The sequence below is a fragment of the Elaeis guineensis genome, chromosome 1, assembly GCF_000442705.2.
Source record: "Elaeis guineensis isolate ETL-2024a chromosome 1, EG11, whole genome shotgun sequence".
In the NCBI taxonomy this organism is placed as follows: Eukaryota; Viridiplantae; Streptophyta; class Magnoliopsida; order Arecales; family Arecaceae; genus Elaeis; species Elaeis guineensis.
The window spans coordinates 164,544,952-164,617,040 of NC_025993.2; the positions used below are offsets into that span (position 1 = coordinate 164,544,952).

Genomic DNA, 72,089 nt, shown 5'->3' on the forward strand with positions numbered 1-72,089 from the left:
TCAACTTTGCAAGCGGCAACACCCGTACCAACTGCACTTCAAGTCAATATAAGCCACCACAAGTAAAATTTCTATACGAACTCATATAGTCATAGGTGCTGCATATGTTGCTTTTTCGCACCATTAGTAAGCCACTGTTGCATTTCTTGCATTATATGCTCTTGGTTGTTAGAGAAATGGCACTTAGATTGCATCATAGGGATTTGAACCAAAATTTATGTATGAGTTGAACTGCATATTTTATGTTAATTCTTAAAAAAAATAAATAAATAACTCAAAATCAACAATAGACTGTTCAAATTCAAGATAAATTTTTTTTTTGAATATGATCTACATATAGAAATTATCTAAAAACTAAAATTTATATCTTTTTATTATCTCTAATCTGACCATCAAGTAAATATCAAATGGATGATTTCAAAAGCGGGATTCTGTATTTTACTATGATCTAATTATCAAAATCTAATGAATTTAAATTTATCCATATTTTAAGATATGTAAATCATAATTCATAAAATAAATTTTTAATTTATGTATCTCATCATTGTACTTTATTATATTAATGTAATTAATATTATTTATTTTTATATTAATTTAATACATATTTTAGAGCTCATGAAAATATATAAATTTAGATTTTTAGACATTTTTTGTAGCATGGATCACGTACAATATTTTGAATCTTCTATTTAGATATAAAATCATTAACTCCATTTTTAAGAAGATAACCTAAAATATATTCTCTCTCTCTCTCTATATATATATATATATATATATATATATATATATATATGTGTGTGTGTGTGTGTGTGTGTGTTATCTATGTATGTATGTGTATTTATATATGTGTTAGGTATTTCAGTTTCAGCCTTATGCCAACGTGGCTGGGCTGCCTATAAAGGACAGAAGAAAATATTTAAAAAGAAAAAAAAAAAAAAAAAAAAAAGGATAAAGAGAAAGACGGGTTTAAAACGAGCGACTGCTTCAGTTAGCCTTGAGATGCGCTACTCAAGGTCGTCCTGGGGCCCACTTATCAGTGCCGGCCTGAAGACCCGTTCGAATCCAACGATCTAAATGGAGGCTCCCGTTCATCTGGGCGCCCACCCGGTCCGATCAGCTGCTTTGCCTCAGCCAGCAATGAATGCTGTCCGATCAGTCACTGACCTCCTCCATAAAATTTTAGCAGGCGTGCTTGGTGGGTCCCAGTGTAACTATCACCGGATGTCCACCACGTCGTCAAACAGCAACGACCTCAAGCGGCATCCCGAGTCGGCCAACTGGAATTCAAACGTAACGGCTCTCTTTTTCTTTTAATTCTCTCCCTCATGCCGCCAGGGCACGCGTCTCAGAGGTCACCACGGAGAAAACAACCAGAAGAACCGCTAGAGATACGAAAATTGCGCTCTTGTTCTGAGAAAAATATTTTCCACTAATCAGAAAACGCTGCGTTAACTTGGCCAAGGAGTTCATACATTAAGCATTGCTCAAACATAGAAAAGAATTACTGGATCTATATAAAACTAAAATTGCTCTGTAATATGAACTCTTTACCCCATAAAAACAAAAAAATGAAGTATGACTCCAAAAAAAAAAATCACTCAGCTGCTGGTGTCTTGTACTCTTTTTGCTCCCTTTTATTTGGATTTGCAGTCATGTGCCACATAATAAAGCAACGTGAATGGTGAAGACAGTTGAGTAACTTCTTTGAGTGGTTCTTCTGGGTTACCATAGCATTGCTCATATAAAAGCAGTTCGCATGTGCTGTGCAAAGAGCCTTCACGTTGTGGACATTGAGATTATTTATGGCATATAAATTATTATATAAGATTCTTTGGCAAATAGTTAGTCCTTTGTGCACCAATTATTTGAGAAATAGTAGCGGCTAGAAAAGAATAGACACAGATGATGAAGCCCGAAATTACCATCCAAGAAAAAATTGGTTGGTGGCATGCGAAAATGGAGAATTTTAACGTTGGAAAGAATAATCATTGTTTATTTTGGAATAAGTGGATGCACTGGCGTAAGTTCGCAGTGTAGCTAATGATGAAATTAATCGACAGCAGAGTTATCTTATGTCGTGCGTTTAAATTTCTGTACCGCCATACAATGACAATCGTGGATTACCTTCGTTATTTATTGTTTGCTAGACCATCTCAATTGAAATGAATGGTAGTGGGGGACTGAATAATGGTCCGCTATTAATTCCGTGACATGCACTACCATTAAATAAATGAATAACACTAACTCTAGCTTGAAACCGGTAGAGCATGACATACTAAACTAATGTAACTCTGAGTTACAGCTTCTTTTCAGGGGACCGACTTCTCCCACACAAAGCCAATCCCCAGTTGGCGTGGGTCACGTAGCCGATTCTGATTTGCATCCATGTTATTAATTGAACTAATTGTCACACTACGATAAATTACCAATCATTTTGCTACTTCAGGGATGGGTTTAAAATAAACAACACATGCCACAAAAAATAAATAAAAATTTTGTGCAATGGGTGAGGTCTAAAACGAATCACCCTCTCATTGGTACCATGGGAGGACATACGGAAAAACAGGGATAACATCGACCCCCTCGATGAGCTGTAACGCAAACTGCCCGGGCCCTATTGGTGGTCCTTCAACCAACTCCCGACACATGATAAACACAGAATAGATACAAAAAATGGGCATGAAAATATTTTTTTTTTATTAAATTGCTGCTTCATAACATTCTTTGTCACTGTGGTCACATGGTGGCTCTCGCGGAAAATCTACATAGACTTGATTTTGCATCAAATATATATTAAATAGATTTTAAATATTTATATAAAAATAAAAAATTTAAATAATATTTTTTTATTAATTTTTTTTAAATAAAATTTTTTGACTAATTTTTTTTGGATAAATTTTTAAATTGTGACAAATAATATGGAGCAAATCCGGCACATATTTTATACGGACTAGAAGGTATTATAATATGAGTCTAAATTAAATTTATGATATGCATGGTTGAATTTGATTGGATTTGAATCTTTAGCTTGGCAACAATAACAAGATATAAAGAGAGGATATATAACTACTTGTATAATATGTATTTAATGTTACATCATTGCATCGATTATTATAGAGATTTTAGATATTTAAATAGAGTCAAAAAGTTAAAGATCAAAAAATTTAAATAATATTTTTTAATTAATTTTTTTAGATCAGTTTTAAGATTATGACAGCTCAAGAAGATAATTCATCCTGGCCGTCTGATCAACATTGCCCTCCGCATGGAGGTGGTTGTTAGGTGAGAAAAAGGTTAATAAGAGGGGAACATTTTAATATAGTCGCTTATCCGCGGGGTCACCACAATGATGCTTTGCTTTTCTTCCACAGTCTCCACTTCCTTTGGCTCTCCAAAGACCGGCACGAGACCAGACAGAAAGGAACGAGTTGCCGGTTTTCTCGGCCAGCCGAGTTCGGCGAGTATTTGCCGAGGAAATAGCTATTGGTTGGCGTGACGTTAAGACAAATTCAAAGACTTCGGAGGTATCTTCTTGGACATAAAGCATTATGACTAATTAATCCCTCATTAACTAGGATTGCAATAATTAAAACACTATACAACTTCCCTATAATCATCTACCATTTGAGAGAAGCTTAGGCTCCGTTGATCTGTAGCATTAATTACCTCCACCAATCGTGGAACAGGCGACAAGAGATTTGTTATAATGTGAACCCTGGGTGTGAATTGTACGGTTGTCAAAGCAGTGGCGGAGATGTTGTGTGTTATATGAACCGTGGATGCATTGAGTGACCGACAACTTATCCAAATTATCTGCAATTAGATTGCTATTTTTGATATATCTTTTAGATAACAATTAAAATTATCTTGCCCATTTATATTACCTTTTATGAGATATTCTATATAATTTAAAAAAAATAATTATTCATATTATCATTTCTTTAATAATATTATAATAAAAATTTTAGATAAAATTATTTTTTAAAAAAAATCATACAAAACTATTGTTCAACCGTCTGCACTCTCCCCCATGGCTCCTCTGCTCCATCACTTGCTCACAACTCCATCTCTCATCCCAACCCTCCTCCACCAACCACGGCTCCTCATCCTTCGTCACCTCTCTTGTTCTTCTATATTTATACAGAATAAAATTATTAAAATTATTTTAAAATTTTAATTTTATATTATCGATAATTTGATTGTCATGTACAATATATCAATCAAAATTTTTAATAATTTTATTGTAACATTAATTATATGTATCGAATATAATAATTAATATTATTAATAATTTAATAATAATAATTTATTTTTTAAAAATAATTTATATTATCTTTCACGAGACGTATCAAATGCAATTCATGTATTCTTTTCATAAAGTTACGAGGATACGAATGTGTAACAGGAAATTAATCACTCATCGTACCTTCAGAGATTGAAAATTAATGTTCAGACATTTAAGATGCATGACTAAAACCAAACAAAAGCTCCACTTGCTGATCCCCTCAATCATGTGTGCATGCACGTTCAAGCTAGTTTTGTATGCAAGCGCTCTAATGTGGGAAAACTGATTGGTCGACTAGCATGCTTGTCCATATTAGTTTTTCGGATCACTTGATCCGATTATTAAATATTTTACCAGCTTGATAAGCCAGTACATTTCTTGTCTATTTATTTTCTGAGCAACATGAATTAGCTCTCGATATTAGTTAGATTTTGAAAACAGGGATATAATTTTGAATGCTTATTTTTTGCAAATAAAGAACACTTTATACCCATTAATGCTAGCATGACGACTTTGAATTCAACCGCTTCTGTCCCTTACATTAATTCTCACAAATTACACTATAACCACCTTATGCCATGTGGCAAGAAAATTTTTTTCAGCATGAATACTGGGCAACCCGACATCACTCTTTGAAAATCTCTTATCATCTTTATTTTTTTAATATTTTTATTTATTTTACTACAATCTAAAAATTTATTTAAAAAAATTAATCAAAATATATTATTTAAATTTTTTGAACTTATATAAATATTCAAGTTCTCTTCCATAAATAATTCATTCAGAATTAAATATATATATATATATATATATCTTTTTTTTTAAAAATCGATAGACGGCCATATTAAAAAAAAGAAAGATCTATTGCCAAATACTTTCTTGTATTTTTTCTACTCATGATCTACATATCATAGAATAATTTTAAGACAGATTCTCACATGCCCTCCTTATTTAAATCTTGATATTATCATCAAAATAAAAATTTAAATCTATTTTAATTTAATTTATAAATATTATAATCAACTCATTGTTAATCTCAATAGACCTATGGTGCATTGTCTCATAGTCCACATAAATTATGAATTAGATTGACTGTAATATTATTTATCAAATTTAGAATCTCATTCGAAAAAATTAATTAAAAAAATATTATTTAAATTTTATAATCTCATATAAATATTTAAAAATTTAAAAATAAATAATTAATATAGAAGTAAATATATATTCTTATGCATTCTTGCATTAATCTAAGTCAAATTTCTTGCTCCAAAAAAATAATTTATTAGCATATTTGGGATTTACTGATCTTTCATCTGCGTCATAACCGCAATCAATTCCTACCTAATCCAACCACTATATTCTATATATAACTTTTTAGATATTCCTGTACGTCCATCACTTCTCTGATATTCTACAGCATCTGAGGCCTGTTTGGTTTGACATAAAGCAGGGTAAAACCAATAATAAGTTATAAAAAAAAAAGGGGGCAAAAACATCAAAACATGATTTTTTTTTAAAAAAAAAACACTGTCAAATCTTTCACCCTTATGATGTCGTTTGCTCCGTTGGGATCTCCTCAAAAACCCAACGTTAAAGTAAAAGAAATACCAACCTAAAAATTTACACCATATATTTAGGAGTTCCAATTGGCCCTTTTCAGTAAAAAAGAAAAAGGAAAAGTGAACTGTCTCTGTGTGTGGAAACTGAAGCATAAAGCAAAGAACAGAGAGAGAACTTTCGTGGGAACCCCCAAAGCCAGCGTGGGACGGACATTAGAAGAGAAGAAGAAGGGAAAGAAGGGAGCAGAGGAGGAGGAGTAGGAGGAGGAGGAGGAAAGGAACGAGCTCTTTTCCTAGAGAGGGTTTTGGTTGGAAGCTTGGGAAATGGGGGGTGGAGCGTCGAGATGGAAGAGAGCAGCCAAGAGGATTGGGTTCCCCTGCGCCTCCTTCTCCATCGATCCCACCCCCACTCGCCGCCCATCAAAAACCGTAAGCTACACCCCTCTTTCCTCCCATTTTTTCCTCCCCGTTATATTCTTCTCTTCGTCGTTTTGTTCGTGTTTTTTTTTCCTGTTATAGTCGCAAAGTCCCTGCATCTTCTCTGCTGAGCTTCGATTTCCCTTTCCTTCCCTTCCCCCTTAGTTTCTAACCTCATTGTTCTCCAAAAAGATTAAATTTTTCAATGGATTTCTACTAAAGTTTCTTTCTTTCTGTCTGATCTAACGGACATTGCTGCCATTTCCTGTGCTCAGCTTTGAAATGTTCTCCTTATGCTACCTTAGAAATTAGTTCTTCAGATTGGATTCTTCACAGATTCTTTTGGCAAAAAATCACATTTTGTCTAATTTTTTCCAAGCAAGAACAGTTTTTTTTTTTTGAATGATTGGTCTTAAATTTTATTCCTTCCGCCTAATTTGAAAGCATTGCTCCCCATCCCTCCCTTCTGATAACTGGGGTTTTCCCATTCCCGTCATTTTTCAAAAAATTGGTTTTTTTATTTTTTTTCCTTTTGCCTAAATAGATTACATTCTCGATTTTCTCTGATTGCTCGGTTTCTTTTCAAAGTTTCCTCCATTGTCTGTGTTTGGTTCTTTTCTTTTTGAATTCCTTCTTGAAGGATTTACTTGCTTGCTTGCTCCCAAAAAGCAATCATTTCTAAGATTCAGGTTTATCTTAAATTCTCCCCTTTTCTGCCTTTTTAAGTGATTTCTAGTGTTTACCAAAAGAAATTAACTGTTTTTTTTTTTTAGCAATGGCTCTTTTACTATTGTTTCCTCTCCAAGAAAACGGTTTCCTTGGCGTTTCCCAGCTTGTTTTTTTCTAAATTTAATTTTGTATTCCGGCAATGGCATATAATGCAGATCTCGTGCTCCGCGGTGAGTGTAGCGGGAGACAAGACAGGAGAAAAACCGGAGGAATCAGGACCCACCACCATGTCTGATAAGGTATTCCATTCTCCCTTCCTCTCTAAACGCTTTTTCTATTATAACTCCTAACTGTCCTAAGCCTGGCCTTAGCTTTAAATTATATAAGATCTTCTTACCAAATATATATATATATAAGATCTTCTTCAAATCAAAGTTTCAAACGAATACATAGTGGAGTAGATTATAGGCATTTGGGAGGCACTGATATTATAGGGCATGCTTAATTAGGACTCTTGCAGACACGCCTTTAATTTTTTGTGCTCCTGGAATCGACTTAATAAATTCAAGGAGTCCAAACGTTATGATCCTGCACCGTAGAAAAATATAGTAGTTTAACTATCTCTAATCAACTTGCAACCCAAAAAAAAAACAGAAAAGAAAAACCCCCATTTGTGATCAACTCACCATTTTTTTTTCCGTTTCTTTTCTTTTCTTTTCTTTTGAGATTAACTCTAAGGTGTTAGTTTGCCATGTATGGTACGGTACGTTATTCGGTATAAAACGAATGCTGGCTCAGAATCCAAAATAAATATCAATTAAATCAAACAATAATAAAAATAATAATATATTTAAGGAGAAATAATTTTATTTTTAAAAAAATTAAAATAATTACTTAAGCTTTTCTCATGAGGAAGTCTCGTGCTTGTTCAGGAGGTTTCTCTCTCCACCTTATGATGGATGTCTCGCTTGCAGTCTCCCCCTCTCAATAAAACGTATGCTCTTCTCATTCACGCTACGGAACAAAAACGTCGTCATTCCTACTAAAAAACAAAATATTATTATCCCACTTCAATTAAAAAACAAACTCAGCAGCATATTACATCTTATGTTCAACCTAATTAAAACAAAGATTTGGTAATGTATTTCAACGGCCATGGTCTGCCACGGACTTAAAACGCGGTATAGAATACAAAACTTATCTTGAGCTTATAAGAATCTAAATATTAGCCGAGAACTAACTTACCGGACTTTGGCATCACACAGCTAATGATGCTGGGGCTCTGGTACGGGGGACCACCCCCAGCTCTCAATAAGTGCACGCCCGTGGCCCTCTGATCCTGCTCTTCTAACGTTGATCAGAGGGACACGTGGCTGGCATCCATAGCCATCGGTAAAGCTCTTCTGAAAATGAAAAGATCTCAACTACCGTGGATTCAAAACCAAAAACAACTAAGACCAGGCCTGGAGTGAGGGAGACGATGTGGCAGCTGGCTACAGTGAGTGGGCCCACCCTCGTAACTACCCACTCGGTCCCCAGTTGGTGGCGGGCCCCGCCCTGAGCCACTGCCACCCACGATCGGTTTGCAGCGTTGTGCGAGTCAAAATAGTCCTTTCGGGAGGACCACGGGATCGGAGCATCCTGACCTTCCATTCCAGAAAGGGTCCTTTCTTTGGACGGTTCATCCCGTAGCTATTCCGTCGATTGGACGGTTCTGATGAACAATCTCGTCACGGCAAGGGAACATGGAGCCTTCCCTGTTTTTCACGGCTATTGCGGTGGAAACTCACTGTATACGTTATACCAGACCAAGAAGGACAATGATTCCGCGTGGGCTTATAATATTTTGCCTCTTGCATACATACAGTCCGAACTTGGAAAAAAGCATTCTGCAAAAATAACTAAAGGTCACTCGCATCTTTCTTTCTTTTTTTTCTGTGTGGCGGGGCTAACATTCTTCTAGGTTTTCCAGTCGTTTCTCGTATGGATGAGACATAGAAAGCTGGTTTCTCCATTGATGTCATAGGATTGGTTCAATCTTCTAATTGCAGAGTCTATGTGCAATATGTCTGGAGCCTCTCAGCAGCAGCAGTGGTGGTGGAGGTGGTGGCAGCGATGACGGCGATGAGAGCGGTGGTCAAGCAATCTTCACAGCCCAGTGCATGCATGCTTTTCACTTCGTGTGCATCGCATCCAACGTCCGGCATGGTAGCGTCACGTGCCCCATCTGTCGAGCTCACTGGTCCCTCCTCCCGCGCGATCTTACCATCCCCGCCTCCCACAATACGGATCCCATCATCCGCATCCTTGACGACTCCATTGCCACATCCCGCATCAACCGCCGCTCCTCCATCCGCACCACCCGCTATGATGACGATGACCCCATCGACCCGGACACCATCACCGAATCCACCCACCCTCGCCTCCTTTTCACCCTCATCCCGGCCCCGGTTCCGTGCACCCACGGCCACGGCCACGGCCTCCACGGTCATTCTCCGTGCAGGCATTTGATGTCGCTGCACCATCAATACCACCATTTCACCAGCCCTTCTACTTCCGTGGTTCCACCGGCTACTTCGCCATGCAAGCAGAAGAGAGTCTATCTCTCGGTGAAGCTATCGCACCAACAAGCCACCGATCTCGTCCTGGTGGCGAGCCCCAACGGGCCTCATCTGAGGCTCCTCAAACAGTCCATGGCCCTTGTGGTCTTCTCGCTGCGTGCTGTGGATCGGTTGGCCATCGTCACCAACTCGGCTGCCGCCACCCGTGCCTTCCCGATGAGGCGGATGACGTCGCATGGAAAGCGGTCGGCTCTTCAGGTCATCGATCGCCTCTACTACCTGGGTGAAGCCGACCCAGATGAAGGGCTTCGCAAGGGGATCAGGATCCTCGAGGACCGGGCGTACCGGAATCCACTCTCATGCATCCTCCACCTTTCGGACAGTCCTACCCGAGCCAATGATCTACAGGTCGCCATCCCAATCCACCGGTTCCATGTTGGATTCGGGTTTGGGATGTCAAATGGGTTTGTGATGCACGAGTTCGAAGAGTTCTTGGTAAGATTGCTTGGAGGCGCGGTGAGAGAGACCCAAGTGAGGATAGGAGGGGAGGGAGGAGTGGTGAGGCTTGGAGAGCTGAGGGGTGGGGAAGAAAGAAGGATTCCATTGGATTTGATGGGTGATTGTGGGTTCATCACCGTTGGTTATAGCTTCATCGAAGGAGGAGCGGATGAGAGGCTGAAGACGGGGGAGGTGGTGGTAGGGATAGGGGAGAAGAGTGAAAGAAGCCATGGTGGTTGTGAGCTGGGAGGGAGAGATCTGAGCATTGGAGGGAGGAGGAGCAGCTGTGTTGAGCGATGGGATTACCTCGACCCGTTCATGGCTCGAAGATGGGCGAAGCATCTGCATGGATACAAGGCTTGAGATGCTCCAATGTTTGAAGTATATATCGGCCATAAACTCCAGAGAAGGTTCTTCCCTGAACTCCAGAATCTTATGATGCAACTCAAGCTCAGCAGGATTTAGCTTCAATCCATGGAAGTCTCCAAATCAACGTCAGTTTCTAATATCTTCTTTCACCAAACTACATGTGCCATTTTCTTTCTTGTATTCCTTTTTACCCCCCACCCCCCCAATTTTCTATTATTTTAACTGTCGTGTGAGTGTGGATTTCCTTTTACTTTTTTTTGTAACAACATGCTTCGTAAGCAATATCTTGTTTCATAGGTTCCTGTCTAAAACTTATATTTTATAATTCCTTTTTTTTTTCCCGGGTAACAGCATGGAAGGTGAAGGGACTACCATTAAATTATATGAAATCTAAGATTTGTCAAGTTAATTAAGGATTTATATGTATAGCACTTATTAAAGTAGATCCAGAAGGACATGCCAAGAATGAAATCCTAGTGATGGAAGCACAAAAATTGAACTGTTTTGTTTTCGATGCCTCAGAGGGAAAAATTATATGAATGACTTGATGAGGACAGCATCTCAAGATAACAGTAACATTTCGGCGCATGACACCGATCATGGCAGCGGTAGCAGCCTCTTTATGAATGCTAGAGGTCAGCGTACAATCCGTCAAAGCTTCATAAGTGCCTCATAACCAGCTCCGAACCTTGCGCTGACCTTGTGAATTGGTACAAAATTTCTGGTCATGTTAGCTATTGGCAAGTGGTCCAACCGTAGTGCCTCGTAAAGCCGGTTGAAAAGAAGGAAGCCCATGTTAATATGTTACTCGTTATACAAGTTATTGTGATGCGACTTGGAAGCAACGCCGGGGAGCTAAGTGATGACCGACCCCCTCAGTGGTCACAGCCTCCTCCATTTCAAGAAGGTTCCGGGTTCACAGTCTTGAAAGATAAATCCTAATATTTGGATTTGGGTACTTCTCTTTGGACGGTTTCAAAGTCTTTGGCGCGTTCAAGCTCAGCTCAGCCACAAAAGGAATTGAGCTCAAACCTTTTTTTTTTTTTTGGAGCTCGTCCCCATAGATGAGCAAAGCCTGAGCATCAACTTGGCTCAAACACAGCAGGAAAGTTTAGCTTTTAGCTCGATTAAAGTTCGGTGATGTGGATTGAAAATGCCCAACGCTATGGTTATCAGACCGTTAACCTTCTTACACCGAGTTCCATGATCAAAGGTCTTGCAGGATGGGCAATCACAGCCACACATCAACAAAACTGAAAAGAGTCATAGATGCATGGGTAACTGCGGGGAACAAGGTCAAGGGTCAACCCTGCACCCTTCACAACGACAATTCAGCCAGCGGCTTCCAGACCTCTCTCAGGCTTAATGAATGGAAGATACGACACTTGACCCACTAGCGTCCAAGTATTTAAGGTTTTGCAAATACGATAATAATAGGTCAAGTTGCAGTCCATCATACGTAGTCCCAAAGATGGCATTATCATAATCATTACATGTTGAGTTTCCAGCTCAAATCACTTCCAAGATGTGAGATTGCTTTCCAAGGCATCTTAAATCACCTCAACTGGAGCATATACAAGGAAGCTATGGCCATTTTATTGAATTCCTACCTTTTATTGAATTCCTACCGTGATGATGTGCCTTTGATGAAGTTCAACTTAACAACGAATGCCATTCCACACCCTTGCTGACTTGAGGATGTTTTTCCAAATTTTTGGCCAACTTTCTTTTGTTTCTCTCTTCGAACAACATTTGTAATTTGTCGAACAAATAAAACCTTTTTTGTTATTATCTTTTATTTTTTCTTTTCAGAAAATAGGTTCCATATCAAAATAAGATTTATGTGTCTTGGAAACTCATCAATATAAATGGTTAAATATCCCACGTTCTCTCTTTTCATAAAAATGGAAAAAATCAAGAAAACTTCTCTTTTACCTGGTGCACTCCGTTGTTCTCTTTCTATATGGTGGATTCCATGCGACCTCGGTAGATTTTGGAGACTGGTAATGCAACTAGCTGGTAAAGTTCTTAGTTGTCAAGTGTCTCGAAGGCATAGTTCTTTTTATCCCTTCCACTTTTTCTTAGCATCTAGATCCTTAAATCTTTAGTTTTTAAATTGATAGTTACATTCAAAATTCTATGTCTAGATGTACTTTTATCACATAGCTTTAGTCTTCCGCAGTTGTATCAAGTAGCTCTAAAGCTTGTGCTAGGTCCTAGCGGAGCTTGAACACTTCATCTAAAGCTAGGCTTGAGCTCGAGCAGCTCTTCAAATGTACCAAGTTGAGCCGATTAGGGTGTTGGTTTGGCCTAGAGGCTGACCCCGAACCAACCTAATCCCAATTGGTTCTTAAATTTTGGAACCAGAATTGAACCAACCAATGCTGCGACCGGACCCAACCCAACCCAATAACAGAAATGAAGCTTATTAAAAATGCTTGGTAAAAATGAAGCTATCACAGAAGATGCTTTGTAAAAATAATAGAAAAATAAAACCCAAGAATAGCAACCTAATAATTTGTACAAAAATATAAAAAATTTCCCAAGCTATGTCTAATACAAATTACAGACTAACAAATGAAGAAAAATTCCATATCCATCAACTTAACCACAAACGTTTTTTTGTACATATCAAGAAGTCAACCGAGAATCTAAAAGAGATAGCAAGGGAAAGAGAGTTATAGATGACACTAAGATTATGCAAATGTATAATGCAAGTATATGCAAACATTTAATCAGACCAATCCATGCAAAATGGAAAGAAAAGTAAAAGCTAATGATAATTGTTGCGGCCAATCGCCTCTGTCGTCCGATCGCCGGAAAACGGGCACCTGCAAAAATGAGAAGTCCACACTGACCGGAGGCGGCTCCGGCGGGGACCCTCCGACGGTCAAGTCAGAGAGGTGACTGGGCAACAGTGAAATGAAGACAGAGAGCTCAATCGAGGGAGAGAGGGAGAGAGGTGCGAGCCTGTGTTTTTGGAGTCGAGAAGTGGGGGGAGCGGATCCCTTGCACTGTTGCCTTCCCCGATATATATAGTGGAGCAGGTATAGCGCCGTCATTAATGGCGCGGACAATTGAGGAATTGTCAACTCACTGTAGACTGTCAGAGTCGCCGTGAAAGTGTCATGTCACCGTGGGGCTGTCAAATCACTAGGGTTGACAATGCCCTAGGCGAGATAATGCCCCTAGGTGGTAGTGCCGCATGTTGTTGGCAGAACTGACAAGCTCTGGCGGCTGTACGGCGATCAGAGGAGTCGACCGACCATAGGTCGGTGGCCAGCTGAGTGGCGTCGGGCCCCTCCGTTGGTCGGCGAGTTTTACGTGAGTCGGCCAACAGACCCCTGGGTTCAGTCGGTCGGGAAAGGTGCGCTCGACATATCCTCAGTCGGTCGTGAGCCGATAATTGGCCGGTGATGGCGTCCGTCGGTCGGTCGCTCCGACTGTAAGTCGGTCGGTCGGTACCTCCGGCCATCGGTTGGTCGGTCGGTCCCTCCGCCCGTAAGTCGGTCGGTCGGTCCCTCCGGCCATCGGTTGGTCGGTCGGTCCCTCCGCCCGTAAGTCGGTCGGTCGGTAGGTATTCCCCAACAGTTGCCCCCCTCCACTCCTGAGTCGGATGGTGAGCTGGCGGATGCTTTTATTTGGGCAGCAATCTCGGGCGACTAGGAGTGGATTCGTCGCATGCAAAGATCCGACCGTACCGTCGGTTGATACGGTGTCAGGCGTCTCATAAACGCCGAGTGATTTGCTGGCGTCAGACGTCCCGTCCCATCGGCGTCAGGTGTCATGCCGCCATCGGACGCCCCGCCGTGTCGGACGTCCCGCAGGCGCCGGACGTAATGCCGGCGTCAGACGTCTCGTCCCATCGGGAAGGGGAACCGCCGTTCCCGCCGCTCCCGCCGTCCCTTCGGGAATACGAAACGTCGCGGCCTTCACGCCACGTGGCGCGCAGCTATTGGGACGGGTTTGGTGGAGCGGATGGGGGTGACGTGGCACGATCTGAAGGCAGGTGCGTCGAACCGTCGGACCGTCGGACGGCCCGGATGACGCCACGCGGCAGGATCTGGGGAGTCTTCGTTGGCCGTGCCTTCATCTCGACCGCTGGGGGGCACTATATATACAGAGTCGCCCCCACTTGGTTTTTTTCACCCTCCTTATTTTACTGTTGAAACTCTGCCCGCGTGAGTCCTCGCTCCAGGTATTCTCCCGCTCCACTCTTCGTTTGCAGTTCCTTCTTCTTCTCCTAAGGGCCATTGTCATCTTCCCCACCTTCTTCTTCTTCCTTGCCATCTACTCTGAATCCATGGCTAGGGCGTCCCCACGAGGTAGTCAGTCGGAAGAGCCGACCGAAGACACTCGGTCGACCCCGGAGGTGGAGGTTTCTTCACTTTCGGGGCCGAACGTCGATCGGCTCCGGGAGCATTATCGCATCCCGGAGCAGTTTCGACTGTTCGCCCCTGGTGCCGATGGTCGGGTTAACAGCCCGCCTGAGGGCCAGGTGGCCTTCTATTTGGAGGACCTCCGGGCCGGCCTTCGATTTTCGGTTCCGGAGTTCGTCCGAAATATCTTCGACTATTACGGGCTGTGCCCGGCACAACTCGCGCCGAACTCGGTTCGGCTGATAGTCAGTTTTGCACTTTTGTGTCGGCTTTTGCCGACCGAACCTCGGATCTCCCTTTTTCGAGTCTTCTTTGTCCTCCGACCCCACCCTAAAGCCCGAGGGTGGTGGTACTTCGTCCCTCAGAAAGGGCTCTCTTTCATTACTGGTCTTCCATCGTCCATTCACGGATGGAAGAATCAGTTTTTCTTTGCGTCGTCTTCTGCTTCTTGGGGGTTTTCCGTCTATTAGGGGAACCCCGAACCGAGCCGAATGAGAACAGTCGGGTGGAGGCTGATGATCGGGAGGACTTCCACCGGCTGAAGGACATCTCGGTGCCGAAGCAGAGCGAGCTTGTCACCGAGCAGGCCCTGTACGACGCCGGCCTTAGCCCGATCCCCCGTTTAGGTCGGTTTTTCATTTTTCCGACACCTCTTTCTTCTTTTTGCCTTTCCTTTCTGGCGCTGACTATTTATCGTCCTTTTCAGATATGCCGCCGAGGACACGACTGACGGCAGCTGACGTACGTCAGTACGCCGTAAGGAAGAGGCCGGCGCAAGGCGCCGGGCCATCGCAGCCTCCCAATAGGCCCCGTGCGCCTCCGCCGAGCGAACCGACTGGGTCGGAGGCGGAGCCGGTGATTGCACTGTCAGCACCGACAGTGCTCGTCGATGTCCCGTCCGAGGGACCGTCGGTCGAGGGCGCCGCTTCACCCGACAGATGGGCTGCCGAGTCTGCAGATGGCGCGCCGACCGCTCAGTAGGCTTCGGAAGTTCGGGAGGAGGCCCGCGAACCCGAGCGACCGACGCACGCTGCCGCCGCACCGTCGGTCGAGACCCGATCGGGGTCAAGCCTGCCGTCAATCTCTGACGTCAGGGCCTGGGCGTCTAGCCGAGGCAAGGCTCCCATGGCGTCGGGTGACGAAGGTCGGTCGGCTGGCGGAGGATCGGCCGACTTTCCACTTCCCGAAGGTGCGTCGGGCCTGGCCAACCACGACTTGGCCAGGAAATTGTGCCAGGCGCTCCTCCTTCCCGCCGACATTGACGCAATGAAGAATCAGCGTGTGTCCGACATGCTGTCTTCATTCTATCCGATGATGATCCGAGTGAGTTTCACTTTCCTCCGACTTTGAATGTAGTTTCTCATAAATTTGCTTTCTCATCGGTCGGTTTCACCTTGTGCAGCTGGTCTTCAATATCTCGGAGCTGGAGGCCGGATATCGGAAGTTCGGCGAGATGCGTGCGGCGTGGAGGGACAAAGTCGGAGCCCTTGAAGCCGACAAAGTCATCCTCGTCGATCAGCTGCAGCAGTCAGTCGACCGGGAGGGCCGACTTGAGGGGGAGGTCTCCCGACTTTCGGAGGTCTCCCGACTCAAGGGGGCCTTGGCGTCGTCAGAGTCGGAACTTCAGTCGGCTAAGGACGACGTAAAGAAGAAGTCCCGGACCATCCGTCGGCTCCGACACGAGCGAGACGGCATCGCCAAGGAGCTGGAGGCCGAACGCGAGCAACTCCGAGTGAGTCTCGAAAATCTCGCCAAGGCCGAAGAAGGCTTGTCCGTCGCCCAGGCCGATGCGGACATCGCGAAGGCCGAGGCCGAGTCGGCGAAGGAGGCTCTGAGTCGGGCCGTTGAAGTCTTCCGGGACTCGGAGGAGTACCGAGAAGAACTTCTGGAGAGCGGCTACCTCTCGTACCGGGTCGGGTACGAGGATGCTCGGGAAGCCGTTCGAGGCTTGTACCCGAAACTGGATCTCAGCAGCATAGTTCTGCCGGGGTGATTTTTGGATTCGTCGGGGTGGCGAGACCCGACTATAGGTCGGGGGCCTGCTTGGTTCGGCGGGTTCCCGACCTTTCCTCCGCTTCTCTTTCGGGCCTCTGGGCTCGGCCAAGCGTCGGTCGGATGCTCCTTCGTCCGCGCGCATGTATTTGTATGCGCGCTCCAGTAGCTCGGCGTATGTCCGGGGGAGGGTCTTGTCCAGAGAGTAGGTGAATCGGGACGCCCTCAGGCCCCGCTTCATGACTGAGATAGCCATATCTTCATTGAGGTCCCGGACCTCAAGCGTGGCCGTGTTGAATCACGCCACGAAGTGTCGGAGCGTCTCATTTTCCCCCTGTTTGAGGGAGAAAAGGCTGTCCGACGTTCGCGGCGGCTTCCGGCCGGTGCTGAAATGGGCCACGAACGAGTGCTCGAGCTGTCCGAAGGAGTGGATACTTCCCGATCGAAGATCGAAATACCAGGCCCTGACAGCCTTGCGGAGTGTGGCGGGGAAGCCGATGCAAAAAAGAGCGTCGGTTGCCCCCTAGATCGTCATGAGAGCTTTATAGCTCTCGAGGTGATCGACTGGGTCGGTGGAGCCGTCGTATGGCTCCACGTGTGGCATCTTGAACCGACTGGAAATCGGCTCGTCGAGGACTAGTCGGGAGAGAGGTTGGGCGGTCTGGAAGTCGACGTCATTCGAAGACTTCTGGCCGTCCATCTGCAACTGCGCGAGCCGGCGGTCGATTTCCTCGAACCGGCGCTCGTAGTCGTCCACTCGTCGATGCTGGGAGACCTCAGGAGTGGAGTCTCCAGAAGATTCCGAGAGGGAGGCCGACGGCGTGCGCGGTCGTTTCTCCTTCCTTGCCCGTTCCAGCAGGGAAGGAGAGGGCCGCTGGGACCGTCGGTCGTCGCGCCATGGCCGTCCCTCCTCTTCTCCGTGGGAGCACTGTTGGGGGCGCTCGTGCGGAGGCGACGGGGATCGGCGCGGTCGTCGACGGCTGCTCCTGGAGGGCATCGGACGGGCCGTCGGTTGTTGCTGGAGGCTCTTGACTGCGTCCGTCAGTACGGTCATCTGCCGTACGATGGCCGCGATCTGCGCCTCCGTGATCACCGCGGGGCGCGGGGAGCTGGGCTCCGCCGCCGGTGGTGGCGGGGAGGCCTCTTCCCGACGGGAAAAGCGCCTCGCCGATTCGGTGATCCTCGATCGTTGGACTCTTGTCTTTGTCATTCTGTCTCCTACCTGACGCACCAATCTGTTGCGGCCAATCGCCTCTGTCATCCGATCGCCGGGGAACGGGCACCTGCAAAAATGAGAAGTCCACACTGACCGGAGGCGGCTCCGGCGGGGACCCTCCGACGGTCAAGTCAGAGAGGTGACTGGGCAATAGTGAAATGAAGACAGAGAGCTCAATCGAGGGAGAGAGGGAGAGAGGTGCGAGCCTGTGTTTTTGGAGTCGAGAAGTGGGGGGAGCGGATCCCTTGCACTGTTGCCTTCCCCGATATATATAGTGGAGCAAGTATGGCGCCGTCATTAATGGCGCGGACAATTGAGGAATTGTCAACTCACTGTAGACTGTCAGAGTCGCCGTGAAAGTGTCATGTCGCCGTGGGGCTGTCAAATCACTAGGGTTGACAATGCCCTAGGCGAGATAATGCCCCTAGATGGTAGTGCCGCATGTTGTTGGCAGAACTGACAAGCTCTGGCGGCTGTACGGCGATCAGAGGAGTCGACCGACCATAGGTCGGTGGCCAGCTGAGTGGCGTCGGGCCCCTCCGTTGGTCGGCGAGTTTTACGTGAGTCGGCCAGCAGACCCCTGGGTTTAGTCGGTCGGGAAAGGTGCGTCCGACATATCCTCAGTCGGTCGTGAGCCGATAATTGGCCGGTGATGGCGTCCGTCGGTCGGTCGCTCCGACTGTAAGTCGGTCGGTCGGTACCTCCGGCCATCGGTTGGTCGGTCGGTCCCTCCGTCCGTAAGTCGGTCGGTCGGTCCCTCCGGCCATCGGTTGGTCGGTCGGTCTCTCCGCCCGTAAGTCGGTCGGTCGGTGGGTATTCCCCAACAATAATGAAGTTCGTTCTCTGGTTTCACAACCTCCAATCCAACTAGTAGTTTGTATACATGGGTATATGGATCGGGTTGGTTCAAGTTACCCAACCCTCAACCCAGACCCGACCTAATCCAACTAGGTTCCAAAAAAGTCAGACCTAGAATGACCCAATCCTATCTAAAAACCGAACAAAAACAAAGCAACAAGATTGGTTCAGTTTGGTTCTCAGGTTGACCCAAATCCATGTGCAACCTGGAGACCAGCAGCATACTCAGCTTGACTGCTTGTTTGCATCCTTCCCTCCCTTTCTCCCCAAGAAAGTTCAAGCAACCATTCTCCCAGATTTGGGGAAAAATACATATCGAAACAGTGTGCAAAGGTGAAAGGAAAAGAAAAAAGGACACATCAAAGCGTACCTCTGTCAGCTTGGTCCTTGTTCTTACCATCTCCTGCATATGCCAGAAAATTATATTTAAGGTTCCACTCCACGGTGTTCGTTGCAGCCTTACAGAGGATCTGATGCACCCTACTGCCCGGTCTGAACACTGCCACTGGAGATGGAAAAAGATTATCAATCAAGCTTTTGCTCACCAAAAATTCCCAAAACAAAGGCAAGAGACAAAGGTTCCCAGCAACTATTTACAATATCGATAAAAGGATCTTCACTGGCTGAAGCAATATATTCTCCACTGTAATTAAATCTAATGGTTCTGACAGGCCATCTGAAATGTAGATATTGCCAAAGAGCAGTTATCTAGAAAAGCTTATGACATGCAGCTAAAAAGCAATTTCCCATGGAACTTTATCAAATCATGTTTCTCATTTGAAGCTCTGTATTGCTCCCACATAGATAATAATTCAAGTTTATGAAATGTTTTTAGCTCCAGATGGCTCTGATACCAATGCCTGAATTAATATTTAGTTCAAGCAGCATTACCTTGATGAAAAACTCGTAGAATGCGTAAAGAAATGAGAAGTCAGAGAAGCTCACTCAAGCTTTGTGATTGTTTGAATGCACAACATCTCTGAAATATCCCAGATGCTGACCAATGAATCAGTGCTTCCAACAGCTAAGTATCTGTATCATAGAAGCAGTCGAAAAAGATCACATTCATGCTGCATTGGATCCTTTCCAAAAGTTTTGCAGATGCTGCCCATAATCAGACACATCCAGAAACAAGCCTCCTCGTTATGTGAAAGTGACAGCACATACATGGTCTCCTAGAGAGCTGTATGTTCAAATCACTGCTGTTAAGTAACCTTAATTTGCTATGGTGTCCAACACTGAATTTGCTACATTGTCCAATGGCCAACCCTTAGTCTTCAGTAGCCTACAATGTTGTGTCACAAACAAAGATATGCACAAGTCATGACTGTAACATCCAGTGGTATTGAAAGAACAGAATTATGTAAGGGTCCGTTTGATTAGGGTATGTTATATTACAAGGTAATTTAACGATTCCTAGAAATTATTTATCTAAAAAAATGATTGCAGAGGAAAATAACTTTATCTATATTTGATTAATGGAAAAATTACTTTGGAAAATGATACTAGAAAAAATTACTACGTTTGATTAGAGATAAATCTATATACAAATATGGCCAAATATATAAATATACCCTTCAAGATCCGTTCTTTTGTCGGTAAAAGATTTACCTATGAAACTATATTTTTCTGGGTAAGTATTTCCCAGGTAACATTCAGACAGGAAAATAACTTACCTATGTTCTTTTATACATGGGAAAGTGGCTTTGAAATCTGTTACCCATGTTCTTTTGCATTATTACTTTCCCGGGTAAGTTGCTAAACTATATCCATATTTCCCATAATACCCTTTATGCTTCTTGGGTCAAATTTGATGATTTATTTATAAAGCTTAATTTTTTTTGTACCAAACTAAGTAATTTTTTTTGTACCAAACTAAGCTTTTAGTCTATACCAAATTATCCTAACATAATAAAATTATCAACTTCTAATAAAGATATATTTTATTTTGGAATTTGTTTGATTCAATGCTTTGCTCAACGGTTTGAAAAAGCTAAAACTTTTGCTTGCTAGAATGTGTTCCCTTTGATGGAATGCCTGAAGGAATCTCAGTACATGATCGCGGAAGTGAAGCAGAAAATGAAGGATGAGTCCGAGCGGTTCTTGCCTGAGTATGGGCTGACAGAGCTCTACCGTGCTTGCTTCACTCAAGAGCCTGACAAGGTTCTGATTGTTCTTGTATATGGCAAACCATTCCTTGGGACCATTCAGGGTGACTCATTTGGAATTGCTAGCTTGGAACAGCAACTGAGGAAACTGGAGCTGAGTCTTCTTGAATAGTTTTAGATACTGTGACTGTAAGTTCTTTTATGATAAGATTGATTGACAAATTTTGATGTAACACTAGTCCAATTTGTAACAGTTTATTGATATTGGAAGTCTAATTGGATATCCAATTCTTTTCTATGTTATCATTAAAATTCAAGTTATATTTCTATATATTTTGAAGAATTTCTTTTCCAGAACTTGATTTCTTTCTTTTTTGTTTCATAATTATGTATGTGGCTCGTCAAGGTTTTTTATTTCCCTTCAATTTTCTGTTTGATATCTGATGCTTGCATAGTGCTCTACCTTTTATTAATGAGATCATTTCACTGATGCTGGGGCATAGTGCTTGATTAGGAATTCATATCGTGAATGGAACAAGTGCTTGAAAGGCCAGAGCAGTGAAAATGAGTTCTTGTGATAATGACTAAGACCCCAACCCCACCCGCCCACCCAGCCAGCACCCCGCTTCTTCCCTCTCCCCCAAAACCCCCCCAACCCACCCCCCAGCATCCGCGTCTTCCCTCTCTGCCCCCCCACATCTGCGTCTTCCCCCTCCCCCAGAGACGGAATGGAACAAAATTAGGGAAAAAAAAAAACAGAGGCAGAAAAAAAATTTATAAAAAAAATTTGATAAGATAATTTTGCATATATACCTTGGAGGATTCAAGAAAGCAGAACCACCACGGATGAAGATGGTAATGATCAAAGAGATAATGAGAAGAAGAACATGAACTAAGCTTTGGAAAAAATAGTCTGAGTTATTAGGCATTAACGATAGAGGCATCGGAAACGAGAAAAAAGATATTTTAGGAATAAAATTAAGAGATCACTTTACCGGTTGATGGGAAAATTATTTAGCCATCCCCTGGATGGGTAAAATTTTCCTCCTATTTCATGGATAAATGCCATCCATGGAAAATAATTTACCCATCTTGAAATCTGTGAGAACATGGGTAAGTTGGTCAATAGGAAAGTTGACCAACTTTCCCATGATATTTACCCACAAAAGAACGAGCCCTCAACATAAAATATTTTTTTAATACTAGGATAATATTATCATCTCCAATTAGTTTTTATATAATAATTATAATCACATAGCCTTTTACATAATACCATCTCCATCTTAATTTTTTTTGCAAAAGCTCTTTATTGAATGAATTTGAAAAGACATCAAACAAATTTAATGATCACATATGCAGCTTTATTGGGGATATTTTTATCAAATATGGATTACCACCACTCAGAAATTTACCAAATATTAACCCTCCCATGGTATTTATTTTACCTTCTCTCTCCAGAAAATAAACATGCGGCCCATCAATTTTTTTTACCATCTCTCTCTTTCATTTTTCATACCAAACATGACAATCTGACATGGGATTCATGTTGCCATGCCAGATTACCCCCAACCAAATGAACCCTAAGGAAAAAGATGCTTAGCAATTTAGCTGACATTGACAATACTATAATAAGAATACTTAATGAAATGAAAATTCCAAATTTTAGAATGAACAACAACATCATGACAATAATTATATCCCAATTTTGCCAAGCAATCTACCAAGACATCTTAGAAATGTATAGCATGGAGAAGCAACAGATTTCAGTTATCTTTTTCTGAATGATCTCAACAGTATAATGTTATAGTGGGGTCTCCCATGACAGAGGAAGCCTACAATCTATAGTCACGCCACTGGTCTTGCCTGGGCTAAATTTTAGGCTAGAAAGAATTTTGGGCTGAACAAAGCATACAGCCAAAGCAAACTTAGCCTTCAAAGTGGCATTTCATATGCCAACCAAAAGAATTAAATATCCAAAAGTGGTGGGACGGCATGGCCCTAATTTAAGAGGTCAATTTTTCAGCTGGGCATTTAAATTTCTGCTTCAGTTGGCTAAATTCCTAGCCAAATAATTTTCTTGAGGGATGGAACCACGATGACCATCAGAACCCACTACTATTTTCATAATCCTAGCCTTGGTTTCCAACTGACCTTGTATATGGGTTTCACCCCAACTCCAATAGTCTGCAGTTGGAGCATATCAAATCCCATTATGAACACAACTAAAAAATAGAAAGCTAATTTAGGACCACGTGTACACAATGAGAATGAACATATTAATTTAGTGGCAACTAATATATATTCAAATTCTCAAGTGACCAAGTAGAAAAATGAAATGCAACCAAGATTTTGGAAAGAAATACATGTTTATTATTTTGCAGAGTTTCAGAAGAATAAAAAGGCTACCATTTTCTTGGCAAAGTCCCAGTAAATGCAGATCTACTGAGTTTGAGACAGCTGATGTTCGTGCTGAACAAGGCAACTTCTTCTAATGATATTTTAATCACCTTCCCAAAAAGTGAGTTACTAATTTTAGTACTAACTGATCTGGAAACTATTGTGGGCATGTTCTGCCCAAGGCGAGTGAAAAATGAAATGAGAATGACCAGAGCATCAACTCCATGCAAGAGGAAGTGCCTAGCATTTACTTTTGTAATTATTCTATTCTCTTATTCATAAAGTAAAACCACTGTCACAAACGGTAGATATGAGAATGGGATGCAGATTAAAAATAATAAGAAGAAGAATATCCTGATCACCTTCATATGAGATCAATTGTGATATAAGAGCAACCTGCCGGACAAGCCACCAAAGTGTGAAGCAGCTTAAGAGATGGATAACCCAGTACCTCAACAGTACCTGCTGAAAGAAAATAAAATTCTATTATGAGAGAGTTTATATATTCCATGTGTTTGGAACTAAATAACAAGCTTGATTATGTGCTAACAAATGGAACTTGAAACAAACTCCCAGTAGTATGAAAAAACAGTTCCCCAGTTGTACTCCGTGCATCTCATCCACCTATGAGGAGGCCATACTCCATTAATGCCACATTCACCAAATATCAAAGCACTGGCATGCTCCTTTTAATTATCAAACTATGAGACAGTAAGCCTTCACAAAAAGATAAGCCCATGGCAGCAACTCTTTTATTTTTTCTGATATGGATAAGGGTAGAAAATAGCTGCTTTGTTGCTGGTTATTCGACCTGCACTTGACATATAATAAAAGTGAAACTCTACTGTGGCTTTTGAGAAAGATGTTGTGATAGCCCAACCAAGCCCAGCCCAGCCAGCAGATCAAAGCCCAAAATAAAAAAAAATAAAAAAAATAAAAAAAAATAGAGTATGCAAAACCGGGAAGAAGACTCCCGATAGGAGTCTTCTTCTCCGGCTAAACCCAGGCAAAATCGAACTCCTAGGACCCCTCGGAGTCCTAGGATCCCCTATAAGAAGACCCCCTCCCTCTTGAGACCGATCATTGGCCTCCTCCCTCTCTCTTTCTCTCCGTTTTTCTCGATCGAAGGCCGCAGACACCCTTTGATTTCTCACCGTGATTGCCGCCGACGAGGTCTCCGGAGGCTGAGGTAAGTTTTCCTCTTCCTCCCCTCTTTCTTCTCCTTCCTCCCCGTGCATTTGTGCGCGGCTGCCGGCGACGAAAGTCGCCGATTTCCGGTCGAGAAAGACACCCTGTTTTTGAGCTCTTTTCCTTGAATTTTCCGGCGCCGGCGATCGAAATTGATCGCCGGCCACCCTCCTCCGTGACCGGGGGAGTGATCCCCGTCGGCCGCCGGCCTCCGCCGCGGCGGCCATGGCCCGAACGGCCGGTCAAGGCCGGAGAACCCCCACCGTCCCCTGTTCGGCCTGGAAGGAACCAAGGAAAAAGAAGAAGAAGAAGAAGAAGAAAAAGAAAAGAAAAAGAAAAAAGAAAAAGAAGAAAAAGAAAAAGAAGAAAAAAAGAAAAGGAAAGAAAAAAAAAAAAAAGAAAAAGAAGAAAAAGAAAAGAAGAAAAAAATAATAATAATAATAAAAATAAATAAATAAATAAATATATATATATAAGTAAGTAAATAAATAAATAAATAAATAATTTGAAATTGATGAGAGAGAGAGTTTCTCTCTCTTCTCTCTCTTCTTTCAGACTGAACCCTAATTTTCTCTCTCTGGAATTGGACTTTCTCTCTCTACTTTCTCTCTCTAGAATTTTCTCTCTCTAGCCTGTTTCTCTCTCTTGATTGATTTCTCTCTCTCTAAAGTTATCCTTCTAAGATTAGCGTAGTGGAAGGCTTCATTTGATGATTTTGATCGAGTTCAGGGAAGAGTCTGATTTTAAGTGAGGTCTTGATTTGGGATTTATTTAGATTAAATTTTGAATTAAAATTAATGTAAAAATATAATTTTGAATAATAGGCACGAAAGAATCTCCTAGAAGTTAGTCGATCTATTCATTCAGTGCTCCGTAAAAGGTAAGTAATGATTCGTCTTATCAAGATATTCCATATTTATTCTGAAAATAAATAATTATTCTCTGAAATTATGCATGATTTATGAAATTATGTTTTGAAAGAAAAGTGCTTTTGAAATGTTATGGTATATCGATTTATGCACATGTTTAGTGAAAGATTATGATATATATTGTGGTACTAAGTGTTTTGATATAGATCGGATTTATGCTCTCAGCCTAACTATGTTTCAGTGGGCCCCGCCAATGGGGATTATACGTTGGTACTTTGTGGACCCTGCCAGTGGGGGTTGTGCGCTGGTATTCTTGGACCCTGCCAGTGGGGGTTGTGCGCTGGTATTTGTGGACCCTGCCAGTGGGGGTTGTGCGCTGGTATTTCTGGACCCTGCCAGTGGGGGTTGTGCGCTGGTATTCTGTGGACCCCGCCAATGGGGGTTAAACGTTGGTCATAGTCAAGGCTGTTGAGTTACGAGTGTTTTGAATCGAATCGGATTTATGATTATATTATATGTTAATATTTAAAAATATTAGATTTGCATTAAATCAGCATGAAATATGCTCTTATGTTTATTTGCAGCATTATTCTTGAAAATTAGATAATATCTGAAATATCTGGTAGAGATACTTGTTACTTACTGGGCTGTCTAGCTCATTACCTTTCTTTCTATTTTTCAGATTCAGATAATTAATTTAAAGCGTGGGACGAAATATTGGGACAGAGCTTTTAGAAGCGAGATTAGCATTGTCAACTTCATTGAACTTAGATCTATTGTTTTATTGTTAGTGAAAAAATTTTATTGGATGTAAAACATTTGATTTAATTACTTGAATTACAGTTGAATAATAATTATTTGAATTTATTCCGCTGCGATGCATTGATATCGTGATGAGATGCCTTGCATGCTTATGGAGAGAGTTCTTCATGAGTATGCGGCGGTTGCCGCGACCCTCGATTCACAAATCTCGGGTCGGGGGCGTGACAGATGTTTTTCGAGGATAGAAAACCAAAGATCATGGAGCTTAAATATGAATATATGCATAAGGACATCACAGCAGGTAGAGGTGAAAAGTGTTTGTATCTAATCTCAATTATATATAAGAAGCAGACTCAAGTCAGCTAATATAAAAAATCAAGAAGGAATAAAACAAATGGGTTAAATAACAGCAAGAAAAAAATAATTCAGACACTCTTGAAGTAACCAGTGTCAACTAGTAACTACCTGATAAGTAATTTTGCGCCAATGTATCGGTTTAAACTTCCGAACATCCAGTATTAGAAGCTCATCCTCCTGAAACAAAACAAGGCACAATTTAGCAACCAAACACAAAAAATTGTTATATAAGTTATCAAAAAAGAAATTGGATGAACATTCAAAAGAAGTTTTACAAAATTTATGAAAACAGCTACCATATTTTATTTGTTAATCTTACCATGTCACATGTTATGTGTGATGCTGGTTCCCATGATTTTGGCATTTAACTTTGCATAGGCTCACAATATAAGCCAAGATAAATCAATCCTTAGCACCTCAGATTGCTTTTAAATGAACTAAAATTAGCTACAAGAAAATCAGATGGACAATACTCATTTTCATAGAACAGAAACTGCTAAAAGAACAACAAATGGGAACACTTAACCTATAATATGTACATTATAAGAGAGCATAAAGCAAAAATACATTGCACACATACAACCGCTAATGTTTAGACCCTAACTTGACAGGAGAGGTCAGCCGTAACCAAAGCATGATAAGGACAACAAGCAGGCAGATCCACGCCATTGTATTGTGTTAAGTGATGCTCCTTCAAATAATTGTATGATAGATTACAGACACACTCATTAATAGAAAGAGATAAATGTACCTAAAAATACAGAAGAAAAATGGGAAATCAGTAACGTTGTAGGAAACAAGAATGCACACATGCCTGCAGACAAAAGAATGGAGTTGGTAGAAAAACATATGTAGGCTTTAGCTAAAACTATAGCATTATAAACTGGACACGACACTAAAGAAGATTCTCAAAGCCAAAACTTTAATAGCAGAAGCGCATAAGAATTCATAAAGCCATTGCCAAGTAGCTAGGGCAAGGAAATGATCTAATTATCATAAAATTAATACTTGTTTTAAGCAGTCATCTTTATGACTTCTCTTATTCCACCAGAAAGAAACTGAGACAGATATCACTACAAGTTCAGACCATTCATAGAATGTTCCATAACATCCAAGCCCATAAAAATCCAGATATGGCTTGTTCAATGAGATTAAGGATTATTACATGTTAAAGTCTTTCAAGAGGCTATGATTTGAATTATGATTCCTTGGCCCCATGTAAATAAGTTCCTTTTTACATACATATTTTTTTCCCATTAAATTCTAGAATTTCTCCACTGCTCATTAAAGTTGAGAAATCTTGTGCGAGTGCATGTAATAAGTTCCTTTTCACATACCTTATTTCCAACAGCAATATGAATTCCATCAGGTTTGTATGTGATACTGATGGTTTCTCCTCTAGAATTCAACAATGTTAAGAGCATTTTCCACCTACAAAACCAGATGCCTGTATAAATCAATCTACTTTGTAGGTAGAGCAACTTAAGCAGTCAAGGCCATCCTTTTTTTCCCCATGTCTAGATAAATAGTCAGAAAAAAAGGTGGAATTCATTAAAATAGACAAACTAAGGTATGCAAGAATGAGGCTTGCCACAACAGTAAGATTGCTCCATTGTGACCTGGAGGTCACTGATTCGAAACATTGATCCTCCCAAAACCCCTCAATGTTGGGAGCCTCGTGCAGTGGACTGCCCTTTTTAGGCAATCTAAAGTTATCTAACAAGATTAAACAACACAGTTTCCCCAACAAACAAACAAATAGCTCCTATTCTCAGCATTGAAGTAGAATTAGCATTGATACTAGTCATTCAAGTTAACTCATTACATTCAGACATGGCTTAAGAGCCTATCAACACTTCAAGAGATACAACATATCATCAAGCAAATCTACTGACATCATATCTCAAGTAACTTCTTTGAACGTAAACTGGTAGAACTGTTGACCGACTATGGTAAAGTCATGAAGAGAAACAGATTTAACAGAAATATAAGAAACACAAGAAAGTTCGCATGAATGCACAGCATTAGTCTTAATACTCAAAAGTCATAAAGAAAACTTAATGATAAAGATAAAGGAAATATGTTGCATTTGCAGGAAAAAAGAAATTGATGCCGAAAGCACAAAGCAGGAATCATGAATTTAAGCATTGCTTTGGGCAGGATACTAATAAATTCCAAGTACGTCTGAGCTATCGAAATTAGGATAAATTTACTCACTGTGAGCATCCCAAAGGCATACAGTCTTGTCTACGGCTGCAGATGCAACTATATCAGGATGCTTGAGGTCCCAGCATAGTTGATCTAAGATCTATGCTGTGTCTGTATGCCCTTTTAACACAATATCTTTGATTTTGCCCTGCATTTTAGATGTACAGAGCTCATGAATACCTCAGGAGAAAACATATCCAATTTACTTTTCCTCATTATTTCTTCCTCATAGCAACAATGTAATGATGTGCTTTGAACAAAAAAGCTGTTAAAGTATCCCTCCGCAACACACACACCTTGCATAATTAGCCCATGAAACACTGTAATGTATGGTTGCTAACCACTCAAAACATAGAATGTTCAAACAGTATTTTCCAGTACAAAACAGAAAGATATATTCAAAATGACCCTATTGACAGTTTTCATATATCTTTCTTTGTATTTGCTTATTTGATGTCCTCTGATTTTTTTATTAAAAAAAAAAAAAGAAAACCCATTAGAAGTAGAAAGAAACAAATGCATAAAATGCCGAATATCAATAAGTGCTCAAACTCTTAAGGAATAAGTTTATAGTCTTTTTCCCTACTACGTCAGAGTTTATTTTATCGGACTACTAGCAGCATGGTACGTGCAAGGTATGTTTCAGGAAAAAAATGAAACTAAAATTGCAAGCTACATTATCTACAAACTATAAAAGAGAATATTAGAAAAAATGATAACATACTCTTAAAGAGATTATTAACAAATAGGAATAGATTTGAAAGAATTATTATTTTACACACACACACACACACACACACACACACACACATATATATATATATATACATACACACATATATATATATACATATATATATAAATACACATATATATATACATATATATAGGTATATATATATATATATATAGATGGATGGATGGATGGACGGATGGATGGATAGGGTTTTCAAGAGCAATTGAAAACCTTTCTATATTTTGTCAAATATTTTTTTCAAATCAGTTTTAAAAAGTAATTCTCCACAAGAAATGATTTGGAAGAATATTTTCCTTTGTGTAATGAAGTCTTTTTGTCTTTTTTTCAGGTTGTGCTTTCAAAAGTAGGAGTATCCACAGGTTATGTTTGGATTGGGTTTCATATATCTATTCCTAAATCCCAAATATATGTGTTAGATGCAGATCCAATGCTAGCCTTGATTAAAACTCCACGTCCATACCCAGTACTAGACACCAACCCCACACAAGAAAAGAAAGGAAAAGAAAGAAAGGAAGAAAGAAAGCAAATCAGGTATCAGGTCATATATTGGGTGGTCATCTGATGTTTAATAAGATATTTGTTACACCTTTGGACGTTCTTTTCATGTACCCAAAATGCTATTTCATGAACTGTGAAGCATGAGGGTAAAAATTGATATTAAAAAGGGTAAAAGATGCTCCCAAAAGAGCATATCTCCATGTTATTACTTATATTACACAGCAACCAAAAGACAAAAAGGAAAAGAATCTACAATAATCAATCTCGGTATAAATGTTAAGTTACAATAGATATACAGTAAAGACTACAGTTGTTTGCAGCAACTATTTTCCACAACCATATGTTACATGTCCATAAACATTTTTGTCATGAAATCATATGCCATGGATAGAAATTTGGTGTAACAAGATTTGCAGTTTGATTACTCTCTACTTGATTTTTTTAATGATAAGAATGTGTTCACATGTGTGTAAAATCAGGTCTGATTTCAGTTATGGATCTACCTAAATACAAACCCAATCCAATAATTCTTAGGGTCTGATTTCGGGACCAAAACCTAACCCAATAGCTTCTATGATTTTTTTTCCAGACCCAAACTCTCTATTTCATGTCCGTTTTGGATCATAGGATTTTTTTTTTTTTTGGGGGGGGGGGGGGAGGGGGAGGGGGGGAATAAGTTATACATTTTAGAAAATAGGAGCGTATTTTCAGTATTTAAAAAAAAAAAAGCAAATGGAATCTACAAGTAATATTCTCTGAATTCAAAAATATCTTCTTCTTTTTTAAATATAGTATAGATAGCGGAAATGCTTCTGTAACAATGCACTTTCTTCAGAAGACGCATCCTCTTAGGAAGAAATAAGTGGGAAAGGGAGAAGATCCTTTGCGAGGTTATGATGCAGTCATCCAATAAATTTTTCAATAATAGCAAAAGGGGGGAAAAATCTGTAGTTAGTTAAGAGTGAAAGGGGAAATATCCAACTCACAAAATCAGCTTAGTAAAAACAGATGTTTCTTCATCTAACAAATTCAAACAAATCAGAAAAATTGAATGGAACCATATAATTACATAGATTTTGGCATATACTTACATAGATTTTGTTATCAATATAAGATCATGTGGGCCAGCTCATAATGGTTATCAGACTTGATTGATGGAGTAGTAATGGACTTGGAGAATTGCAACTTGTCTGACCATACTAGCGAATAGGTATCAAAGGATCATTAATGGATAGAAAGGGACTAACCAAAGTGACTTTAGTTAGTCTTTTTTCATCAACTAGTCAGTCATTAGGTCATATGAAGGCTAATGGGATGGTTTGGGTGAAAACATTTTTTTGGTATAACTTTTGAGATTGGTAAATGCATTAATTTCTTTACTTTACTTCAATTAACATGGAGAGTACCTCACTTGGAATCCAAATAAATATTTATGGTCAGAGTTTCCTATCAAAAAGTTGGTGATGTCATTGGGTTTAGAAAGTTTCAGAGCATGATTTGTTGTATCAGTCAGTACTGGTGCGTACGGACTATACGTATCAGTAATGAACCGACATGCAGTATGGAGGGTGTACCAACACTCGATATGATGAACTAGATACAATACCAAGCATACCGACATTATAATAGGACAGTGCCAATGTAGAGTCGAGTATCGAGGCGGCAAATCTTGTTTCAAAGAAACGGTTGGAAAGTCAATTATCAAGACTCAAGAGAGTAGAGAAATGTCTTGATCTTGAACCAAAATGGGTAGGATTTACATTGAGGTTGGCATGTTTCTGTAAAAACAGTTCAGCTGGGACCCGTCTTTTGGAAGTAGTTTGCACAAGTTGCCATGTCCAATTTTCTCAATTATCCTTGTTCATAATTTTTATATAATGTTAGCTAGGTTGAGGATTCTTATGGTAATATTTTTTGTAGAAAATAAGAAATAACATGGGCAATGACCAAATTAACGTTTATAGGTATGATATCCAAATGTGGGGGAAGGGCAATTTCAGAACATGTTTGGATAACCATTATCGATTGTGGATGATAATCAAACACTTCATCGAGTAGAATGGAGCAACAATTTCAGATCAAAAAAATGGATGCTCATAATGAGGGGATGTGTTTTTGGATATTGAATTTCATGAGTATTCATGAAAACAACTCATGATGATTGAATAGTACAGAGCTAAGGATAACTTAGATAGTAAAAAGTTCCTCAATGTGTTCTACGCCCAAAAAGACATTTGCTAGGGGCTAGATATATAAAGTTGTGGTGACGTATTTATTAATCGGGACAAGGAAATAAACAGTGTTTTCCTAAAATGGAGGTTACTGCCTTGAACCTAAGATACATAGATATTTCAAATCCACATTGTGTCCATATTGTACGACCATTCTCTTCAGGTACTTCTCGACTTACTACCTTGAACCTAGGATGCATGGATATTTCAAATCCACATTGTGTCAATATCGAATAACTATTCTCTTCAGGTACTTCTCAAATACGTGTCTGATACTTATGCTAAATATCTTACATTTTAAAATTTAAAAGTACTCTGAATATTTACTACTACACCTTATGTACTTTCGTGATACCTCCAAAAATGAAAGAAAGGATCAATTTTGTAGCTTAGCAATATTAATATTAAGATTTTTTTTTTAAAAAAAGCATGGATTTTATGGTTTATTGAATAATGACTAATGATGAACCTGTAAAAGTTAATGCTACTATATAAAATATGAACTTTGTTATTTTGGAAGATTATATACTTTATTGATGCTTTTTTATATACATACATATGTATATATGCATGTACATATGCCCAAATATATATATATATATATATATATATATATATATATGTACACTTGCACGCACATGCATATATACATATTTACATGCATATGTATCCTATCCATATCATATCCTACTTTTTCAAGATTTATTTTATCAATTATATCCTTATACGATTGTCTCTGTATCACATATCCTCCATAGCCTCAAAAACTGGAATGTCATAGGAGTTAGGAGAGAGGGGAAGGTTAAGTAAGCTTTTAGTTATTATGAATCAGTGGATTTTGAAAGTAAGAGGTAATACTAAAATATAAAGATGTGAAGCTAAAGAGAGGTATCAAAGTAAAGAGAACATTGACATTCATCCAACAAGGTCGAAACTATGCACCATCACATTCTTCACTAAAATTTAAGTATGACCAGTGTTAAATGTTGTTGAGATCAGACATTTCCTTTAATTGAATAACTATAGCTATTGACATTATTAAAAATAGCAAGATTTGCTATCTCGGTACCGGACCTCGTACCTATACCGTGTTATTATAGCGTCAATACGCCTAATACTGAGACCGTTTCAACATCTCGAGTGTCGGTACACCCCCTATGCAGCATACTAGTTCGATATCGGTATGGTATGGTCGATATACACTGGTATCGACGAGTATGGTAAACCTTGGAATAGACATATATTTGTAGAATGATAAGATCAATATTCATTAAAAAAGTGATTAACAAAAAATGCACCCCAAATTGCTATGAGCAAGCTACAGTTGGATTGAGCTTTCACCTTGATGACAAAGCAAAATGTGCTTTATGCCATAGCATAAACACCTTCACCCACCAACATAAATTTAAGGAATATATTAGAGGCTTTCGGCAATCAATCTCTTGAAATACTTGTTAGAGAAACATGAACATGTAACAGTTGTCTCCCCAATAATGGTTATTGAACAACCATGGTATATAACTAACTCTGTTATTGTAATAACTAATTTCTTATTATACAATATTTTTGGTATAATATCACTTATGTTCATTAACTCGAGTTTAGTCACTTGTTATAATATTTCCTTCATTAAAGAGAAAAAAAAACAAAGATATAACCTTGAAGCTTAGGTACAATTTCATCTTTGTTCTTTCCTCTTTTATCTTTTTTGTTTGGCAGAACACAACCAATATCTTAATCTCAAAACCACAAAAAAGCCATTTAATTCACGTAACAAGATTCTCTATCCAGCATAAAACCATTTTCCAACCATCACTTGTTCAAGAAATCTGGAAACATCATCATGATTTTTATTCCACATATGCACAAAATTTGAAAAAACCATTTTTTGAGACCCCATTTATAAGTTCTATCCATATATGTTCTGATCGCCAATTCATACTCTACTAGATCCAGTTGCATTCGATTGGAATTGAGAGAATAACCCAAATGAATTTTACTTTCTTGATCCCAACAGGAGAAGGGAACTTCCAATTTAGGTCTAATTTTCATCCTACTGTAGAAATAACTCTATAAGAATCAAAATTTCTTTTTCTAGAATACTGCATTTTGTTGACTACCAATTTGAAAGGAAATTTTGACATTTTACGACGTTTCTTGGTTCTCAGAAGCACCAAACCCAAAAAGAACGGAAAGATGAAAACTTTTCAATCCAATTCTAATTTTCCTCCTCATAGGGGCACAAAGAAGAACTGAACAGGCGCGAACCATATAGGGAGCCAAATTACATGACCATGAGCATCGATGTAAGGAAAGGGAAAGAAATCACCGATTCTAGGGTTTCCGAAGGATCTAATCACGAAAAGATTGCTTTTTCTCTTCACGTACCTTCTTCTTGTGGCCCTGGTATACTCTGCGAATCGGGTTCTTGAAGTTTGGGGTCATCTCTTCCCTAGCCGCTGTAATCAACAAAGAAAGACGCGAGCTTGGTACCCAAACAATTCCACGCCACCAAGTGAACCTCACCGTTAGAAGAAGACATCATCCCGTTAGGAAAAAAGAGAGACAAAATATCCAGGGTTTTCCGTGGATCCCAGGGCAAGTAAAAGGAAAGGGAAAGAAATCATATAGGCATTCTAAGAAATCTCATTCCCAAAAGATTGCTTTTCCTCTCCACGTACCTTCTTCTTGTGGCCCTGGTACTCTCGGCAGATCGGGTTCTTGAAGCTTGGGGTCTTCTCTTCCATGGCCGCTCTCCGGGAGATCGCTGGCTCTCTCTGCTTGCCGCGTCGAAAGAACGGGCAGATTGAAATAAGAGACTACACACTACACATCGCCAAGCCTTTTCGCATGTGGTAGGGGCATTTTAGGAATTTCAGCTCTTTTATCCGCCCGCTGCCCGCCTCTGGCATTCGGTGCTCGATGCCCGGTGCCGAAAGCAGCGCCAGCGCGAGGCATGGGTACCGTTACCGGTCCATCGAGCCGGTAAATGTAACAGCTGGCGCTGCCTTGTCTACCTTTTACGATAATTACATCAGGTTGAAAATAAAACAAATTATACTGTATTAGGAAAGTAGTCCAAAACTTTTCAAATATTCTTCGATTGGTTGTGTTTATCAATTTTTATGACAAAATTATATTTATTTTAATTCTAAAAAATCCCTGAATTGTAAAAGAAATAAAATATAATAAAATATTTTTTTAAAAAAATAATCAAATATTTTCTGTATATAATTATAAAATGAGATACAATTCATCATCACTAAATATTTAGGAAACAATGCGGCTAAGTAACAAATTATATCAGAAAAAAAAAGCAATCAAATACTAGAGCATATCAAGAAAGAATATACAATTGAACTATTTATATTTCAAATTATTATATTTTTATTTTGTTTGAAAATTTATTTTTAGAAGTTATTTCATTTGCATGTAATATAAATCTATCTGGCTCAAAAAGTAAGAGGTTTAAACTAAGGATGACAGCCTATGATTATTTTATCTCTATTTATTTTTTTGAACTATGTTGTCCATACTTGTATGTTAATATCTTGATACATAAAGAATAATCTATTATTGATTGCATAAATTTGTTCCTATTTTACTGAGCAATACAGTGATCTATCCAAACTTGCATCATTACACAATCAAACATGGTGCATTTTGATGTTTGTATAGGTGTATTCAAGAAATCTTTGTGCTTTTCTTTTTTCAAGGGAGTCTTACATGTAATTTATGTTGCACAATAGATATATTATATTAATAATCTGCAAATCCCATAAAAGTATGTCATAACTAAATAACGATCTTCCAAAGCTACCGTTCGGTGTATATTTTCATATGATCAATGACCTTGAGATGTCTAAATTGTGTCTTGCCATATTTTTTCCATGGATCATGAGGAAAATTCTTCATCATCTATATGCTTTGAGCTAATTTATCTCTTACAAGTAAAAAGTATTTATCTATAATAAATATGAACAAGACTGCAGTGTTATTACAATCTAGACATTTTAGTCCTCATGAAACCAATGTCAATATTTTCATAAATTTGATTAATATAGCATTAAGAAATATGAAAAAAAAAAGTTGGTGTCTCCTACTTCATAATTTTTTGCAATACTCATTTTTTCCCAAAAAGACCAATGAGGATACACTCATGAGTAGGAGGGCATATCTTAGCATGGATGAATATCTAATATAGTTAGATTTTTAATTTATTAAAAATATATAAAATAAATTACTATAATATATTTGATCTTATTCTCCTCCACTGATAAAATGAATAATACTTTAATTAACGATAGAGGTTGGCCAGCAAAAAGCATAAAGAATGATGAATTTTTCTTACTATATATGATTTTCTAATTTGTTAATTGTTTTGCAAGTAGTTACTAAATAGTTTTATATTTCTAACCCCCTTTCCGGTGTTAATAAAATGAAGGATCCTAAGTTACTATCTTAGATCCAATAAGGTAAAATATTTAAATTTTACCAATATATATAGTATTCCACTTTTTTGAAAACAAAAAAAGGTTTTGTACTTATAACCTATTCTCCTTATATTGACAATGCAAAGATCCACAATTTTAGACTTCCATATTGGTAAACTGTATACAATCAAATGAAAATCAAAATTTATTAATATAATATTTTTGAATAAGATCATTTTTGTGCCACCAACACCCCCCTCCCCCCCCCCCCACCATCCCCCATTATTCATGGCTAGATACATAAGTCAATCTTGTATCTTCTAATATAATAAGGTAAATTATTTTAAAATTTTGCTATTATGTGGAACAACAATCTCTTGTTGAGTCCTATCGACTATCATATAGAAAATTTGCACCGCAAAACTTTGAAAAGCTTAACATAAAAGAAGAAATAATAAAATTTGACAGACAATACTCAACCATCGAAATAAGTTTACACCTTCTTGCATTAATTATAGCTAGAATCATGGGTTAGTCTTCCATGCTCGTAAGTAAAACATTTCAAAATTCTAAATTTTGCATCATTTCTATCATGATGACATGTTGGTGATCATCATAATGGAACCTTTTATCATCAAAGTCACATGCCAATAAACATGGCATAAGAAAATAGAAACCAACAAATGCCTTCTACTTTTTTAGAATAGCTTCAAGCCTGAAACCCCCTCCTTGTATTAACAATAGTTAGATCCATGAATCAGTTTTCCAACCAAATAAAATATATTTATTTCCTTACTTTATTAAAAAAAATGGATGAAATGCTTTAAAATCTTACAATTATGTATAATGACCAATTTTTGTAATGCTATGGTGACTTATCACTGAACTTTTGATTGCAAAGCCATGGGTTGCTTAACATGACAAAAGGCAACGAAAATTGATAAAAATAACTAACTTTTAAACAGGGTCATCCTCATGCCTTTTGCCCTTTCATAATGTTGTAGCTAGATTAAAGAGTAATATTTTGATATGATAAAATGATTGCTTTAAATTCTCACCGTTATCTTATGTAGTCATAATGATCATCTTTACATTGTGATTTGAGTAGCTTAACATGGCCAAAAAAAAAAGAGAAAAAAAAAATCAAATCAAATTTTTAAATGTTTATACTCATCCACTTTTTTACCCTATATTAATTGAAGCTAGACCCATAAGTAAGTCTTCCAACAAAGAAGAAAAATTATTTCAAAATTTTTTTTAAAGTTGTGTCTGTCGTCATGATGAAAACCTTTTAATATGAAGTTAAGCCTCTTAACATGGAAAGGTCATACGTAAACTGACAAAAATCCTCCGCTCTTTAGTAATTTTATGCATGTGACCTCCTCCCTCTTGTATTAACTATAAATAGAGCCATCAGCAAGTCTTCCATGTCAATATAACATATTAATTAACTCAAAATTCTACTATTGTGTATGATTACAATTTGTGAAGTCATGTTAAACATGATGAAGCCTTTTATTTTGAAGTTTTAAGGCATTCAATGTGGAAAAAAAAGAAAAAAATTTAAAAAAAGATAAAAAAAAGAGATGTGAACACTAACAAAGACACTCACTTCTTTTTATTTTCAACTCTTGTTTTCCATGTTGCATGTAATATATAGAGAGAGATAAATATAAAGATATCACATATATCAACGAGGGCATATTTGACACCATGAAAAAGGAATAGATTTACTCAAAAATTTTGCCAAAAGTATTTGCTTGAACAAGATTTTAGCATATATAATTTTTTTTTATATTTGGAATTTACAATTGATCAATTTGGTTATTCTATATTTTAAGAATTACGTGGTATTGCTTTGGTCAATGATATCATATTACATTCATTAATATCTATGACTCAAAAAAAAAAAAATATTTACTCTAAGATCTTATTTGCTCGATAACTACTTTCACTTTCGATGAATAATTTTTTATTTATTACCCATTGACCATCAATTACTTCGAGGAGTCTATATATTATTTGATCCCTTGGTGGTCATAAAACTACATTCAAGATATTGATATGATATAAAAGGAGAAGCAATAATGATTGGAGTAAGAGGGTTGTTGGGACAATACTAGTGAAAAAGGTCTAAAATGAGTGGTCATGCCTAACATGGGTCCCAAGAAATTGACGGCAATAATGTACCTTAAGAAGCCAACTATACTTTGTAAGTTTGGTAACTAAAAGATTATTTGAATGGTAATGGTGAATGTGTGTTTTTGAAATTTTTTGTTGCAAATAGGTTACATAGAGGCAGAATCAATACTATTGTTAATCATAAAGAAAACACGGATTTGCAAAGAAGAACAATGATAATAAATAGATAGCTCTAATCATAGTATTATGAATATTTTTTAATTAAATCAAAAAAAATAAAATTAATTTTTGAGAAGCATTATTAATAAAATATTTATGAAGAGAAAGAGGCTACAACCTAAATATAGCATCTATAACAATTTAGTTAAATTAAGTTTTATTTTAAAATTTATCATAAATCTAATTTTTATAAGATGACAGCATTATTTTTTGATTTTTTTATTCTAAAGATTTTCTTATTGATCTTTTCACAAATAAATAAAAACAATTAGGTATTTCCTTGCAAAATGCAAAATTTTACTATCACCCCTTTTTTTCACAAACGCAGTGAAATGAACTGTCAGCCTTCCACTCTCCCCCCTCTCCCCCTCACCTCCCCACTATAAAATATAAATACAACCTTCTTCCTCCTCCATCCCCCCACCTCCTTTCACCAGCTCCTTTTCCTCCGTTTCTACCAGCCACCACGAGGTGCTTTTGGGTCTCCGAGGTCTTGCCGGAATTCTCCCCGTGATCGCCGCAATCTGCCGGCATCCGGCGTCGATCTCGCCGGAACCATGGCTACCGGCAGATACATGGCCTACCCCCCCTCCCCCTCCACGGCCCCCCAGTCCCCTCACATCACCGGCATGCGCTCCATCACCAGCGCGTTCGTCGAACAGCAGAAGTAGGGCTCTTTCTTCTTCCTCAAACCCCGAGTTTTGGTTTGGAACGAAAAAGCTCTGATCTTGTTCTCTCACCCTCTAATCTTTCTTGTCTCTCTTTTATGCGAATAGATCTATATACTTGTTCCTTAAGTAGCAGTTGCTTGCTATGAGGTTCTTGTTATTAAAAATTCGATCTTGTTGTGATCTGCGCTTGTTAATCATGCTTTGAAACTTGAGCTAGCAATTTCATTCAGAACAAAAGGAAAATTTAGTTGTCGGTGTTCAGGTTCTATTGCATTTGTCGATGCAAAGTGAACGCAGATTACAGGCGAATTTTTTTGCAGTTGTTTCATGCTTATTGGTCGTGCAGTTCCTTGTTTTCGTTTCTTTTTCTAATATGTGTATGTGATTGTCAAGGTTGTAACTCTTCTGGACCTTGTGATCATTTTTGAGCTTTTAAGTCTCTTGTGAATATTTATTAAATGGTTTTATATTTATGAGCTCCTCTTCTTATGTTAATTTTGGCTAGACCCATGAATTAATCTTCCAAGCCACAATAAAGTAAAATACTTTTAAGATCTACTGCTGTATGTAATTGTAGCTTCTTGTGAAGTTGTGTTGTTCATCATGAAGAAGTCTTTCATTGTGAAGCCACAAATCACTTTACATGGCAGATGAAAAAAGGAAACTGACACACTCAGCTTCTTGTGCATGTGCTTTTATTATTACATATGTCTTGCATCCTTAGTTTTACTTGCATGTATATATTAATCATCTAATAGAATGATAGATAGTTCTGGTGGGTTTTGAGAACTGAACTTCTTGTCTTTTGGAGCTTTAGAACAATTTATCAGCAGTATTTTATTCTTATTCTTTCTTGTGCAAGATTCATTAGCTTTATGCTTTTCTTTTGCAAGATTTAACACTTCTGATTGAAATGAACTTGGGCTTGGATGGTTTATTTGGTGTTGATAAATTATCTTTTCTTTCTCATTGTGATTTTCAAGGATATAAGATTTTGAGATTTTATGAGCATTTCGAGTTTTTAAATCCTTTTCATACATTAGTTAAAACAATTTTGTATTTGTGATCGTCTCTCCTTGTCTTAATTATGGCTAGACCCTTAAGTTAATCTTCGAAGCTGGTAAAGTGAAATTCTTTTAAGATCTAGTTTTATATATAGACAACTTCTTGTGGAGTCATGTCCAGCATCATGAAGAAGGCTTTCTGATGCCACGACCCACGAGTAACTTTATGTGGCAGAAGAAAAGTAGAAACTGACAAACATGCTCACTTTTTTTTCATGCACTTTTATATTTTTTTTATTATATCTAAATGGAAATAGATCCAAAAATCTAAGTATCGGTCTGTATTGGTCTGTTCTGGCCATACCCATGTACATACTGGCCATACCTATGTACGTACTGGCCAGATTGGATTGCACCAATAAGGTTTTAGTATCTGTAGAAGGGTCTTATTAGTGCCACACTGACACATAGTGTTTCATCTCAAATTTTCTTGTTATGGCACATTGGATATCAGTGTGGCATGACACTACACTGGTCTATACCTTGCGAGGAAGGTACTGACATATGTGATGGTACTGGTTTTTAATCCTTGGATATATCTGATGCCAGAGCATCTAATGAAGAGACTGGTTAAATTTGGTTTTTTTTTTTCGTGCTTATCAGTCCTTTATCAGTGTTTTTCTTCTTTAACTATAATTGTGTATCTCATATAGGTGTACATATTTTAGCTATCTAATAGAATGATAGATGATTTGGGTGAGTTATAGTTTGGAATACTTGATTTAGGAGCTGTCAAGGCTTTGGAATAGTTTATCAGCAATATTTGATTTTTGCTTTCTTGTCCAAAAGTCACTAGTTTTATTCTTTTGTGTTACAAGATTTAATACATCTGAATGGAATGAATTTTAGCTATTTGGTGTCAATAAATTATCTTTTTTTTTTTTAATGATATGCATGATTCTCAAGGGTCTATGTATTTTGGACATTTTGAGCATGTTTGAGTTTTTAAGTCTTTTGCATATATTTGTTAAATATGACTATATTCTTTATATCCTTTGTTGCGGGAGAGACCTGCTGACCGGGGCCAATCCTCCATCGAGGTGCATCCGAGATGACGTGGTGAGGTCACACCAGCTGTGGCCCTAGGACCACCAATTTGGCCAGCCGTGCGGGTAAAGTCTGCGTCTAACATCCACGACTAACAATCTTGATTCAGAGAAAATGGGAGGTATTTCTCTCTCAATGAAAGGCTAGAACATAGTCTAACGGCCTGCAGAGCCAGGCTTAACAAACTCACAGATACTAGGCTTAACAAACTCACAGATTTTGATTGGTAGCCTACGGGCTTAACCTCAATATGAAAGACGTATAAAGGAGACCCTCAGGTAGGAAACAAGCAAGCAAGCAAAAACTCATACACTGGAGAGCAGGGCAAACCCCAATGGGAAGGACTCCCTCCACTCTTCGTGTCTCACTATCTTTTTTCTCTACCGTTCCCAAAGCTTTGACTAATTTAAGCATTAGAAGATCCGCCACCGGAACATCCCCCGCGAGCGTGGACTTCCTTTGCAGGTACCCACCAACGCCGCGGATCCCGTGCAGCATCCAGCTTTAGCACCTCCCCAGAGCCTTGCAGCAACACCCCTAGTATTAATTACCGCTAGAACTCTAAGTTAGACTACCAAGCCAGTGAAGTAAAATACTTTTAAGTTGTACTTTATATATAAGAAAATTCCTTGTAAAGCTATTTTGGATCATGAAGAAGCCTTTCATTGTCAAAATGATCTCATATTAACATAAATTCTTGTGGAAGAAATCATGATGTCTTTGTGAAATTCTTGTTTCAACAAATGAATAGCTCACCATTTAAAAATCACTAAAAGCTATTTCAAACTGATCTAAATATCTATAATTAATTTAAATTCAATATGCTTGAATATTTTAAAAATGATGAAGAATATATAGATGTCATGGACTCAATAATGATAATTACATCAAAATCGGATGATAGAATAGAATTACCAAAATGATCATCCAATATTCCAACTTGATCAAGCTCTAATCTTAAACAAAGAAAAATCGACAATGTTACTTGGCTTTTTTTTTTTTTTGACTTGTCAATTCAACCGAATCATGAAAGACTTGGCAAATCTTAGCCAAGGTTTGATTTTTTTTTTTTAATGGGTTTTTTTGGAGCGGATACCCTCCTAAATATGTGAAATTTCATGAATACCCTTACAAAGTTGCTATTTATATATATTACCATATAAAATTTTATTTTTGTATGTCTACCCATAAGGGTAGTCATTCTAATTTTAAACCATTTATTCTAATGGCCTTAGATGATATGCTACATATGCAAAAAAACAAAAAAAGAAAAAAAAAGAAAAGAAGGGTATGCATGCAAAACAAGTGTCTTATAAGGGTATATACACAAATAGCAACTTTATGAAGGCATTCTTGTAATATTTCATATTTGAGAGGGTATAATGCAAAAAATCCTATTTTAAAATGCAGTGCATAAGGCCACATTTCCGGATGCTGTCCTTGACCACATCACATTGCCTGTATACATTTATGTATGCAAATATGGACATAAAAGATCATCCACTTACTATTGTATGGCCATATATGTGGCTCAGTTAGCATTGTGCAACTACATATGTGGCCCACCATGTAATAAATGCTAATTTTTAGTTGTTATTGTTAGTAATATTGATATTATTTATCTAAAAACATCACTATAGATATTTTTGTTTTATTATATTTAATGTACTTAGATAGTTAAGAAAACTAACCACATATACATTTGCATATGCAGCCCACATACTGCATACGCCTATGCAGTCTCTGGACGCCCACATTCTACAGTTGCATTTTAAAACACACACACACACACTAACACACACTATGGGGCTGCCAAAGAGGGCTTTTTATTAGTTTTGAAAAATACTTCCTTCAAAAAAGAAACTAATCTATTTCAAAATTACATTTCATTCGCAATGTTTAACATATAAATTCCTTGTTTACTTTGAAGTCATGAATATTTTCTTTAGTTACTATTTGATGAAGCAAGGACAGCTTGACATTACTTAAAGGTTGAAAACTAAAATACAAGAAAGCTTTAAATTACAATATCGTTGTGAGACACTATCCATTCAATAACTACTTTGCTCTTGGACTGAACAACTTTTCTTTGATCATTAAAGAGCAATCAATGATCTTAGGGACCCTATCAGTTATTTGATCAGTTGTATGGGCAAATGATTTGTGGTGGAACTATCAATCAATTCCTACATTTGTCATATGATGTTGTAGAAGGATGGTTAATGGTATTTCTAGGTTATAAAAATAGTGATAATGATGGTTGGAATCAAATGGTTATGCAGAAGTGTTGGTGGATGGTTCTAAAGGAGTAGAGTTGTTTATTCATGTAAGTCCAGAAGAGTTGATAGCAAGATGAAATTTAAAGGAGTGATAACCCATTATATAGGTGTTAAATGGTAGTATGTAGGGTTTTGTTGGGAGGTGGAGATCTACATGTGTTAAGATTCAGTTGGCAGCATCAAAAGGGGAAAGACTGATGTTCATTATTAATTTCTAAATCTGGAGAGACAACAATAATCAGAATATGTTGGCTCTAAACATGGTAATGTGAAGAAACCCTACAATTTTAAAGGAGAAAAAACTACTAGATTTTGAATGGGCTAACATCCTAAATGGGAAGGTAGAGGGTGTGTGGCCACTTCATGTCCCTGGCTGCTGAACCCCACACTCCTCGTACCTTGGCATGCTCTACACCACCAGTGTGTGTGCAGGTGCAAGATGGGCTCTTAAATCATCCCAAACCCCACCTTTCACTTCACACAACGGTAGTTGTTTGCTGCAAGGTCTTTCATTAAGGCTTGAACCATGTTGTGGTCTACATATGTTAGTCCACTTCAGAAGATTTGGACAGCAGGGATCAGGGTTGCATGCACAGATGCAAAGAGATTGCAGATTATGGGCAAAAATTGATCATTCTGTGATGCTTAACGGGCTTGCATCACATTTTTTTCAAATGTCTTTAATTGGTTGTCTCATTTATGAATATATTTTAGTTATTTTAATACATGGTTCTGGAGTTACTTTTTTTTTTTTTCCCATAATTGTACTAAAGTTTGGAGGCAAATTTCTCGTGCACTTTCTTGTGCAAGGTTCTCTAGTTTGATGCTTTTCCTTTAAGATATTTAATACTTTTGATATGAAGTAATTTTGGCTCAGACAGCTTCTTTGGTGAATATAATATTACTTTTTTCATGTGCATATCAAATTTTGGGACCCACATCTTGTGATATTGCGAGATTATTTGAATAATGTAACCATCTTTTTGTTAAATTGAACTTATATTTGGTGGGTAAATTGCTTGGCAGGTATCTAGCAGAGTTGCTGGCAGAGCGTCAGAAGCTTGGCCCTTTTATGCCCGTACTACCACACTGCTATTGGTTGCTGAACCAGGGTGAGTTTTTTGAAAAATATAATTGTTCGACATTTATGGTTAATTGGCAACATCTTTAAATGGTTGGTTTTTGTATTTGCAACTCATGACTCTTTTGCATTTTTCTTTTTTTCTGGTGCCTTGTATTAAGCCAATCATAAGTCTCTTGTTAGATATCCTCCACATTCTTCCTGCAGCATCCTGAGTCTGATTTAATAAACTGATTTTTTTTTATCATAATTGTTTTTGTTGTGTGGAAATATTCATGTTTTGTATTAAGCCAATCAGAAGCACATTGTGTGATATAGATCTGAAAACTTTAAAGCTTTAATTGCAGTTCAAGAATGATAGCATGTCTAATTTGTTTTCTTTATTAGTTGGTGCTTTCTTGCATCTAAGAATATCAGTGACCTTACAGAATGTGACAGAAGGATCACATATGCAGCTAATATTTACGAATGAAAAAGGTCAAATAATTGAAATATCTGCAAATACACTCGTGGTTTATGCTTCATAAATAAGATTAATAACTCTTAGTTGAAAGGAGTCGATTAGAGGCTCCTGTATTTGAGGAAATCAGATTTTAGGATTGTTATTTGCATAAAAGATAATAGATTGTTTCTGGCAGATAATGTCCTTCAGAGGGCACTGCATGAGCATTTTTTGCCTGGTGGATGTGTGAGACCATCATGGTTATCATGTGGTGAAATTTCTTGTTTATTGGTGCATCCTGATACATTGTCATGTGCTTTTGCTTTTGATAAAAAGTAAAATGTTCTTGGATTCATGCCTGTAGCTGGGTTGTTACAAAGGCAACTTGATACTCGACACTTTGACATTATAAGTTATACCAAGCATATACTTAAACAGAAAGGAGATAAGTTGTTTTTACCATCACTTTGCAAAATTATCTATTCGTAAGGAATTACTTGTGTCAATAGAACCGGGGCATATGATGGTGAGGGCTTTGGATGCCATTGAAGAGTTCTAATTTCAAGAGCAAGGTTTTAAGTACTGTCTGTATCAACCGGCATGACACGAACCGGAACTCAGTGTGCTCCCATACTAACGCATAATATGGGTGTTGCACTGACTTCAATAGTGTACCATGTGTTGATATGCAGATGTGTTGACCAGTAAGGTTTTGGTGACCTGATACTGAAACTTAAAACATTGATCAAGAGAAAGTGTTGGACATGTTGCAAATATGCAATATACTATTTTTGTAGGAAATATCCTGATATACATGATTGCCATAGGAATACCATCTTCTCTTGTGTAAAGTGCGAATGTTAGCATTACAAAATTACTATTGTATGAAAGTAATACAAATATGTACATCAGTATCACTAATAATGCATTATTCTGCTGTAATAATATACAAATTTTCTGGGCAATAGCCTGATATAAACAATTGCTATTAGGAATATTATCCTCTCTCATATAATATATGAATAATGCAAAGATATATATCAGTATGCCTAACAATGCATTATTCTGCTTTACCGATATTCTATAACTATCAAGATCTCCAACTTACTTTAATAAAGATGCTATCTCTAGCAATGTGTTATTATGCTATATTGATATTGTCTGACTACCTAGATCTCAAACCTAATTTAATGTTTTCATGCAAATGACTATAAGGTAAAGGCAGTTCAGCCTGATTTTCTTTATATGGTTTCCCTGTTAACTGTGTTTTATATAATACTTCAATATGATGGAACTGTCCAGTACATATAAGAATTAACATTGCTAACATGCAAGTGCACATTGCTCCAGTATCAGTGCCTCATATTCAGGTGCAGCTTTTGAGATACAGATTGCACAGCACTAAAAGGCTGCACTAATGAGATTCATACGTGACGTGGTGGTGAGGTTGCTTACCTAATGGTGAAAGGAATTGGATACTTTTGTTTTGTTGGATATTACTGGACTTATTAAATTTATTTAATTGGGAATAGCAAAAAACTGATTTTTGCATGTTTATTGCAGCTCTAGGCATTGATGCTTTTTTAAAATCTAGTTGGTTGAAAAAACTAGATTCAGAAGCATTTATTATGTTACTTATTTTATTTATTATTGCCAGAGTTGCTACATCTAGATTTTTGTCATCAAAAAGTCATTCAATGTCCAATTCTGTCACCCTGAAGTGTAAATCATAAGTATAGGTTGTCTGATTTTTTAATTTATAAAAAAATAGATTTGGGTTGTAAATTCTGGAGAGTGGAAACAATGCTTTTGCCTCCCTGAATTTTCGAAAAGTTTTTTGTGCCTTATTCATTTACTTTTAGATAGTGCATGATCATGGTATTAGGACAACAAACATTCTTCTAAGTCATAGCGTAAGATTGGTATGCATTGTATTATCTAGTTCATTATATATCGGATTGCTTTATTTTGCAGTGAGACTGCAATGTCTTGGTTGTGGTACTCTTTTAGGTAATTTAAAGGTAACAGTTATGATATTAGTTAATACAGTGTATTTTTCCCATGCAGCAATTAAAGCCCTTCCATTTTTTAATGGTGGTATTACGTATTTCTATTTGCGTAATATCTCCTTAACTTATCGGATAGCTAATAAGCAAATTATGAATTTTTGTCATGCTTATTTTTTTCCTTTTTTCGAAATTACAATTGCTATTTTTAGACTGATATAGTACTGATTTTTGGGCACCCATTTAGTTGACCCATGCCTGTCCATTTACTGCTAACTAATTTCTTAAAAAAAGCTAACTGGTGCATCTTATGCTTGGAATTGAAATTGTGGAGCAGAAATTATGCGTGTAACCACACTGTTGGGAAATGCCTCTCTTTTAGATCAAACTGGGCTGGAACATGGTAGCCCGCTGACCACTGGAGGACTATTTTCGAACGGAGGAGCGGCTGATATGAATGGGTGGGCATCACCATTTCAACCAGAAGTACGGATACTAACCATTAACATAACTCTCTTTTGCATCTAATTTACTGTTCACCAGAAGCATTTCGGACATAAGTTCTTGCAATTCATGCCAACCTGATTAATTGTCCTGATCGAGTGGCTGCATTTTTGACTTAGCATATTCACTTTGCTGACTTCTCTTGTCTCGTGTCTGTTCCTTGATACAGTGTCTTACATTCATTTGAACTTGAAAGTAATTGTACTAACTACTAAGCATCATCCTATGGAATAGACTATTGTTTCTGTGACTGGTTTTGTGACATTAACATTTAGAATCAGTGGGCCTGTGTGACCTGGTGTTTAACATATTTACTGTTCACAAGTTTACTTCTTTTCTTCTGTTATAATCTCAAACTTAAAATGATTTATAATGACTCAGTCTGCCTGTCAGAATTGTATCCCTCAATCTTATGTTTGGTGAGTCATGAATTGCAGCAACGTATATGGTTCTTTTCTGCATTTCTTAATAGCATCAGGTTTTTTGTCTTCTTAATGGTATTGTGGTAGCTGCTTGATTCTTTTTTCCTTCATTATTATATATAAGCAGTGGCTATTTTTGGTCTCTACTCTTAGTCCCTTTACAGGGTGACCCTGGAGCCTTACCATGTGGTTTCTAGAAGCAGAATGCTTCTGAAACATCTGACTGCACCCATGAGTCTTTCTTTCTTATATGCCTTTATTAATATGCTTTATGAGTGCAAAGTTTTCTTCTTCACATGTGATTTTAAACTGTTTTTTCAACCTTAATAATAATGTGTGGTTATTTGTTTTTCACATGCATATCCAATACTTGCATTCAATATTGTAGAAGCCAAACCACATGTGAAGGACAGATCCTTGTATCAATATACACTCCTTTCAAATCTATTTGTTGCTCTTTGTAGCTTCTCATTTAACATCTTTATTAAATTGCAGAGGTTAGGATTGTTACAGCCTTCATCAGCACATGGCTGGCTTGGACAGCAAGGCAGCTGCTCAGGTCTCATTGTCAAAAAAACGTTAAGGGTCGATATTCCTGTGGATAAATACCCAAATGTATGCAACAATCTTTTCCTTTTCTGTTATGTTGCCTTTTGACTATGTTTGAAGGCATTCATGAGATTCTTTTAAATTGTTCTACAGTACAACTTTGTCGGGCGGCTTCTTGGTCCTAGAGGCAATTCTCTCAAGCGAATGGAAGCAAGTACTGAATGTCGTGTCCTAATTAGAGGACGAGGCAGCATCAAAGATCCTGTACGAGTAAGAATTATGCTTTGATCATTACTGTTTTTAGATACATGCGTCACTATTAATCTTAGCATGCATCTACTACGTAAAACCACCATAACTAGAATACCGGAGGAAGTTGATGCAAGCAAACAAGTGTAAATTATATTGGCCATTTATGTCTAGAAGGCCTGGGCAGATCGGATACGTTCAGTTAGAAATTATACTACATTGCTGAAAAGTTAATGTGAATGCAAATAGCAAATCTGTTGATTAGACTCAAAATGTGATGCCATGTCTGGCAATTTGATTATTTTCTAAATTAGTGTTATGAGTAGGGAAGTGTTTGTTTGAGTTCTAAGATGCTTCTGAAGTGAAATTTTTAACTGCCACACTTACTAGAGAAACAGATGGTGGGTCAGTGCACTTACAACAATCTAATGATTCTAATTTGATCCTGCAACATTAAGTCAAATGTAAAATAGGGGACACCTGAGTAATTATTATTGGATTACTCCTTGCTACATGTCATTGTTGTTGTTGTTGGATTTTTATTATTATTATTTTTTTATTATTTTTGTGGCTTAGGCACTCCTTGACCTGGTTGGTTGTGGGCATATAGTTGTTAATAAAAGGATGGTAAAAATTTAGAGTTCGATGATCTACATATGAGATTAGGATAACAATACTGTTCACAACATCTATATGTTGATGCTATATGATAAAGGGAAAACTTCAGGTTTTAAGTTTGTACTTGTATGTTTGTCCATACCCTATACCTTGAAATTAGATGGCACACTGTTTGGTTATCCTACTAGTGAAGCTACAATAGCTCAGCATTTTGATGACGGTTTATGATGAAAAACAGGTCATTCATTTTTTTAAGAGTTTGTGAGATGTGGACTTCAGGGAATTCTAGTTTAATGATATTGCTTAAATACAAAAATTTCATTACTTATGTTTTTTATAATCTGCTCATGTTTTGGGATTTACGCCCAGTTTTTTATATGCGACTGCAGTACAATGAAGAGTTGCCTTTACTAGTAATAATGAGAGTTTTTACAAGGGAAAAAAGCAAATGGCTAGACAAAATTGAAATGGACAATTGTTATTCTGCCTCTTGAAATGACTTTGGTTTATTCACCCTCACAATAGTCTTTGCTTGTCAATTTCTTTACGTGCCTTGCCTCAATACCAGAGGTGTTACTCTTTCTACTTTTACTGGCACAACCAGTTCTCATGTATTGTTAATTTGCAGGAGGAAACAATGAGGGGAAAGCCAGGATACGAACATCTGAATGAGCCCCTTCACATACTCATAGAAGCAGAGTTGCCAGTTGAAATTATTGATGCTCGCTTGATGCAAGCTCGTGACATTCTTGAAGACCTAGTGAAGCCTGTGGTATTGCTTCCTTTCCCCACCTCCAAAAACTAATTCCCGTTTTCCTCATCCACTAAGTTCTTGGTTAACCGTAGTTCAAGTATTATCATGTCTGTCACACAATCCTCCTTTTTCTTTTCTCTAAATACAGGATGAATCGCTAGATTTCTTCAAAAAGCAGCAGCTTCGAGAGCTTGCTATGCTCAATGGAACAATCCGTGAAGATGTTCCACACACATCACCTTCTGTATCCCCCTTCCACAACAGCCTCAGCATGAAGAGAGCCAAGACAAGGGTGTAGATTGAGATTATCTTGCCGCCTCTCTTTCTGGGAGCATCTTTGTCTGCCCTGTTACTGCCAAATCTTCATAAGGGTTGCAATATCAAATCCATGCTCCCATTAACAATCTGTGCAATGGGACAATGCATGCTCTAACTTGGGTTCTCTCTGAAGTACTTGTTCCTACTACTGAGGGGGGTTGGTTGGACATCATGGGATATAGATCATTTTGGGTTGTGGAGTCTGCCTATGTATGTGCCTTACCAGGTGAAGAACAAAAATGCATCCTTGTAGTCTTAATGGACAGTCATGTGCTTGCACTTTACAGTTTGGTTACCATTGTGGGGGTTATATAGAAAAAACCAGTCGGGTTTGTTTATAAAACTGTGAGACAGTAGCTTGCAGCCCCCTGAAGCAGGTCTGGGTAGTTGATCGTCCTCAATAAGAGTTGTCAATCTTATTTATGACCTTGGTGATTAAATCCTTTGATTATGTGGATGCTGATAGCTCCTGTGATTTCCTGGTGCATATATCTGAATGCAGCTTATTCGAGCTGCAAAAATAGCCAGTGAAGGAAGACAGTCTATTGGATATTGCTTTTGCCATTAATGCCTGGTAGAAACATGGATGGAATACTGTTGAAATCACATGATAGAATGAGTTGAGTTGATTTGCGCATATTTGTTTACAAAAAAAAATTCTGCACTGCAATTCCATGTGCTAGGGAGGCTTTTGCCTTAACCTGTGTGGCATTGTTTCTTTCATCCGTGTCTTGTTCTGCTTCTTTTTCTTTTTCAGGTTGTGCTGCGCATGCATGCATGTGTTTCTTGGACAGTGTGCATTCTTTTATGGTGGTTACTCAAAGAAACACCGTATTCCTTTTAATGTTATTTATAATTTTAGCTGGAGCTTTGCAGAAGAGCGGCTGTTTTTTATTTCCTTTTCCTCATTTTAGGGATGGAATCAGCATTAGTTTTATCGTCTAAAGGTGGTTGTGTTTCAAATTTATCTCATGGTTGGGAATAACAATTCTTTTCATTCGTTTTTGACTGATTAGATTCGCTCATAAGGCAATCGGTTTCTCTCCAATTCAATAAATTGGCAGGACCTTGGTTTTTCTTGGCATGCATCTTTTGTGAGGTTTGAATTCCTTTTTCTGCATCCGAGAAAAACCCGATAGGCTTATTTGAGATGACAATGACCCAATTTTCAGTGATTTCCTTATCCTGTGTCATCATGGTAGGATCAAAGCACATAAAAGACCAAGAAATCAAACAGCCAGCGCACGAAAGCTGAGGAATATCTCAACTTCATCCATATCATCGCTTCTCCTTAGCAAATGGCTGCTTTATAGAGATCACGGTTTTGATCGTCCGACTATTTCTTAGGAAGCAATGCAGGAGCATTACTCAGCCATTGCTGGAAATTCTAACCCCAATGATTAAGCCGGCATCCAGAAACAAGATCGTCATTTGTCAAATGTGATGAGAAAGTCTACAATTATTGCAGAAGTCCGCAAATTTTTAGGTGTAGGGACTTGCAGAGTCCAGAAACATGATTGTCATGTGTCCGGTATGATGAGAGTCTACAATTATTGAGGAGGAGATGGAGTGATGCCCTTACCATGGGTTTGTTGCTCCAGTCAGTTGTTTACCCAGTACACAGTTCAAAACTAGGAGATGCATCATCTAAGAATTTCTGATTCTTATTCGATCAAACCATCGACCACCAGCTGGTAGAATACATGGGAATAGTCGAGGAAGGGCCTCATGGTAATTGTCATAGGATATGTGATAATTCAATTCTGCTGTTACAGCCAAACATGAAAGCATGAGATAATGTAACGAAACCATCGGTGCGAAGAAAGAAATCAAATGATGCAACCTTCTTGAATCTCAGTGTGACCAGCCAAGCCAAGCATATGATCAGATGATATGGCCACAACTTCTCAGGTTTTAGTTGAAATGCACTAAACTAATGACAACATTTGATGATTTCAGATATGATAACACTAAACTAATGACAACATTTGATGATTTCAGATATGATAACACTTCCTATGGACAATTACCTAAAAACATCACCATGTTTACAGCTAGAAGGACAAGTATCTGCACGAATGACAAGTCAATAGACATCATACTTGAGCCATCTTGCCACATTTTTGTGCTCAATATGTACAAATTGTTTTATATAATTTTACCAATAATAATAATGTTTTATACAATGTTTCAATCTCTCTCTCTCTCTCTCTCTCTCAGAGTAATGGAAAAGTCCTTCCTCCACATCTTCTTCTCTCTCTTCCTTTTCCTCGTGTTTCTATTATTTTAATATCATCACGGTAGTTCCTATAACCTGTCTATTCGCACTGAAGCATCTGCACTGTGGTAGAACACGGATCTTGAAGCATCTGCAACAAATTCGAAGCATGATAAATTGTTGGGGACTGGCATTGTCCTCCACTACCACATCAGTGCTTCCACTGACGCGACATTTTTTGGTATAATTTGACATACCGAACAACATAATATGACAAGCCCAAACGTGTTTAAATTTTTTATATAATTCTAGCATTAAGTGAATCTTCAGTGACAACAAATCTGTTCAGATAACATTCAATGGGAACTTCTGCACAGATGTTCAAATGGGCATAAATCACGTGATAAATGAATTTAAGATTCAACAATCACGACTACAAGATTTGAACTGCAAAAAGAAAAGAATAAATTTGCTAACTTCTCCTGTGATGGATGACTTTATACACGTACACATTATAAAGATATCAACACCACCATGAATAAAGACCCAAGCAAATGGCAGATGCCCCAAATGTCCACCTAAAAATGTTAATAACATGTAAAATAGAAGTTTCATGAGAATACTAGATAAATTTATGCAGATGTATATTTGGATTCTCCAGATCTATTATTAGCCGTAGTAGATATTTTCATTCTTTGGATTATATAGGGCACAAGTGCAGTCCATTGAAGTGAAATGTACTTCAGTCACTATGAGATAAATAGAGATGAATGTTTTAGATTTTCCATTAGACATTACCATCATTTCAAAAGCAACTTTCAACCCCCTATGATCACAAACATCGAAGAGTACTAAGACTGTAAAAGCAACCTAAGTAATGGGCTCAAAGTTTATTCAGGTACACCCTTGCAATCCATATCATAGGTTAATGACTTGATTGATTATCCGAAAGGGAAGGGGTCATAATCATCTATATGTTTTTCATACCTTTTTTAAGCTACAAGCCTATAACCATTATAAAAGTGCAGTTCGAATCGAATAAAAGTCAACACTATATTGCAATGGCAGCAATACTACAATTCCAGCAAATCTAAAAGTATTCTTTCTAAATAATGTCAGCAGCCAATTACTGTTGATATCATGTATCCAGATATTCATTTCCAGTAGAAAGTTCAAGGCATTAAAAAACCAAATCACTATCAATCTGCAGTATCCAGATAATAAACACTATTGAATTCATTCCAGCTTTTGCACTGCAAAGATCTTGCACATGTGTTCCTTGTGTTATCACAGTACCAGTGATGTAAATGTCAACAAATTAAATATTTCACAACAGCATATATTATTTTGTAGAGCCACAAGAAAACAAATCTTGACTTAATTTACCAAAATTAACTGCAACAGGTTAACCAAATATTTTCATAGTTAAATATACAATCCTGCTAACCACAAATCATAGAAATGAAGTTAACAATACCATCAGATCCCCCATTTTGCATATTTGTCTGCAGCATAGATGATTCTGTAGATCCCAACAAATATATCATCCTTTAAAAATATTATACGTAATGTGACATTAAATATTTGCAAAATTGAGCTAATCATCTCACCCTTCTTCACCCCAAGGCACACAAATACAAATGTCGTCGGCAGCAATTCACAACAAGCATCTTAAGGATTTCATGATACCATGATAATTCTTTAGAACTAGTATTTAGATCATTTATTGTGTCAGTTCACAAATCACCTCAACTAGAAACTTCATTCACTAAATGTAATATCACAAACATGAACTGAAGATCCCCTTTGCTGACGAGAATGTTGGTTTCTTCCTCCAAATTTTATCTATAAAAATGTTATAACCATGTTTGTGATTTAAGTTTTTTTAACCTCTCTAAACTTAAGTTAGGATCTACCTGAAAAAGACTATGCACCTAGATCAGGTAAACATAGTTCTAAAAGACAGTATTTCCATGCCAGGGCAGCTCGGCAGGTCCTACAACTACATGTGTTTGTGAGGGGAAAAAAAAAGGACTCCTAAAAGACAACTACTTTGAAAACTACACATCAAGATTCATGTTCAATATTAGGCATCATATTTTAAAATATCTTTCACAATTACAAGGTACATGACCAATTCAATCTAAGTAAATATAGATAAAAAAAATAAAACACACACCAATTTCCATGTGCGTGCTCTATGCATGGACATGCTTTTATATCTCGCTAGACACTACCAGCATGCAAGAAATGTCCCAATTTTAAATTTGAATGAAAGCCCCAGAGAACAATTCTTTATATTATACATGTCAATGTATTCCAGCCGATATTGTAGAAGATGTTCAAGGACATTTGCAAACTTGGGGACATCTATTAAATAAGAAGTAAACTGTTTAAGACGTGACTAATACTTTCCTAGGTTCCCTAGTCCTCTATGTAAAATAAGCAACTACTAAGTGCCAAAATAGCACCCACAATCACACTAGAGGTCGCTAGAAGAGAACAAAAAAAATCAACAGGTCTTCCTTTACGTCAACTCATAAGTATGTTATTATGCTAAACATCGCTAGCAGACAACCAAAAATAAACAGGCTTCCCTTATATCACGTATATAATGTCCAATGAGTGAAAGACAATTCTAAGTTATCACCTGTCATTATAAAGCTCACAACATATAGAACTTGCATTCATAAGATGCCTAGTAGAATATTATGAAATTACCAAAGAGCCTTTTGTGGTCCTAAAACATTAGAATTTAGAGTGAGGGCTCAATAACAAATGCAACAACCAATTACAGAATTCAACGTTTGAAAAAGGATCTTTAACTCCTTCACCAACATCAAAATGTAGCAGGAACTAGAATGTCTATGGATGATTAAAGCAACTAAAAGACTTAAATGCACCACTGATTTGTGGGTCTCCATGTTGGTTGCACCTTTTTTTTTTTTCGGTTTTTATACTGCATGTGTGCATGCACACATACATACATTCTACATTTTAACTAGCTACTTGCACATCATTTGGATATCACCTTGGTATTTTGAACCTTTAATTTAATAAGTCCTTTCCCCACTAAAAAGATAAAGAAATCATAAATCAAATGTATCTTGTTAGCAACATTCATAACGTAACTTAAACTATAACACATCGGTTAAACTAAGCTTGATAGCCAATCAAATCAATAACCAACGAGCATACTGATGCGGCAAACATAACAGACTAAATGTTTTAAGTCCTAATAACAACCTCAAAACTATGGATGCATAAAATTGATTATAACTGTAGTAAACAACATAAAAGTTAGAGGTGATTAGGGGAAAAAATAAAGGGGCAGGATTATCCTTTTCTTTCTATCATGTTCATAAACAATGACATCAACAATCCTGCAGCTAAATGAATTATTCATCATAAGTGTCAACAAATTTTCCAACTCTAAATCATGCAGTAGCTAAATCAACAATCACCCTAACCAGGGTGCTCCTGTCTTCCAATAATGTGCAAAAATACACACATCAATTCTGTCAATCTATCAGACCCATAAGTAACAAACCATCACGAGATATTACCGTGACATACAGCATGAGACACATCTGTCACTAAACATATACTGAAACAGATGGGCAAATTTGAACAAAAGAAAACCCATCCACATAAAGCCCACAATAGACCAGACAAGCAAAATCTAATTGAATAATTAGTTTTTCTTGTATTCAATTCCAGCCTCATTACAACAGACCAATCCCCCCAATTCTCCACATTCCACACCAAAGCTACCAATCAAAGCAAACAAAACACATAGGAAAGGGGAGAGATAGTTTGGCAGGACTCACATTGGCGGGCAGCAGCTACTGCTGGACGTAGTAGTAGGAGAGGGGGTCGGTTGACGGGGCCCCGAGGGCGCGGGGCATGTCCTCCTTCCCCTCATCCCTGGGCACAATGTCGACGAGGAAGTCGAAGACGTCGGTGCGGGTGATGGCAGCAGCGATGTCATTCTTCTGGAGGGTGCGGCGCTTGTTCTCCTCGGCATGGGCCCAGGATCGGTGGGTGAGCTCCAGGATGAACATCTCGCAGGCTCGGGCAAAGACGACAGGGGCCTCGGCGGCGATCATGCGCACATCCTCGTCAGCCTTCATGATCTTCTTGATACGGGCAAGGGGCAGGCTGTGGTTTTTGAAGTCGGTGGTCTGCTCGATCTCGCGGTACTGGTCAGCCCAGAACATCTGCAGCATCTGCTGCTGCTGCTGTTGCTGCTGGTGGTAGAGGTGCTGGTAGGCCTGGTAGGGGCCACCGGCGGCCGTCGCGGGGGCGTAGGGGACCGGGGCGGCGACGCCGATCACCGGAGGGGTGGGATGGCCCTGCTGATCCATTCCGTTGTGTCTCGCCCTAGAATCAAACACAAACCAGGTGTAAACTTCCGAGAGGAAAAACGAAGGATTTCCGGGTATCAAACAAAAACAAGGCGAAAACTCGATCTTTCTGAAGAAAAACGAAGGAATTTGGGGTATCGAACACAACCAAGTGACGAAAATCCGATCTTTTTGGGGAAAAAGGAGGGAAATTAGGGTATCGAACACAACCAAGACGTCAAGATCCGATCTTTTCGAGGAAAAACGGAGGATTTTGGGGTATCAAACGCGAACCAGGCGTCGGAAACCAATCTTTTGACGAATGACGAAGGGATTTGAATTTTTAAGTTTGCTTGAAGAGGGGAGAGAAGGAAGAAGAGATCCGGGCTAAACGGATTGGGAAGAAGGTGGGATTTTTTTGGGAATTTTAGTGGAGCGAAGGGGAGTAGAGGGAGAAAGATGGGACCTTTGGGGAACAGAGTAGAATTTTAGGGTTCGGGATTGAGTTGAAGCGGCATAGGATTGTTACCGGCGAGGAAATCCGGACGCTAGATTTCCAGAACAAGGTTTAAACAGGAAACGTAGTTTTGGTGCCGAGGAGAGTGAGGAAAAGGGGAGAGGGGATTTGATTTCCTCTTACCTTTCGGATGGAACGGGGAGAAGACGAGGAACAGGGGAGGATGGAATAGAAAACAGGGAGCTTATTGCGTTGGGTTGGAGACTCTGGAGTTGGGCTTGGAATTCCAATTACGTCTTATAGAAAATATTTATTCAATAAAATTGGAACGGCTCCGCGCAAAGCTCACACAAAGGACCGGCTTAGGCCGATGGGTTCGAGTTAGTTTATTTCGCGTGAAACAATGACTGATCATCAACCGTTGGATCATATCTTGCACAGCTCTCAAAGTATTTTGTATCCTTACTTTTATCTATCTGCACAGATCGCAAGGTAGATAGCTATTGCGCCGTCCAATGATGCATGCCGGGAAAAAAACAATTCCAGATCCTTCATATTTTCTTTTAATCTACCATCATATTAGACAATATGATTTAAAAAAAAAAAATATTTTGTGCCCCCAAGATTCTTCTGCCAATGAAATGGTGATTGTTTTGTCCACCTTCAACGGGAAAGAAGAAAGAAAAGTTTTTTTTTGGTAGGAAAAAAAAAAAAAAAGAGAAAGAAAAGTTGAAAAAACAAGTTAATCAGCAGCCACCTTAAGCCTACTAGCAGAAAAAGTGGACAAACACCACATGACCAACAAATTGGAGCCATAATATGTTCTTTTCTAGTGAGGAACATAAGGTGTTCTTCTCAAGAGCTCGTTATTACAAGTTTTCCATTTAACTTCCATGGTACGAACTTGTTTAATAGGTTTGTCATGACATAATACAAATCTTATCATATTAATAGATAATAACCTTAGGTTAATAGTCAAATTGACAAATTAGATCTCTAACAGTCCTCATCGTGTCAAGGATATTGAACCACATCGTATAAGTTATAGGTCTTGACAAGACCAAATCAATGTTGACCGTGCATCTCCAATGTAGCCATTTTTCTATTTCAAATGTACAACCAGGCTTCTCTGTTGCATTACTCAAACTCAATTTCGCAAACCTTCAGTTTATTTCTTCTTGGCCAAATCAATATAATGGTTGATGTATATGATCCCATCTAACATTTTTAGAACCCATTCAGAGAGAGTTTGGTAGCATGTAATCCTGATAGAATTATATGTAATTTTGTAATAGATAGTCAGATTATACTGTTCTATTTCGTTACTTTCACAGATAATATTGCATTACATGTAATAAGCATTACGTCAAAAGAAGATAATCTGATTGTCTACGGAGAAGTGGCTATGTGATTATATGTAATCTTACAATCTTTCAATAAGATAATTTTATGACCAAAATAGCCCCATCAAAATAAATCAAAATAAATTATTGATAGTTCCAGTTGGTGAAAATAGAAAAGAAAACATAATGGATGATGTCATAAAAAATGGTTGATTTTAAAATTAAGTTGTCTCTCTAGAAAATAGCCAATAATCAATAAGAAAAGATGTGAGTATTTTAAAAAAATTAACTTATATTCTATGTAATCTAAATTGTATACCAAATACTGCAATATAGGATTTCTTGTAATTTTACAACAACAGTACTGTACATATCAAATACTGTAATATAAGATTTTCTATAATTTTATCAGGTAATCAAATTCCTTCTGTAATCACATTACCATAGTAATATTATCTATGTAATGCATCAAATACCATCTTAATGTAAAGATGGGCTCTTTAGCTCTGACTTTTTGTGAAAGAAAGAAAAACAGAACTCGTATGAATATGTACTCCTCCGAGCATCTCAAAAGTTCAGTTCATCGTAGCTGCATGTAGTCACGGTAGTTGTTTTCTAATTAGGAGCAATCTGCTTATGAACATCAATTTATGATCCGACCTACTCTTATAATTTATAAATAATTTATTTTAAATAGATTTGAGTTTGATATAAATTATTTTGAATTATAAATAAATCAATTCATCTAAACTTATTTAAATAGATTAAATTTAAATTTAAATTTTTGATCTATTTAATCTATTTTAATTTATTTAATAATTGAATTGAGTTGTCTAGTTAATCTGTTCAAGATCTTCTTAACATATTTCTGTTGTTTGTAATTCAACTTACTTATCCTGTTTAGTGCATTTAAATTTATTTAATCTATTAAAAATTTAATATATTTATTCTCTTTAATTAATCTTGATTTGTTTAATAGAATAGATTATATGAATCGAATTGGGTTACTTATTTAATTAATAAATCAAATTTAATTTTAATTTTTTAATTTATTTAATAATTAATTGTTTCCGATTGATGAATTTTTAATTGGAGCAACATCTAATCTGATGCGTATAGGATCTCCGATTGCGACCCCTAATTTTGTCTACGTGTGGTTGTGCCGGTCACACACGGGTTGCTTTTTCGGTTGAGGACATTAATGACTCGATGCCTGCCGACTGAAGGATGTCCACCCACAAAGCTGTCATACAAAATAAAACTTTTTATCTTGCCGGCTTCTTTCTTCGCTTTTTTTCCGCCCCTTCGCTTGACTTTTGAAGGCTACGTGTAGTACCAACAAAATGGACGAGGGACGACAGTTTAATCGTGGATGGTCGAGGAAAGCGACGGGCCAGCTATAAAGAGGCGCAAGCCTTCCAAAGCGATAATGCTATTTGAAGGATTAGCTATCATATGAGTTGGTATACCGTATTGTTGTATAAAAGGGAAGTAGCAATGAACAATGTTCGATTATGACCACAATGTTCGTGACTGATTGGACTAAAAACTGATGCAATAAAGATAGGTAGGTCATTTTGGGTTGGGCCAAGGCTGACTTAATCTGAGCCTAGTCAGATCCCATCCATGGCCATCCCTAGGCTAGTCCTCTCAAAATTTCCTGCTCTAACTCGCATGATCTCTCTCTGCTGGCAAGCTTTTGACTTTTTTTTTTTTTTTTTTTGCACATATCACGAATATCTAGCAATACTTTAAACAAAAAATGCGAAGTTAATTTATCATCGTCTTTGGCCACTATTGCCACCTCACCCAAATTTTAAGAGTCGGAGTGCATGTGGGGCAGTTCGGGTCTGATCTAAACTAATGCAAATCCAATTTATATCTAGTATAATCAAAGTTAAATTTATTTTATTTTTTAAAAATAATTTCTACAATGTCTTAAAAATAAGATAAAGGTCAATCCTCCATTTTTCATATTCAAGTTGAATAAAGGTCTATATGTGGCTTATTCACCTTGGTTTTAGGGCGCATATGTCCAATAATTAAGAAAAAAAATAAAAAATTAGAAGATAAATAGAAATTACAGTTAAATAAGGCCAATCCATCTGGTCATGTTGGTCCAAGTTTTTTATATTTTGAGAGGAGTAATTCTTTGTGCGCCATACGTGGCGGTGCAACAATAATGCACCATCCAATTTTATTAGGCTACATGGCCATCATTTTTCCATACATATTTAATATTTATAATTTTATTTTTTTTGTTTGAAATTTTGAATGATGAAAATATTTTTTCTCTTTTGAAAAAAATAATATTCTATAGCCATATTATGATATTTTATAGTTAAATTATGACTTTTTATATAACAGGAAGTCATAATTTTTTTCAGAAGTCATAAAGAGAGAATAATATTTTCATTATTGAAAATTGATAAAATTTTTAAATAATAAAAATATCTCTCCTTTCCTTATTATATTTTCTGGCCAAATTATAATTTGCTGTTTTGCAGAAAGTTATAATTTGAACGTAGGATATTATAATATGGTCACAGGATATCGTAATTTTTTCAAAAAAAAAATATTTTTATTATTTAAAATAAAAAAAATAAAATTATAGATATTAAATATATTTTGAAAAATAATGGCTACGTGCTTCAAACAGATAGAGTGGTGTACAACGAGTCCATTATCCAAATAATATAATTTTTTTTTTACAAAACTAATGCACCTTTCAACTTATTTACAAAACTAATGCAAAACCATAAAATGCAATTTGGAATGATATTTTTCTAATAGAAAATATCATTTCAAATGACGATTCTTCATTCCACGTCACCTCCTCCCCCATCCCCCATGGACCTCCTCCATCCCCCATGAAATCCATAAAAAAAAAAAAGCGACAAGTGAAATGGCGTTTTCAAAGATCCATTCCCCGCACCTCCCCCATCAGTCCCACATCAGTCGTAGGAACAAAGAAAAAAAAGAGGGACAGGACACAGGAACAAAAAAAAGGACAGGACATAAGAATAAAAAAAAAAAGCATAAGGTGAAATGATGTTTTCAAAAACGTCATTTGCAATAGCGTTTATCCTATATATATATATATATAAGCATACCTACCTGGAAAGCCCCTCTTCCCCCTCTCCGGTGGTGACTCCGACATGGGACCGATCTCTCCTCTTCTCTCCGTGCCGGTAAGCTCCTCTTCCCCCTCTTCTCTCCATCTGCCGGTGGTGGCCACTCCCCAGCCCCCCGGCCCCCGGCTGGCGGCAGCCCCGCCCCCCCTTTGGCCCGACGACAGCCGCCCCAGCGGCGACCGCACCCCCTCCCCACCCGCCTCCCCTCACCCTCCCTGACGGGTCCCCCTCCCCTTTCGTCGTGGCACCCCCTCCCAGTGCCTCTGTCCAGTGTCTTCCCGCCGACCCTCCAACCCCACCACCATCATATTTTTTTATTTATTTTATTTTTTTTATTATTTTGCCTGAGTTAAACTCAATTTGGTTAATATTGTTGGCTAATTTAAGAATTTTAAATATTCTACGGCATCAGTAGACCTGTCAGTTAAGCAATGTAGGATATTCTACGGCATCCATACACAAGAATATATGAATAAATTATAAAAATTTTTCTGAGATTAGGTCGAAATTACCACATAAGTTCAACATTTTGAAAAACCTACATCTACATCCCTAACGTCTACGAAAAATCTACACGTAACCACCTAAGGTGGGGATTAAATTATAGATTTTTCGTAAATATCGTGCTGTAGGTGTATATTTTTCAAAATACTGGACTTAAGTATAATCTCGACCTAAACTTAGAGAGATTTTTATAATTTAATTATATATTTTTGTACGGATGCCATAAAATATATATATATTGGCCAATTGATTGTCCAGTTTGGATAGTTTGGAAATTATATTTAATTCTATAGATAATTACAGTAATCATACGATATGCAGAGGGTTAGAAAAAAATTTCAGATAGTATTTTTCTTTAGTTCTCCTCACACATTTTTGGCTGTGTGGGAAGAACTAAGAAGAAATGCTGTCGAAATTTTTTTCAGTTCCTATTGTATATCGTTTGATTACTGTGATTAACTTATAGAATTGATACAATTTTTAAATGGGATAGGATCTATTTTTGCCTATTAGTTGATGATATGATGCATTTATCATATAAGTCATTTGAAATGATAAAATAATTATTAATATCAAATTTTTTAATTTTGATATTGTCATAGATTTTTGTTAGAAAATGGTCAGTATTCGGATTCATCTACTATTGTATTATGATGGCATAATACAGAATGATGAAGCTGGCGTGCAGTACAGTCACTCTGCAAACTGGATGATTAGGATATCTTCATTATTATCATGTCAAGAATTATTGGACTATTTATACAGTAGTATTCTTGTAGACAAAAAAATATGAACTCAAATTGAAATAGAGATCTCCTAATCTGTCGGGACAGTTAATGCAGAGTAAGTATATTTTAGTTCCAATTGACGACGATGAAGATGTTCAAAAAATACTGACATTTTTTTTGAAATATTCAGAATGTCGATTTTTAGAATTATATATTGAAAAGGAAGATGTACCTAGTTTTGGATACTATAGTCGGCTTTTAACCCAAGATGATAATACTTCTGGGCCTTCCTCTCCTTTAGTAACTTCAATGGTGCAAACCGATAGTGTTGAGATCATGTTTGCAGAACAATATTCTACTACTGCTGGTTTTAGTTGTCCAATTATTTAAAATCCTATGATGACTTCTCCTGTGATGTCTTCAGTTATGGTGACTTCTCTTATGGTAGAAGTAGTAGTAATAAGTGCAGGATACGAGACTCATATAGGAGATGATGACTGGGTAGGCGGTGGAATAAATTCTGATAATTTAAATTTTGAATCAGATGAAAGTGAGGATGAAGACTATTGGATGGATAAGGACAGTAGCGATGATGATGATGATAAAGATGAAGATGGTGATGAAGATGTTCAGCCTGATATTAATGTAAAAAAATCTCAATCTCATTTGCATGAATCCTCATAATTTTTTAATAATATAAATTTAGATGATGGTGGTTGTGTTAGCACTGGTCGAAGATTGAACTCTAACTATCAATTTTGAAACTCCTCGATGACTAAATTTTCTAAAGATCTAATGTTTGAGAGTAAAGATTATCTAAAGAGAGTTGTTGATCTTTATCACATTATGAAGTATGGAACATACAATGTAGTTCAGTCACATTTAAAGTTGTGGTCCGTACGATGTGCATCATCAAGTAATATATAAAATTATAAATAGAGGCTACGTACTGCATTGTTGAAAAAGTATGGATATTTTTAAATTATAAAATATGAGGATCCTCATACTTGTTTGTTTACAGATTTGAGTCAAAACCACAAATATGTCAGTGAAAGAAAGAATGACACACTAGTCCGACATATTATTGAAAAGGATCCTGATATTAGAGTTAAAGCTATTGTGGCAACTGTTAATGATCAATTTCAATACACAGTGTCATACAGAAAAGTATGGTGTGGAAAGCAAAAGGCATTGGTTGATATTTATGAAGAATGGAAGCCGTCTTATGCAAAATTATCCTATTATATAGCTGCACTCCAACATACAAACTCCGATACTGTTATTTCATGAGATTTTTTTTTAAACTATAAATTTTGATGTCTGAGTTTTAAATTATATTTTCTGGGCTTTTAAACCATCTATCCAGGATTTTAGGCACTGCCGTCCTGTAATCAGCATTAATGGCACGCACTTATATGAAAAGTTTAAAGGTAAGATGTTAATTGCAACAGAAATTGATGCAGAGAATGAGATATTTTTTTTAGCATATACAATTGTGGATGAAGAGATGACCACCAGTTGGAGTTGGTTTCTTTTCCAACTCAGAACATGTGTCGTCAAAGACAGAAATGGAGTATGCTTAATTTCTGACAGGTATCCAGGTATATTAAATACCATTGCAGATGAGTCTATTGGATAGAGTTCGTCATATGCCTATCACCGATACTGCTTAAGATATGTCTGCAGTAATTTCAACACTTATTTTAAAAATATGCAACTCAAAAAAGCAGTATGGCAAGCAGAAAGCACTCATCAAGTTCGCAAGTATAATTTTATCATGGATAGGATCAGAACAGTAAATGAAGAGGCTTGAAGTTGGTTGTATGAGGTAAAAAAAGAGAAGTAAACATTGGCACATGATGATGGCCTAGCTATGGTGTCTTAACTACAAATTTATTAGAGGTTTTTAACAATATTTTACGAGGAGCTAGAAATGTGACAATTACAGCTTGTATTCAAATGATATTTTATCGTCTTGTGAAATATTTTAATATGAGATATGTCCAAGCCTTAAGATATGTACAGAAAAACCCAAATAATCTTTTTACTCCTCATGTTGCTATTAAGATTGCTGAAGATCAAGTTAAAGCTAACCAGCATCGAGTAACGATATTCAACCTTCAAAGAGACATATATGAAGTGCTTACGAGGAGAGCAAGTGCAGGGTTACGAGGTGGAGAAAATTAACATACTATTACTTTAAGTGAAAGATAATATTTTTATGAAAAGTGGAGCATGTACAAATATCTATGTTCACATATTTTAGCTATGTGTCAAAAAATTACTGTACATTTTAGTAGATTTGTGGATGATGCATATACAATTACAGCATATATGAATGCTTGGAGTGGCGAGTTTAATCTATTACCACATGAAGATTATTGGATACATACACATATGTTCAAATATATTTCTGATCATCATCGTTTGAGATTCAAGTAGAAAGGTAGACCAAAATCAACAAGACTGCGAAATGAGATGGATGATAGGCAAATAAGAAGTAAGAATCACTGTGATATTTGTAAAGAATAGGATCATGATTGCCGCCGCTGTCCTAGAATACTTCAACATACTTCAACTTCAAGCAGTGAAAGAAATTAAAGGCTCCGAAGATATATTTTTAATATTATTTTAAGTATTTTTGTGGAATTGTATTTTCAATGTTGTTTTATATCTAGAGATGAACTGTATTGTGTGTTTAAGTTGTATTATGTGATAATATTGTGCTATCAGATATTTACTAGTAATGAATTAGTGACATCATCATTTTCATACATTGAAAATTATATTTCTCATGCTCTAATACACTTGGGATATATATCATTATTTTAGATATATTAGCGTGTGTTGGCTTACGATCCACAGTATTCAAACCCTCGAGACAGGAATATTCTTACATTGCAGGAGCACCATCGATTACAGATTATTTTAGATGGTGGTGTAAGCATTCCAAACATACTCTTACTACTTATATTTTTTATAAATTTTTTTTGTTAAAGTCGTATGCATTATTTAATTATTATATCTTATTGCAGGAGTCCAGATACCTTCGACTACGATGATCCGATGCTGACTTTTGGAGGATAGAGTACATCCCACCTAGAGTGCTAGATTATTTATGATATCTGAAATTTTATGGAGTGTATCGAATTGATTGTATACAGATGGACGTTAGTCTTATTACTGCCTTGCTTAAAAGATGGCGTCCAGAGACACATACATTTTATCTTCTATTCGACGAGATGACCATCACATTACAGGATGTCAGCATCCTTATCGGACTACCAGTTGATGGCGATCCAGTTATCAAAGTTGATCCCACGCTTATTATGCCGAAGTGGCAGACTTTGTGTTTATGATTGCTATCCAGTTTTTTGATTATTCATGAGTGAGGATAGAGTGTTTGGATGATCGTTATCGATATTTTTATATTAGGGATGATGCACTAGACGAGATGATGCAGCAGTATGTCAGGGGTCAGGTGCTACGGTTGTTAGGTGGTGTTCTATTATCTGATACTTCATTGAACAAGATGAAGTTGATGTTTTTATCATTATTGAAGGATTTAGAGTTCGCTTGTAGGCTCAGTTGGGGCAGTGCAGTACTAGCTTGTCTGTACAGGGCTATGTACCGAGATTCTTATACTGATCAGAGCGAGATTGATGGTTATCTTATATTATTACAGGTATATGAATTAAAAATTTATATTTTTAATATTCTATTGTAGCTCTGATTGGGTATATCATGTATGATTTTTTTAAAATTTACAGATTTGGACATGAGAGAGGGTGCTAACTATTAGTCCATTACAACGACAGTTGCTCGAGATGCCACCAGAACAGCATGATCCTGATGTCCCATTCAGACTAGACGGATCGTTGAGATATAGGTATAAAAATATTATTTTATTTATTTAAAATTTAATACTATTTTAAATTTGATAAAATTTATTTAATATGAATACACTGTCAAGTAGATGGAATGTTACATTCAACGTTCACCACGTATCGATGAGAGTGGCATAAATTTATAGGTGCCAGCTCGATACATTAATTGATACACATAGACGGATAAATTTGATTTATTTACAAATATCATTTTACAGTATTCATAATCTATTAAAAATTTAGCATACTAATTTATTTTTTATTTTAACTCTATCAATTTTTGTGAGAGCCATATATAAATGAGATATTGACTCTATTGCCGTAGATGTGTACAGTTGGATATGACATATGGGCTGCTAGGGTGTCACTTATTTATTTTGATATGGTGGAGTGGCATCTTTCCGATCATATGCTGTGATAGTTTGGTCAGATTCAGGACATCCCAGAGCAGTTTGATATAAGCCAGGGACTTCATCGTATTGATCGACGAGGGAGAGCTCGTATTGACTGAAGTATCAGACATGCAGAGTACATTGCCATTTGGATTGCACGTCGAGATCACATAGTTCATGGTGATCACATTTTGAGAGGCCGTCCATATACTTGGGACTACATGACTTGATTTTTTAGCATTACAGTGCGAGTCATTAGACAGCCTCGGTATGAGTTCTAGGATATGAGGATGAGACTTTTGCTGTGCGTTTTTTGGTAAGACCACAGAAATTATACTTTATATCAATGTCTTTACTTCTAATAATTAAGATTGTAAAATATTTTATGTAGTTTCGTTATATCTTTATTCTATGTGTTATAGTATATTGCTAATTTTATTTTTATTATGTAGACTGATTCTATGTCAGATCTTATATTAGACTTTCATCGTGTTTTATCTACGACTGATGAGGACGAACGGATTTGGATACTGCATGAGATGGAGAGATCATATTCGAGAATATTGGTGGCGATTGATATTGACCCAGATAGGTGTGCACCTTGGCATAGAGCAGTTGATGCGCCAGATATGACATATACGTCGTTATCATATGTTCTACATATGCCATCACCATATATTCCGCAGATGTCATCACTACACGCTGCACAAATGCCACCACCATTTGATCCACAGATGGCAGGACTTTTTTCTTCCTACATGCCCCAGATGACATCATCGGATCCTAGTTGGTCACATGAGTATAACACTTTCTTTCCAAGTCCATCCTTATATTCAGATGAGGGGATCACTCAGCTCGCAGATGCTCTAACAGCATCGATTATTTCTGAGCAGCATGATGATATGGGGGAGGAGCCATCACAGCTGATACAGGAGCAGGAGTGACCGCTGAGAAGATCCAAGCGACCGCGACCACGACGTCCTTGTGGGATTTAGTATTTTTTAGATTTATACTTAGTATTTTTGAGACTTTTATTATATTTTTTTTGATATTTTTATTTTATTTTATATTATTAATTATTACTTTTATCAAAGATTAGTTTAATTTCAAGTGATTAGATGTTATGCTTTATGGTATATACAACATTTAACCATTCAACATTATTTAACCATTCAACATCATTCTTTTATACCAAGAAGATATATTCATACCATAAATCAAAAATTACTGTAAGAAAATATAGTACTACATCATTACATTATATAACATATACAACTAAAAACTACTATATCATCGCACCACAGAAGACATAAAATCTTGATAATCTAATCCTTCGAATTAGCTTGAACAGCAGGGTGATAGCGACGAGCAGATGAGGATGGACGAGCAGATGTGGATGGCCTAGAGGAGGATGGCTGACTAGGAAGAGATTGACTGGATTGATCACTTAAAAGATTTGAAATAAGAATATTCATCTGTTGATCGATCCGAATAATATTCTGTAAAACTGTAGCCAATCTAGTAAAGAGAATATTTTATCTTTCTATTCCTCCTGATTCTCTCTGTATCGCACTTAGGAGCACTCTAAGAGTACAGATAATCTCGCCTAGCTGATGTTGCATATCTGTATAAGGCGAATATCTCTCTAATTCTTCGATACAACAGACTAAATTATGAATGTCCTGTTTGATATCCTGCACTGCTGAAATAAGATTGTCCATTTTTTACTCGAACAAAGAAGAACTATGTATCCCACTAGGATCCATACGTGCAGTGCTCTCTCATGAAGACAATGGCTGAAGAATAGATACAACCTTCTAAAAAATTGTACTGACTATATCTGGAGTCATCCTCATTTGCTCAACCGATTCTATACCCTCCATAGGCCTAGAAGGTCCTGCTTCACTCCTCCTGGAAGAAGGTTCTGCTTCACTCCTCCTGGAAGAAGGTTCTGCTTCACTCCTAGGTCTTTCTTCCTCATCTGAAATATCTTCGTCCACATGTTCTCTCCTTCCATCCTTTCTAGTCCACTCACCATCAATTTTAAATCAATGCATTATGTGCAAGGCTCCTTCATTGATTTTGCTACCTCTACCTAATTTTGTTGATTGCTCATTCTGAATTTTTACTCCATAATGTTTAAAGACATGGGTTAACATCATTGTATAAGGCAGAGACATTTGTACCCTAGCGACCGCTTCTTGCATAACCTTGATTATCATTCATGAAAGATTGAGTGGGACACATTTGACTACATGATACATAATTGCTAAATCCCTCTTAGTTACAGTATCAAATCCTCCAATTTGAGGTTGTATAATCCAGCAAATAATTATATGGAGTAGTCTTATTTCAATATTTAAGTATCTTCCATGAATTCTCTGAAACCGACCATGATCCTCTACCCCAATAACAGTTTCGACTCTTGTAGTTCTATCTCTTCTACTGTCCTGCAGCTCACCATGGTTGAAAGTTTTAAAATTTCTCCTAGTATTTCATCATCCAAATAATTTTTTTTTCTTCACTGAAGATGATACAGTATGTTCTTCAAATGAAATATTCTTATAAAATTTTTTAACTAACTTCATAAATATCGGAGCTTCAGCAGTGCAGATAAATTTTTATCCCATAGCTCTAATTAAGTTTGCAATCTCAAATCTCTTTGAATCTAAAATATTCATATCAATAATGTGACTAGAAAGAATATTTTTATCACTTACTGAAGTTCTCGCAGGAGGTGATCTTGAAGGAGGAGTTCTCGGAGGAGGAGATCTTGAAGGAGAAGGTGATGGTGCTTTGCTTGCTTCTCTTCTCCTTCCCTTTCTGCTTTCTTCACTTCTGCTTGCTCTTTGGTATTGGGGAAAATGCATTTTCGGAGCCATTGACTGAGAAGGAGATGGAAGGAGGTTGCTCCGAGAAGGAGATGGAGAGAAGGAGATGGAAGGAGGTTTTTAGCATAAGGAGATTTTTCGAGTGGAGATGGTTGTGAAGATGAGAGCTAGAGATTTTGAGAGGAATGGAAGGGAAAGCAGATGGAGTGGATCTGAACTAATTCGATTTGAAAATATATAAAAGTCGTGGAACAAGCCGCCTTAAAATAGGATCGAAACAACCCAATGTAGGTGCCTACATCTGGGATGTAGGCGCCTACATCCCAGATGTAGGCGCCTACAACCCAGATGTTGGCGCCTACAATCCAGATGTAGGCGCCTACATATGAATTGTAGGCACCTACAATCCAGATGTAGGCATCTACATCTGGGATGTAGGCGCCTACATCCTAGATGCAAGGCGTCTATATCCTGGCTCTCCTGTTGGGTCATGAGAACTTTAGGTCAGATCACAGGTGCCAAGCAAGTTACGGGTAGATCACAAAAACTTTAGGTCAGGGCACAGTGTCCGAGTGCCAGGTGCCTGCAACATGCAAGCGTAAGTGCACATCAGAAGCGTAAGTGCACATCAGAACGGTGCTGGTTGGACATTAGCGACATCCTTAGCAACCTCTGATCCAATTTAGGATTTAGGGTTTAGAGGTCAAATTGGGTCACAGGCATCCATTCACATTAGTGCACATCCATGATGATGGCATGGAGATCATCTCCTCCCTACTATAGTAGGACGGCTCTATCTGATCACATCTGATCATCAAACCATGACCTCCGATCATATCCGACGGAGGAGGATGAGAGCTGGGAGGATCCGATCAAAGGAGGACGATTGGATTCGATCGGAGGATGAGAGTTGGGAGGATCCAGATCTGACCGAAGGATGAGAGCTGGGAGGATCCGGATCCGACCGGAGGATGAGAGCTGGGAGGATCCAATCGGAGGATGACCGGATCTGATCGAAAGATGAGAGCTAGGAGGATCGATCGGAGGACGATCAAATTCGATCGAAGGATGAGAGCTGGGAGGATCCAGATCCGACCGGAGGATGAGAGTTGGAAGGATCCGATCAGAGGATGATCGGATTCGATCGGAGGACGACCGGAGGACGAGAGCTAGGAGGATCCAGATTCGATTGGAGGATGAGAGCTGGGAGGATCCGATCGGAGGACGACCGGATCTGATCGGAGGATGAGAGCTGGAAGGATCCGGATCCGAC

The 72,089-nt window shown here is 37.9% G+C and overlaps 4 protein-coding genes across 42 annotated transcripts; 2 read left to right on the plus strand and 2 right to left on the minus strand.

Annotated features, from left to right (window-relative positions):
• The first annotated feature begins 6,005 nt into the window (after positions 1-6,005).
• LOC105060484 (E3 ubiquitin-protein ligase WAV3) lies at positions 6,006-10,695 on the plus strand. Its single transcript, XM_010944209.4, has 3 exons — positions 6,006-6,273; positions 7,146-7,229; positions 8,982-10,695. The coding sequence occupies exons 1-3, from the start codon at positions 6,169-6,171 to the stop codon at positions 10,350-10,352; spliced, it is 1,560 nt and encodes a 519-aa protein (XP_010942511.1). The 5' UTR covers positions 6,006-6,168; the 3' UTR covers positions 10,353-10,695.
• Positions 10,696-12,936: 2,241 nt separating this feature from the next.
• Positions 12,937-35,021, minus strand: LOC105060485 (THO complex subunit 3). Of its 33 annotated transcripts, none has more exons than XR_012135937.1 (9): positions 34,567-35,021; positions 28,702-28,840; positions 26,593-26,661; positions 23,859-24,119; positions 23,671-23,773; positions 20,018-20,088; positions 19,749-19,835; positions 19,401-19,479; positions 12,937-19,308 (listed from the first exon to the last, which is right to left on the minus strand). XR_012135937.1 is itself a non-coding variant. In XM_073246841.1 (8 exons), the coding sequence occupies exons 4-8, from the start codon at positions 26,846-26,848 to the stop codon at positions 12,990-12,992; spliced, it is 549 nt and encodes a 182-aa protein (XP_073102942.1). In that variant the 5' UTR covers positions 26,849-26,931; positions 27,822-27,915; positions 28,702-28,840; positions 34,567-35,021; the 3' UTR covers positions 12,937-12,989. The 33 variants fall into 33 exon arrangements, 10 of the variants coding, with proteins under 10 accessions (XP_073102942.1, XP_073102933.1, XP_073102931.1 ...); XR_012135923.1 differs by having other exon boundaries at positions 19,971-20,088; XR_012135910.1 differs by lacking the exon at positions 19,401-19,479 and adding exons at positions 26,804-26,931; positions 27,822-27,915 and having other exon boundaries at positions 19,749-20,088.
• A 4,351-nt stretch (positions 35,022-39,372) lies between these two features.
• LOC105060486 (KH domain-containing protein At5g56140) lies at positions 39,373-51,499 on the plus strand. Of its 3 annotated transcripts, none has more exons than XM_010944210.3 (7): positions 39,373-39,639; positions 45,060-45,145; positions 47,900-48,048; positions 48,984-49,103; positions 49,191-49,307; positions 50,533-50,676; positions 50,807-51,499. In XM_010944210.3, the coding sequence occupies exons 1-7, from the start codon at positions 39,530-39,532 to the stop codon at positions 50,954-50,956; spliced, it is 876 nt and encodes a 291-aa protein (XP_010942512.1). In that variant the 5' UTR covers positions 39,373-39,529; the 3' UTR covers positions 50,957-51,499. The 3 variants fall into 3 exon arrangements, with proteins under 3 accessions (XP_010942512.1, XP_010942513.1, XP_010942514.1); XM_010944211.3 differs by having other exon boundaries at positions 49,191-49,301; XM_010944212.3 differs by having other exon boundaries at positions 47,945-48,048.
• An 877-nt stretch (positions 51,500-52,376) lies between these two features.
• LOC105060487 (nuclear transcription factor Y subunit C-6) lies at positions 52,377-58,327 on the minus strand. 5 transcript variants are annotated; one of them, XM_010944218.4, is made up of 3 exons: positions 58,181-58,327; positions 57,025-57,577; positions 52,377-52,739 (listed from the first exon to the last, which is right to left on the minus strand). In XM_010944218.4, exon 2 carries the CDS (start codon positions 57,559-57,561, stop codon positions 57,040-57,042), a length of 522 nt encoding a protein of 173 aa, XP_010942520.1. In that variant the 5' UTR covers positions 57,562-57,577; positions 58,181-58,327; the 3' UTR covers positions 52,377-52,739; positions 57,025-57,039. The 5 variants fall into 5 exon arrangements, with proteins under 5 accessions (XP_010942520.1, XP_010942519.1, XP_010942517.1 ...); XM_010944217.4 differs by having other exon boundaries at positions 52,377-52,742; XM_010944215.4 differs by lacking the exon at positions 52,377-52,739 and adding an exon at positions 53,112-53,345.
• Positions 58,328-72,089: the final 13,762 nt, after the last annotated feature.

Coding starts and splice junctions, on each gene's coding strand:
- LOC105060484 (XM_010944209.4), top strand. CDS start 6,169: ATGGGGGGTGGAGCGTCGAGATGGAAGAGAGCAGCCAAGAGGATTGGG. Junction 6,274..7,145: donor CTCGCCGCCCATCAAAAACC/GTAAGCTACACC, acceptor CATATAATGCAG/ATCTCGTGCTCCGCGGTGAG. Junction 7,230..8,981: donor CCACCACCATGTCTGATAAG/GTATTCCATTCT, acceptor TTCTAATTGCAG/AGTCTATGTGCAATATGTCT.
- LOC105060485 (XM_073246819.1), bottom strand. CDS start 17,990: ATGACAGAGGCGATTGGCCGCAACAGATTGGTGCGTCAGGTAGGAGAC.
- LOC105060486 (XM_010944210.3), top strand. CDS start 39,530: ATGGCTACCGGCAGATACATGGCCTACCCCCCCTCCCCCTCCACGGCC. Junction 39,640..45,059: donor GCGTTCGTCGAACAGCAGAA/GTAGGGCTCTTT, acceptor ATTGCTTGGCAG/GTATCTAGCAGAGTTGCTGG. Junction 45,146..47,899: donor CTATTGGTTGCTGAACCAGG/GTGAGTTTTTTG, acceptor ATTGTGGAGCAG/AAATTATGCGTGTAACCACA.
- LOC105060487 (XM_010944218.4), bottom strand. CDS start 57,561: ATGGATCAGCAGGGCCATCCCACCCCTCCGGTGATCGGCGTCGCCGCC.